Genomic DNA, 72,089 nt, shown 5'->3' with positions numbered 1-72,089 from the left:
GCTGTCTGCTGACATTCAAATAACGGAGGTCTATGGTGACCGAGGCAGAAAGGTCCATAAAAGTCCACAAAAAACGTGTCAATATTCCTCCATACTGCCCGTCCAATGTATTCCAAGTGTCCTGAGTGGGTAGCATCCAGAATTTACTTGAAACGAAGTCATTTAGAATGTTTTTAGAGCATAAACAGTAGTGTATAGGACTTCCTGAAAGCGCGCACATGCGCGTTCACGACGCTACGGAAGCCGGCAGACCAAACCAGATGAAAGTGCGCATTCAGCGTCTGCTCTTCCAATAATGCAAGCGTAGAAGAAGAAATGTGCCGTTTACCTGTGCAAAGAAAGAAACAACGAAAGAAAAATGTCTGAGGACTTCAGTGTTGAGGAAGAGCATGAGTTCTTTGCCGAGCTGAATGCGCTGGTTTGGTCTGCCGGCTTCCGTAGCGTCGTGATCGCACATGTGCGCGCTTTCAGGAAATCCTGGCTTTTCAAACCATTTGGGGAATTGCCAGATCTTACATACCCTTTCTCACAGTCTGAGATTCTTTGTCCATTCTGTCATCTGTCCACACATTTCAAACTTTTTTTTTTATGATGAGAAACAGTGTAAGGAGAATTATTCAAGGCACCTTTCTGAGGTCAAGTATTTTTAATTCTGGTGTGATTAAAGCTATTTTCCTGTTTTCAATTACTTCAAATGACCCTCTGCATATTAATGGAATGAAATTATGTAGGAAAAAAGAAACAGCCTTTTGTGTTCTGCCGATTACAAACTACAAACACCTTGAAAAAAGAAGTCAAGAAATGTCTCTCATCAATTCCCTAACTTGCATTGAAAGATGTGATTCTCTCCTACTGCAAATTTAACAAAATAATGGTATCAGGCATACTGAGAAATCATTGTTTCGGTGTTGTAAATATGAAACTAAAGGATCTATGATCTCAGTTTATGGATCCAAGCAAAATGAAAGAGAAAAGCGGTAAATCTGATTTTTTGGCTCCACGGGTAAAGTTGTATTTCACGTTGACTAATTGCGGTTTTGTCAGGAAATCAATCCTCTGTAGTCTGAAAGCTTTATGTAGTCACAAAGTAGTTTTTTTTTTTTTTTTGATGGAACTGTGTCTTCATCTTAGGAAAAGAAATCAATGACATGGTCTAACTAAAGACAGCTATTTAAGATTTTATCAGTTCTATCAAAACAAAGGATAGACAGTGATGGAAAAACAACTGAAGAAAAGAGTAAAGAAAAAGCATCGACAAATTCAGATATATCAAACAATACATACCTAAATAATAAAAATGCTTCTTTTAAAATTCTTTTACAAGGAGAGGCCAAAGTCTTAGTTTTTGTAAAATAAAACTCTAGGTTTTCAGAGCTTCTACTGAAGCTCAAACTTCAATTGTCTCTTTTTTTAAATGAGAAGTTAAGAAGTAAACAGTGATTTAAGCTTAGAGGTTGATAAGAAGTCCAGCCTCTGTTCCTGTCCTATACTGCAATTACTGTGGCCGTGTTCTATTTCTTATCAGCTATAGAGAAAGAAAAACAGAAGCCTTAAGGGGCTGTCTGAACTTCATTTATAGTCTAACAAGAGACAGTTCCAGTTTATTTTTAAGGTTCCATCTCTAAAAAAGGGTTGTTTTTTGTTTGTCTTTTGACAAAGTTTTGTTATTTTGAGCATAAAGTATTAATCTTAATTTACATTTTAAGGTATTTTTTTCTGTTTGTTTTTTCTTAGTAGATCTTTTTGCCTTTTAGAATTTCACATTTTGCTTTTGCCTTAGGCGTGTTGCTAGTTTTGCTATTCAGTTGTTTTCTAGTCTACTGATCTTGTTTATTGCTTGGTTTTTACTTAATTTTGTTTAAATTTGTCTAATATTTAATTTCTGGATGGGCGGATTCTCTTTCTTAGTTTATTCCTTCTGGTGTTTAACTTTCTTTCACCAATTCTCTCTCCACCAAAACCTTCTGTTAACTAGTCAGTTAATTAGTCATTTGCACTTGTTTTTCCCTCTACCTAAAGGTATAATAAAGGATTTTCGTTTTTGAAAAGATCCACCCTCTCCACTTTCAAAAAAGCACATGCAAAACCCTGTACCCACTCCAGACAGGGATTGCCTATTCAACATGTGCACTGCTGCCTGCATTGACAAGCCCATTTCTCCTCATGCAAGCTCTGTTTAAAAGTTGCTGTTTGCATCACTCATATAAGCTGACTTTCTAAAAGACGATTTGCTATTTTTCCACTATGTCAGACTCACCGTCGATATGTGAAAATGGGGTAGAACACTTAGAAAGGCCTTACGTGAACATATCACCAGATTGATTGACCGCTTATTTTGATAATGCACTCGGAAAAAGCACGTCCTCCCCTGTACTTTTAAGATCTAAGTCATTTGCCAGTATTCATCAGGTCCTTGGTTAATTTACAAATTCTTCATCTTTCACTGTTAATAAATTTCATTGCATAAAACAACTTCATTAAAATGTTTTAAAACTCGCAGTATGACTCCCAAACATCAGCCTGCATGTTTAAAGCAACCAAACAAAAATTTTGATTTCACAAGTGAAGTACAATTTTTTAAACAGCATACATTTGCATAATTATGTCGTGAGTGTCATGATCTGGCATGTTTGCTCCTCCTTAATTAGTAATCCCTTTCACCTGTCTCTTTCCCTCCCTGCCTCTATTATAATTTATTCCTGTCACCTGTTTCCTCTTGGTTATATTCAGTTCAGCCTTAGCATTCAGTGCCAGATTATTATTTGTTTTCTGTTAGCCTGTCTGTTATTTTGATTCCTTGGTTCATGTGTTGGATCTAGCGGCCAGTGGAAAGAGGCTTTTGTGTTAGTCTCGTCTCCTGATCGTCCTCTGTTCCTCCCCCACTGAATCCTCTGGGTTTTTGGCTCTATATGTGGGGAGGTTCAGTTTTTATCCAAGTAAGCCTGGCTCCAAGGTGGAGACCAGTTTAAAGTCCTGCATCAAGTTCTGGTTCCACGTCCTGTCTTGGCTACCCTCTTCCACTGAGCCTGCTCATCTGCACCTGATCCTGTCTGCTCCTGTGCGTGACCACCTGGTCATGCTTTCGGACCCTGTCAGACTCTGAACCCTCCTGGGAGCCTGTGGATGCCTGGAAGTCTGGATCCTGCCACCTGTTCTGTTCCTGCCTGATCTGGATCCTGTTCAAGCATGTCCTCTGGGACTGCAGCACTTGGGGACATTCTAGGACTGGACTGTTAAACCAGGTAAGTGGCCAACTCAGATAATCATCCTATGTCAGATGATCGTGGTCACTTACCTGTGTTTCTCCTGCAGAGTTCTGTGATTAGGCGGTGCCCCGCTCCCCATCCTGCAGTGTCCGTGAGCCACAGCTCCACTTTAGTTTTTGTTCATTTAATAAACCTTTTTGAACTTTCCTACTGACTGTCTCTTCTCGAATACTGGGTCTATCTGTCCCCGTTTCATGACAGTGAGACGTAAATAGAAACCAGTTAATACTTATTACTAGTTTTGATTGGCAATTAAGTGATAATCTGCCTTTTCTTTTTACAGAAAACGGCCCCTTTGCCCAGTTGAACATACAGGTACTGTAATGATGGACCTTCCACCTGTATGTATCAGCCAGACATGGGCAATGTGGAGTCAACAAGTCATCTCCATGTCATGTATTTAATCTACCCAGCCAATTAACCAGGTAAGTCCAATCTGCACAGGTTAATTGACGGTGAAGATTGGACTCACCTGCTTCAGTGGCTGGGTAGAATAAATACATGACATGGAGATGACTTGTTGACTCCACATTGCCTATGTCTGGTATCAGCATAAGCCAAACATTGAACATACCAAGGCACTAGTAATCAGATGATCCCATGTAAGGAGAAAAATGTCTAAATGAATTTAATTTTAAGCTTTTTCCTGTAGAGTATCTTAGAATTATACTTTGGTGTGCAGAATATCTGAGATTGAAAAGTCACCTTTATGACATTTTCCTAAAGTCACAAATTAACTTATGTACTGACTAGGGATGCAATGGTACAGGTAGCCCATGGTACAGTCCATACCTCGGTTTTGTGCCACAGTTTCGGTTCGGTTTGGTACATGTTCTGTGTGAAATGGTGGTGAAATGGGGTACCTCTTCTAGTTCTTTCTCATGTACTAATACAAAATATATAAAGAAAAATATTCAAAATATAAACCAAAAATGTTCAATTGGATCCCAAGATTCCTGGTGCATGAGGAAATCAATTTGAAAGAAAAAGTAGGGCCTACTCTTCAGAAAATATAAATAAGATGTTCTTTGTATGAAAAAGCAGAACAAAAAAATATAGTAAGAGCAACAACAAAAAAACTGATTAAAAGCACAACTGGTGTTTAAAATTGGTCATCTTCATAACACCTCAACAGTGGCCATTATAAGTTTGGTTTACATAGATCTTTTTTTTTTATATTATTATTTCATTTCATCAGTCTGTGCAGAATAGAATAAAATATTAATTATTGTTCCCAAGGGTAAATTTGTAATGCAACCAAGTGGCATTGCATACTAGCTGCCATTAGCTGCCTTTAATTTCAAATTAATCAGCTCACCAAATTATTTCTCAACCACACAATAGTAAATCTAGGACATATTTTTAAATAATCCTTACAGAATATTAATGTAATTACAGGTAGGGATGGGAATCAAAAACCGGTTGTGTGTTCAGAAACGGTTCCATGTGTTCCAATTCTATGGCACCGTTAGGCAGCTCGCTTAACAATTCTCTTAACGGCTCCAGGCAGCACCAGAGCCCAGCGCTGGGCAACACGACTTATGTCAGGTTTTTTACACAAGTTACGCACACAGCATTCAGTAAGCAAGTACGACGTGACCATGCATAAGTCTAGAAAAGCAAAACAAAGGCGCTTAAAAAGAATGAAAGTTTTGCTTCATTTCAAGGAAGAGAAAGATGGCAACCATGTGCTTTGAAATCATTGCAAACTGGCGATTACATCCAACATGCAGAAACACCTGCGCAAACAACATGGCATATATTTTAATCAATGCCGTGTTTTTCATGCTTCCGGACTGAAGCTAAAGTTATGACCAGCATGGAAGGCAACTCTGGTGGTAAGTAGCTAGTTTTATATCACTGGCTGTACTTTATGTGGTTCCTAGTAAATCATATGAGATTTCTGGAAATAAACCAGTTTCCTACCTTTCTTTGGGGTTATTAAACATTATACAAAGGTGCTCCGCAGTTCAGGGAGCGAGAGAAAGTTGGTGCTCTTTTATTTAAATCAGGGGGAGATAAGTTTATTTCCCGAAATTGTACAGTAATGCTTTTTTATTAAACAGATGCCTTTTCCATTAGATTTAGATGACTGTGACGAGACGGCTGGCTCAGAGGCTGGCAGAAGAATTCTAGAAATAGAATGTTCCAGGCGAAGGTAGATGAATGGCACCATTGTTTTACAGAATCGATAAGAGAATCGGAATCGTGAAAGTCTTATCAATTCCCAACCCTAATTACAGGTATATCTGGAACTGGAATAATGTCTGAGGGCCTTTGTTTCTTTATTGACACTGCTATTTTTGTTGTTTGGAACTTTAAAGTTAGACTTAGACTTAGATTTATTTTGTCATTTTTGTGGACACGAGTGTATGCAAAAAGAAATTTAGTTTAAAACAGTTCTAGACAATTTCATTTCTTTCAAAGTGCAGCCTTGAAAAATAGTAACAAAAACATAAAAAAATGTAATATTAACAAATGACTGTATATTTACAGTTCTAATCATTTTTTATATAGATGGAATAACCCCTTTACACAAAATTCAGCAGTCTGATGGCAGTGGGGAAGTTACAGAATCTGCTGGAAATGCATCGGATGCTTCGAAGCCTCTTCCCAGAGGGAAGAAGGGAGAACAGTCCATTGTGGGGGTGTGAGGGGTCATTTATCATGTTATTGGCTCGGGATATGGAACGCTGGGATGAAATGTCTTTAATGAAGAGGAGCCCCGATTATCTTCTTTGCTGTCCTTTCTACTCTTCTCACTTTCTTCCAGTCTGAGGCGCTGCAGCCTCCACACCACACAGTGAGACAGCTGGTCAGAACGCTCTCTATGGAGAAGGTAGTGAGGATGGGTGGGGGCAGGTGGGCTGTCCTCATCCTCTGCAAGAAGTACATGCGCTTTTGTGCCCTTTTGATCAGTGAGGTGGTGTTTACTCGCTCAAGTTGTTTTGGAAATTATTATCGGTTATGTTTTAGTCCAATATAAAGAAGTATGCATTCATTTTGAAATTTCAATTAACTCTCCTTTTCATATTTCTAGTCATTTCCCAGATAATCCTACACATGCAGGTACGGAAAATGGATTTTCAGAATGTATTCAGCTATACACAGCAGGAAAATCCTCAAACAAGCTTTCGCAAAAACACAAACCAAAAAACAAGTTTGCTTCTATTTGTGAGACACTGTGACACAACTACACACATTAGGAACCCCAATTTCCCCTTTGGCCCATTTATTTAAATCACACAGCTGCTAGGTTAAGACATAGCTAGGTCCATACATAACCTGAAATGTTCACCCTTCTTTTTTTCTATATTCAACACTATAGCAAAGCTTGCTTATTTCAAGAGGTTGAAAACTGAGATGAGGAAAAAATTAAAACCATAGAGAAGAAAGTCATAGCCACTGAAAGCATTAACAGAAGCAACAAAAGCTATCTGAGCCTTTCTGTTTCAGACACTGAGAAATTTAACCTACACAGCTGGAGTGCAGACTTCTATCATTGGGAACTGAGAGATTATACACCTCTAACATCTTCACAGCTCAGACTGGCCTCGCCTCCCTAAGAAATAATTTCACCACCATTTTCCACAGTCCCTCTCTCTCTGAAAGGAGAAAAAGATCATCTTACCAGCATCCTATCTTCCCTCACTTACCTCTCTGTTGGTCATTTTTCAGCACATTAAAATACATTAACAGATACTTGTTATAAAGCAAATACGCTACTCCAATTTCTCAGTTCAAGTCTCTGAAAAAGCAACACCTACTTTTTTACTTTGTTTATCTCTGTGTTAAATTCTTCCTTTTATCTGGCACCAGCCAGTGAAAACATGCACCATCAGGGACCATTAATACAAGAAAAATGTGGTGCCAGACATTTCTTGGTCTTTGCTAAATGTGTAATAACTGGCATTTACAGAATGAACATGTTATTTCTGCTATCTCAGGGTTAATTGAATATATGCAAGATAAAAGCATCAAGGTGTTAAAACCCTTGTCCCCACTGACCTCTTTCCTGGTTTGTCTCTTTATCATTCTAAGGTCAATGTTTTTGATTTTTAAAGTATTAAAAGTTACTTCCCACAGAGTTTTAACAGCAGGTTAATTAAAAAAAAACAATGAAAAGTAAAATTAAGTTGATATGGATGAGACAAATTGCTGGCATGATAAGGTAGAAATTGGCACCATTGCCTCACAGCAAGAAAGTCTTGGTTGTTAAGTTTTCAATACAGAAACAAGACTAACTAAACAATGTTTACTTATTTATTTGGTCCTAAAGTGGAAAAATCATCATTTGGTGTGTACCAGTGACGTGCGGTGAGGTTCATAGCTGGTGAGGCACTGACGTCATCAGAATCAGATTTGCAAATAGATGCATAGATTGACAGCAGTTTACAGGTTATGTTTCACTTCTGCATCCTTACACATACAAACTGTAGCTCACAAAACACACATTTCCTTAAAAAACAAAACAAAATAAATGTTATTACTGTCTTACCTTTACTTATAAATGAATAGAAGTCCTCCTTATCTTCCTTCAGTTTTAAAAGTCTCTCTGTCTCAATGGAGATCACTGCCAGGGAAGAAAGCCTTCCTTGATCCGTCCTGTTCCTGCCTTATGTTTTCAGTCTCTTGAGCACCCCCTGCCATGAGGCAAGAGAACTGCCTGCCTCACCTCGAACTTGTTCTCTGCCGTTTATAATCGCTCATTACACGAAACACGTTACACGAACACAGTTGGTGACAAAAAGCTCTGTACATTATATACATAAGCCAAATTATTAGAAATAAGTTCACATATTACATTTGTTTAAACCATTTTATTGACGCCGTACAGCAACATGCTCTCTCCGCTTTGCAGCCAGCGCAGAGCCAGGGGTTGCGCAATCCAAGGTGAGGCAGAGCTCGCTGCTGCCTCACCGGCATCGCTTCCAAGCATTTGAATGGGAAAATAAGAAAATTCAGCGATTTTGAACAAATAAAAATCGAAATTGGTGAAGCTACATGAAAAATGAATATTTTTTAGTACAAACCACCGGATGAATATAACAATTTAAATTACTTTATGATTATATATTTTCTTTCTTTCCATGATGGCTGGTGAGGCACTGCCTCACCTGCCTCCCCTGACCGCACGTCACTGGTGTGTACAGTGATGACGTTGTAGCTCAACTGGCCTCTGTAAGCTGAATGTTTCACTTCACTGTCATGTTGCTATGGTTACCATGCATGAGCTGTCTGCACGTACCCAGTGTTTTAGTCAATAGTTTGCGTGTAATTCTGTGATGGTGTCACATGAACTATGTACTACAATATGTAATTGGTGCTATGTTCACTTGTGTAGATGCATTTTTTTCTGAACCGTTTATGGAAAGTATACCCTAAACATCTTCATGTGGACTAGGCCTTAGAGTTAACTTTTAAAGATCTCCTTTTGCAGTTTTCTTTTAACTTACCTTTTTGAAAACAGCTTATACAGTAGTTAGAATGGCTCAGGTTATCCTTAGCAATCGCTATAGTTATACTGCTATAGGCTTAGACTGCTGGATGACATAGGGACCACTTGCATCATTCTCTTTTATTTTGTCTTTATCCTCTCATTCTGCAGAATTTGTTTGTTGAACATATAATATTATGCTCGATCTGCTTCATCCTGCTATAGAAGATTCACCTGGCCTGTTCCTCTTTGGCTGTGACATCATCCTGGAGAAATATCAGCTGGGCTGCTACCATCAGCACCTTTGTCAATAGATTTTGCAGTTGGGCTTTTTTCAGAGCAGTGCTGTGTATTTTACTGTAACTATGACTTATTGTGCTCTATTTCATCCTTTGACATAGAAAGTGGCTCAGATCTTGTCTGCTTGGCTGTGTCTTTCCTGGACGGGGCTGCCTGTGGAGCTTGTTAACTGTTTTCTTTTGTATATCTGCTTCTTTCTGTATCTCTGCTGCTATCTTCTTGAACCCGTCGGCCTCAGCAGATGGCTGCTCTTTAGGTTTCTATCTACTAAACGGGAGTTTTCCTCTCTATTGTCACTGCATGCATGCTCGGTGTGAGGAATTGTTTTCAAATCAATGAGTCGATGTGCTAAGCTGGTTTTCCTTCAACAGAAACTATTCTGACCGTGTGATCTGGTTTAAATGTTTCTGTAAAGTTCCTTGAGATTAAGTTTTATGAGTTGCTGCTATATAAATAAACTGCATTAAATTGAAATTAATTGAATGACTGTGTACATACAATTGCTGATCCTCTCTAACTTTGCATTGCCTCTTTGATGTATCTTGACTTGCCCACAATGTACCTTGATTTATGGATCTTGCTGGAAATCACTTAAAACCTGTCTGGATTATGTGTGCTTTCCATAGTGAAACCTTTTAATGTTATTAAATTTCAACCACTTTCCCATCGACTGACTCTCCTTCTTCCTGCCTGCTCCCTACACAGAGCTTATGTGTTGTTATTTATTTGACCACAGTCACACAGACAATAAAGAGACTAACAGCATTTAAGGGCTGCAACCCTGGAGATGTAGGTGGATAATTTTAGCATGAAGATGGAACAAATACTCTGGTCATGCTAGAGTCGGTTGCCAAAACTTCATGAGAGTTTTTTTTTTTATTATTATTATAGGTCGTATTTCAAATTTTTTTTTAGCATTCTGAAGTCACCTATAGTCATATATATTGTAATGTTGCCAAAGTTTAAGACTTTTCTCAGCTGAAAAACGTATTTTTGCAAGGTAGAGATTAGCTAAAAAAAAAATCACTTACTATAGTTTTTGTAAAAATGAAGCTAGTGTTCCTCCAAGAATGAAATACCAAGATTCCAAGAAGACTCACAGGAATAATTATGAAACAAGAAAACATAGGTTAAATGATCAGATAAATAAATGCAGCGCATAGAAATTTTCTGAACCAACACAAAAAAAAAATCTGAACAAAAAATGTATATATTCTGCAACAACATATGAATGGATAAGGATTAATATGTAAAAGGATGTGACCAAGGGCTGCTTGCTGATTGGACTCTTATCATTTATGTAACTTAAAAGAAAAAACATTTTTTTACAGATTTATTTAGTTAACCAGGTGAAGTTCTGTCCTCAGTTTAAGCTACAGGCCACAGGACTGTCATAAAATATGTAGATATGAAGTACTTGGCACTGCAAAAACTGTACTTGCTGTTATTGAGATACTTTGATAATAATTAGTAAGGGTGTGATAACTTAGATAATTTTTTAGTGAAAAGTTGTGACATTTTATACTGAAAATACAATTATTTTTAGAAGCTCGAAATGTAGGACCTACACTCACCGGCCACTTTATTAGGTACCCCATGCTAGTAATGGGTTGGACCCCCTTTTGCCTTCAGAACTGCCTCAATTCTTCGTGGCATAGATTCAACAAGGTGCTGGAAGCATTCCTCAGGGAGTTTGGTCCATATTGACATGATGGCATCACACAGTTGCCGCAGATTTGTCGGCTGCACATCCATGATGCGAATTTCCCGTTCCACCACATCCCAAAGATGCTCTATTGGATTGAGATCTGGTGACTGTGGAGGCCATTTGAGTACAGTGAACTCATTGTCATGTTCAAGAAACCAGTCTGAGATGATTCCAGCTTTATGACATGGCGCATTATCCTGCTGAAAGTAGCCATCAGAAGTTGGGTACATTGTGGTCATAAAGGGATGGACATGGTCAGCAACAATACTCAGGTAGGCTGTGGCGTTGCAACGATGCTCAATTGGTACCAAGGGGCCCAAAGAGTGCCAAGAAAATATTCCCCACACGGGGGGTTATTTGAGTCACTGTTGCCCTTCTATCAGCTCGAACCAGTCTGGCCATTCTCCTCTGACCTCTGGCATCAACAAGGCATTTCCGCCCACAGAACTGCCGCTCACTGGATGTTTTTTCTTTTTCGGACCATTCTCTGTAAAGCCTAGAGATGGTTGTGCGTGAAAATCCCAGTAGATCAGCAGTTTCTGAAATACTCAGACCAGCCCTTCTGGCACCAACAATCATGCCACGTTCAAAGTCACTCAAATCACCTTTCTTCCCCATACTGATGCTCGGTTTGAACTGCAGGAGATTGTCTTGACCATGTCTACATGCCTAAATGCACTGAGTTGCCGCCATGTGATTGGCTGCTTAGAAATTAAGTGTTAACGAGCAGTTGGACAGGTGTACCTAATAAAGTGGCCGGTGAGTGTAGAATTCAGGTGACACAGACAGTGATTACTTAAAACGCATTGATTAGAAATGATGCAGAGCTGTGGATCTGCAGCGGCTTCAGTAGGGTGGGGCACTGCCTGTCACCAGCACTGGTGGAGAAAATATATAGTCACACAAGTGACCATGATAAACTCACAGAAGATGATTTATTCATGTGAGTCACTTACCTGGTTTATCAGTTCAGTCCATCTCCATGTAAAATGGTAGGATTCAGCCGGAAGGCAGGTGCCGCCCAGACTATCTCCGATGTTGCAGTCCTAAATCCAAGTCAGGTCAGGTAAACAGATCAGAACAGGAAGGCTCAGGTCCAGGAGTCTGTAGCCCGGACAGGGATTTCAGTTAGAACAGGAACAGGCTGGTTCAGGGTTCCAAGAGTCCAACAGAGAGTTCAGGCAGAGTGTTCAGATGGAAACGGGTAGAATCATTGTTTGAGAGGCAAAACATGCCAGGATACCGGCTAAAAACACACACTCTCCACCGAGGCAAGACAGGAACAGGGCAAACTCAGTGATTAAGAGGTAGATCGGGAAGTCGAGACAGCTGGTCAGAACGCTCTCTATGGTGCTAGAAGGTGGTGGTGGGTGGGCTCTCCTCATCCTCCACAGGAAGTACAAGTGCCTCTGTGGCCTTTTGACCAGTGCGGTGGTGTTAACAGACCTGGTCAGGTGATGTGCACCCAGAGGAATTTGGTGCTGCTGACCACCTCTACAGCTGAACTGTTGATGCAATCTCCTTCGTCTTCTCCACGATCAGGATCAGGCTGTTGTCTGCACCAGCTGACCAGCTGCTCTACCTCCTCTCTGTAGTCCTGATCGTTGTCGTCTCTGATGAGACCCAACACCATGGTGTCGTCTGAAAACTTCACAATAAGATTGGTAGTGAACCTGGGGACGCAGTCCTGTGTCATCAGGGTGAACAGCAGGGGGCTCAGGACGCAGCCCTGATGGGAGCCTGTCCTTAAGGTGATACCATCAGAGGTGTTCTGTCCAACCGACCCACTGAGGTTTGTTGATGAGGAAGTCTAGAAGCCAATGGCAGAGGGGTGTAACATTCCCCAAATATGCAGTAGTATTACTGAAAATTGCTCATTAGAAATTTAATTAAAGAATAATTTAATTCAAAATGTAGACTGAGATCATGATTATTTTTGACAAAAAAATGGGTGTGTTAGAATCTGAGAATGTGACACCAAGGAAAAGCCATCTTCTATTGCTAATACAGAGCTACTATGTCCTGGCAACGCCTTAGTCCCCTATCATGTGACTTCAACCTGAAATTTCTTTTTATACAGAATCCTTGATTATAATTAGTAATATATTCTTTTAAATTAATGCACATTTTTTTCTTATTATTTAACAAAAATGTTGCCATTACATCAAGAAGAACACAGAAAACCCTAATGTGGTTCCATGGTTGCAACGGATGCAACATGTGGTTGAACAATAAAGAAATTGTTCGGAATGTTTTGGTTGAGAGCTTATTTTAAAGAGTATCTGATTTGGAAAGCTTACCAGAGATAAAGAGCAATTAAGAATAGGTCATTACCCTGCTGCGACCATATAGGAGTGAGGGCCATCGAGAACTTTGTAGAGATGCTGTTCCTCTTATATTTCACTCTGTTATATCTCACATTTCAGTTTACAATATACATGGAAAAGTAACTGCCTAAAATAAGAAATTTACAAAGAAAAAGTGGCCTTAGTCTTAATACCTTCCCCATAGAAACCATTTGAGATCATTGCAGCCTTTCATCAGCAAGCAGGAGCCTTTTTCATGTTCAAACTGCATTTTGTATGGACATTCAAGTTCATTAATATAACTGGACAGAATCACCACATAACGGACTAAATTACTGTCATTCCTCTTTCGCTAAGGGTCTTTGATTTCCCATGACAGCACTTTTGAGATAAAACTGCACCCTGAAATAGTGATTCTACACACTGTATTTGTCCTAAATAAGCTGGAGAGCTTTGGGAAATGATCGGGTGCAGAAACAAAAAAGGAAATGAATTCAAGGTCCAGCAAACCGAAACGCTGAACAGTCAATTTACAAACTTTCTTGTCAGCACCCTTTTATTTAGGAGAATCCTTTATACCTAAGGCAGGTTTCCAGTTAAGTGTTTGAAAAATATCTTGCTTGTTTATTTGCATGTTTATTAAGACACCACTCTATGATAGACCCGATGTACAGATAATTTATGCTTCACTTGTAAGAAGATTTACACAGTCATCATAATTTCTCAAAGTATAAGATAATATGATTAAATATACAGAACAAATTATTGAACACCACAAAGCTCAAAAGTTAGCTAGGCCAACAACAGATTTTTAGAGCCTTCTGTTTTGTTGTACATTATGGCAGAAACAGAGGGTAGTAAAAACACTGACAAAGGAGCAATATGTGGGATAACTGAGAGTAAAACTGATCTTTCATCAGATCTGTTGAACGAAACAAAAAAAGACAACCCTGTCTATTTTTACCAGTATAGTGCAATAAAGGTGAATGTAAATATTCCTGTTCCCTTTAAGTTTTAGCTGTTGAGTCTTCAAAAAACAGAAAGGCTGTGTAATGATGAGAAAATGGAAGACCCAGAATTCAACCAGTAACAATGTAAGGTTTTAACAGTTTATATAGTCAGGGGGGCAGGTGGATCACATGGAGGCTGGGGATGGGGTGGAGCTGACAGGGGTGTTGAATGATAGATAATGCCAGAAATCATCAATTGCCAGAGAACTGCAACATACTGGATTTTCCAATCTTTTTCGGACATCATAGGAAGAGTTATTAATCCTAACCCTCTGACAGCTATCTTTGGAGTTAAACTTGGTCTAGAACTATCTCACTCTAATATAACATTTATATCTCTTCTAACACGTAGATTGATTTTAGTAAACTGGAAGCCAGCTCCAACCCGACTCACTTTACTCTTATAAAATATTTCATGCAACACCAACTGTATGAAATTCTTCTTGAGGGGATGAGGAGACACATTACTACAGATCTGGCATCCTTTTATAGATTACTTTAACAGGAGCAAGCCAACTATTAACTTTTTATTTTTATTTTTTCCAAGTCCTGTTTTGCCAATATGGCTCCTGGAATAGATGTGCCAGAACTAGAGGACAGCCCAACAGCTTTGCTTTCACAAGCAGACCATTATGGTTGTTGTGTTAAGGTTGAGCTTGATTCTTGTATGTAAATACATACATTATACATCATCCTCCCAGATCTGGGGGCCAATCCCCCAGGGGAACAGACACATAGACCCAGGAGGAGATCCCCAGACCCTCCAGTGTGGGAAAGGGGCAGGTAAAAAAAAAAAAAAAACACACACAGGGAAAACAAAAGCCAAACATGACAAGGCAGGCAGAGGATTGGAAAAAGAAACATGGCAAAAAAATGGCAAAACAGAAAAACAAGGAAACAGAGGAGGAACTAGAGGAAAAAAGGATATTTACATTATGTGCAGATAGGTTCTGCTCTAGAATCCTGGCAAACGTGTCAGTTCTCATTATCAGTTCGTATGAAATCGTCTGAAAAGTTATGCCACGTAATTTCGTACGTTTTTTTCATCGTATTTCGTCGTATTTTTACGTCTTGCCTCGAGACAAGATATCCTTGCGCATGCACATCTTATGCACCATTCAATAACAAAGAATTTAACATACAATTAACCCTAACCCTGACCCTAACCCTAACCCTAAGATACAAAACAACAAGCAACCTAGTTAGAGACATCAAGAAGTAATTATTGCACTGTTTTTCCCAGTTTTACGTCCGTCCGCGGATCTGCTTTTTTCGTCTGTCTGCCTGCGCACTGATCTGTTTTTTTTTTTAGGAAAAACGTCAAAAACGTACGAAATACTGTGCATAACTTTTCGTACAATTTCATACGAAATGATAATGAGAATATGTTGAACGTGTAAACTCACACGAACTTGTGTCCTCGTGAGCTCTGTTTCTGCAAACAACAAAACTCCCCTCCTTGCCTTTATTAAAAAACAAGCAAAAATAAAAAAGATTATACATTTATATTGAAGGTTTTTTTTTAGAGAAAAAAGATATTAGACATCTTTAAAAAAAAGTCTAAAAATTTAGATTTTATGGCATCCATTATATCTTTTGGCAGTTATTATTAATATTTGGCAGTGATGTAATCCAAACTTAAAACTGCATCTAAAAACTGAACACTTTGTAAGCATATTCAAATTACTGTAATTCACGTATTTATGTGGCCTGTTTTTTTGTGCTCCCTACAGTGGCGGTTTTTACCAGCTGTGGGGGGAGTAAATCTCATTGAACTGAAGGAAGGAAAATAATCATTGTCACTACATAAAAAATATTTTAATAAATCACCCACAGGAAAATGACTGGACAATTTATTGATTCTCTTTATACTTTGAGTTTGGAAGTGTAAATAAATGTATGTGACAACCAAATAATACTATGATGTTTCCTTGCAATGCGGTGCACTTAGGCTGTGTGACAAAGCATCTGCAATGAGCCGACATCATTATGGTTCCATTAAGGTGCAATGTTAATCTTACTGTGTTTTTTGCAATCAGTGTTACAGCTGCAGAAGAGCACTGTACTCTTGCTTTATGTGACAAGCCATTTGCTCTTACTCGACACTGATATGTTCCCTTTCAGGAAATACATGTGCCTGATCAGCCAGAAGCCCTTCATCTTGATTATAACAACCCAACATGGAGTTAAAGGCTCTATGTGGATCTGTCCATTATAGTGAGATAAAGCTTTTAAGAGCACTGTTACTCTGGAGAATAATAGCATACCTTTTTGCTCTCATAATAAATCTTGAAAATGAAACAAAATGTCATTTATTTGATAAAGCATTCCTAATTTAGCACCCAGAGACAAACAGTGGTGTTGAACCATTTAATTTTGGTGTCTCTGACTCACTAAAATTAACAACTCAAGCTTAAAAACAAGGTGTAAATTTGTGTGCTGCTAGGACAAAAGTTACAATTTACAGTTCATTTTTAGTAAATACAACCAAAATATACTGTTTTAATAATCCACCTAAGAAAATAAAGAAATATGGACTGTAGCTAAGATCAGAAAAGATCTAGCTGTAGACGTGCTGCCCTTTGATGTGAAAACTTTACAGATTATGCAAATTGTAAGTCACAAAGTTCATATGGCATCTTTATGTTATTTTAATTAATAAGAACTTGCACATAGAGATGGTTTATCAAATCAAAATCTGCATCAGTCTCATATTTCCCATGAGGACAGACACATACTTCAGTTTTTTTTTTCAGAGGTAGATTGCAATGCTGCTGCTGCCTTCTACTCACTGAAATGTGAGCAGAATCTCTAATCAGACTCCTGCTTCTCTGTGCACAGCTTTAAAGCCAGAGAAGAGCTGAAAGTGTTTTATAGGCTCTTATCAGCATCAGCCTCTGCAGCAGGAATAATACCCCATCTCTCAAATCCAAGTATGACCATAACTCAACAAGTGTGCATGTGTGTGTATATGTGAGTGTAACGAGGCTCCATGCAAACCATGACCTTCTTAGGTGGAGATTGAGATTCAGGAAAAAATGTTAAATGACTTCAGTGACGATAACGGTATGCTTTATTTGTGGATCACTGATGGGGTAAAATGTAGTGTCAATTTGTCAGTTTTCAAACGTATCATTTAAAGTGAACAGAGGTACATATTGTATCACACTTGAATGACAATACTAGCCTGGGTGCCATTCCGTTTGGTCTGGCATTGCTCAATATTAGCGCGAGTATGCTGGCACATAATCTGGCGGGCCAATCAAATTGTCAGGGCGGGCTTTATACGATGATGGACAGATGATCAACAGTAACGTAATCAACCATGTGACCAAAGCGCGCTTGGGTGACAACAACAATGGCTGCCGCTGGAGAGTTGAGGTGTGTAGATTCTGCTATTAGGTCTGTTCTAGAAGGTATCGACAGCAAATTAATTTTAAAAGAGGAACAGAGAAACGCGATCAAGGCTCATCTTCTTATTCTAGGCGTGCAACTGCACGCTTTGATTTTTGTTGACAACAACTATGCGTCACTTAACATACGTCACGCACTCCGTTGCTCTTATTGGTTGTAGGTCTATCCAATTGAGTGCAGAGGCTTTTTTTTCCTGGTTCGTTCGAAACACGCCCCATAATCACAGCTCTATGGAGCAGTATCAGACTCATATTCGTCAGGCTATGACAATACAGCTCCAAGAAATCAAATGACAGTTCAAATATTGTAATGCAACCTAATTCAGGCTGGAACTTATTGTACAATTTATTGCAACACTCATCGAATGTCCAAATATAATACTTGAACAAACAAGAACAATATAATTCTTTAAAGGACTGTACTTTTATACTGACAGTTGTATTTATTGTTATAGCCTACAATAAATACAACTGTCATTAATGAAATACTTTATGTCAATATGTGTTGAATTTAGTGCAGCTTTCAACGACTCATTGTAGCAAGGAGCCTTGAGCTTCCTGTCAGCTTTAAGAGTTCTCTCTGACAGAACTGAGGAGATTTATGAGACCATGGATTTAAAATTCCCTTTAATCTTTACTGTCTGAATATTTTTTGATGCTTTCGGCATCACGTATGATCAATGGAATGTGCAATGTTAAAGATTGATTAGGCTTACTTAAACTCCAGATGTCTTGCAGAGTGAATATTGAAAGAGGATTGAGGGAAGGAGGAAACAGGGAGGGGTTGATCATTTCAAATGAGATTAGTGGGAATATTAGAAATGCTGAATTAGATCTCAGTTTAGGAAAGCATTAGTATAACATTAATATTTAAATCCAGATAGTTCACACAAAGTAAGAAAATTGCAATGCTTATATTAAAATAGATGCATTACTGCATGTATTTAACCAAGGTTAATACAAGGCAAATATTGAAAGGGACACTGTAAATTCAGATGCATCCTGAAAAAAGTCTAGAAAATATTAAGGTTTTTAACAGCAAAAAATGTGTGAAATTATACAACAGTGTGTGTTTCTGAGTTTTTTTTTTTTTTTCAGAAAGTTATTTGCATTCTTTGAGCAACACCACATCTTATGTTATTCAACAAGGACAATGCACTTCACTAACCTTTAAGTGTTAAATCCATCTAGTCTTATATTTCAAACAAAATAAGGTCCTTACAAAATGCACAGAACATGTATTAATAAGTCCTTGAAACAAAAGAAACAATCGAAGGAACAGAGTCAACAAGAGTAAAAAAAAGATGTTTAATCAAATCCAGGATTATAGAGGCACTTGATATATTTTTCCTTGTAATAATTCCCTCTTTATTTGCATACAGTATAGAATGAGAGATTTTAATGGTGTGGTGATCTTTAACACTAAGCCATCAACCGCTGAGTGAGCAAGCTTTTATTGCCTCAAATACCCATTTTCCCAGTATGACACATCTGTTGAATCCAAGCAAAACCATAAACTATTTAGATGAGAATGATCTAGAGGTTTGTCCATCCTGGCCTCTTTACAGACTTTTTAATACAATAGTGCGTACAACAAATAAAGTATTATATTTTTCCTTCTTTACTTTAGACATAATCTCATGTATATATTACTCACTTGAGATCAGAGATGGCAAAAGTACTCACTTTCCATACTTGAGTAAAAGTACAGATACTTCTGTTAAAAAATACTCTGGTAAAAGTGGAAGTACTGATTAAACTTCTTTACTCAATTAAAAGTAACAAAGTACAGGCTTGTAAATTTACTTAAAGTATAAAAGTAAAAGTAGAAACCACTTTTTTCATGCCGCTGCCTACATTTTAAATGGATGTCTGCCAATAGGACTAGATCTCCGTTGTGTTCATTTTCAATCATCTCGTCGTCCATGCTACTATGCTAACGCCACCGCCACCAAGCTGCAATGATTTGCCGCGAATGAATACCGCCGAATCTGTCGATTCATCTTGTAGTGGTGCGTCAAATGCAACGTAGATTCCCATCCAATTAGATTGAATTTGGTATTGATGACGTGAAAAATAATAACGGTAACTCCATTGAAATGATTCAAAACTAAAGTAACGAGCCAATTTTTTAAAATGTAAGGAGTAGAAAGTACAGATATTTGTGTAAAAATGTAAGGAGTAGAAGTAAAAAGTCGCCATAAAAATAAGTAGTAAAGTAAAGTAAAAATATCAGAAAAATCTACTTGAGTACAGTAACGAAGTATTTGTACTTCGTTACTTCCCATCTCTGCTTGAGATTGTATTGTTTTTTTAATGATAAATGCAGTGTTTTTTGTTACTGAGATATTTTATCTTCCTTCAGGGTAAATCTTAACTTTAAATCTTTTTTAATAATAAACGTAGTCGTCTGTGTAAGTCTTATGTCTAAGCATCATACCAGCATTTCCCTACTCAAAAAACAATAAAGGTATTTTTTCATCTCATCTTATCATTTTCAGTGGTGACAGCACCTGCCATCGCTTTAATGCTCCCCGTAGACCACTGTTGAAAAATTTGCTAAGGCTTTTTTTAACACTTTGAAGCCACTCACAACAAAGTGAAAGCATTCCACTAAAGGTTGTTAATGCAGATTCAGCACATAGCCTAATAATGGAAGCACTTTGTCCTCTAGTCATTGAAATTATGAACGGATATGCATAAGCACCTTTACATATATGTTGCCCTATTTTTTTTTTGTAATACCTTATATGACACAAAAGAGAGATTATTTTTTGTTAAAAATCTTGAAAAATCGTACATGTTCAGAACCTGGTATATATTTCTTTGAGAGTTAATACACGGGTACTGTCAAAGTGTACACAATAGGAAGCGAAACGTCTTCACACTTGGAAATAAAGTCCAGTGGATCGTTTTTTAATCTTTTTGGAATTACTATGACCTGGATGACTGAGAATCTTTACTATCATAAATAATATCAATGTAATATCAATAAGGATTTTTTTATTAGATTAAAGTCTAAAGATATTTGTGACAACTATGTTAGAAGTTCCCATCTTCTCTTAATACAACACTGACAGATCCTAACCAAAGACTTAGCTTATATAAAGGCTGGCTAAGAGCAGAAGACAGTAACTGAAAATATATTGAGTGTGTCGTTTGCATAGATATGGAAATAACTGCTGGTGGAAAAGGAATGAAATAAGCATAACATATCTTCCTTCAAAGCATTCAAGTACTTTAAACTCAGTTTGTTTCTCTTTAAATTTAAACTTGTCGGAGAAAATATTTTCTTAATATATAAATGTCTAATTGTTAGGAATCCAGTTTGTGAGAGTTGTGCTTTTGTTTGTCTTCCCTCCACCACCAGGCGGCGCCTTGTTCTGGTTGGCATCCTCACACACCTGCGGAGGGTTACCTTGTTAACGGAGGATTCTTAAGCTGCTAACTGCCACTACCTCGACGCCAGAGTGTTTGCCAGTTTTGGGTACTCTAGCCAAGCTGAGTTTTGCTGAGTCAAACTGAGTTTTTGTCTACCTGAGTTTAACTTTGTTTTGTCTTTGCCTCTTGGCAGGAAGTCATCCTGCAAATTGGATGTTTTGGACCTTCTCCCCCCTGGAAGGATTCACTGAGCACCAAACTGAGCTGGGGATTAAAGCTAGTGGTTTGGATCAACTTTTCCCCCTCAAGGATTGTTTGGGCTTCTCTCTGAGCAGGGGATTCATCTCCACAATAACCCGTTCAAGTACCGCAGGAAAACTAAGTGGCAGTCAGCTCCTCCGTTCACCAAGGAAAAAACGCAATCTGGGTAAACCCTGTCCGCCCTCCAACGAACAAGACATTCACTGGATCAACCCACACCGACTGGATCCAACAAGAGTCACCTTTTTCTGGAAACGTGAGCCTGCAACGTTAATCCCCTTCTTCAAATCAAAGACACAAATTTCCCACTGAGCCTGAACTAACCGCAGTATCTTCCCCTTCACTTTCCAGTTCTGGTTCGACAGTGTTCAGAGCAGCACTGGACTCATTTCATTCACTCTCAATAAAACCTGTTCAACTTTTCCCTGGTCTCTCTGTTTGGTCTTCTGCATGTGGGTCAGAGCTTTAGATAAAATCATGACACTAATCATCTCATTGCTATAACCAAACACATATATTGCAAGTTAAGTAAAAGTCAGATCTAAAATCGCATAGGAAGAAATCAAAAACTTAAAAATCCTTCCATGGTTCCTTTTGAATAAAATTAGACATCATTGTATTTAAATATTGTCTTCTAAACATAAATATGACACTATTTTTAAATGAATCTTTATATTCATGCATGCAAATATTTTAGATAACCCCACATACCAAAACAAATATACACACGCAAAAAGAACAGAATAACTAAAACAAATGTAGTAAGTGGAGTAAATTTAGGACTGTATCTTAACGCTTCATCTTATATATGCAAAAGCCATTAACTGATCCTTCAGAACCTTTAAAATGTTTTTCAGGGGTTAAACCGTGTAACAGTTTTGGTGCTCTGGTCTTTGAAATTTCTCTAAGAAAAGTTTTTCTTAGAAAATTCTAACTCTATGCAGACACAGAAAACAGTGTACCCACTTGAATATGTGAGTTATGATACATCTGTGTGGGTAGGATCACAGTTTGCTTGTACTTCACTGCATCAGAACAGCTGTTACTAGAAGCTGATGAGACGGTTAGAAGACAGATGCTTCCATTAGAAGAGGTAGATGAAAAAACAGCATGTGCAACCATTGTACTAATAATGTCTTGTACATACATTTAAGAGGTAGAGCGATACATCAGCTATCTGTCAATTCATTGGTGAATGTAGCAACAAGTCCATGCATTAGTGCTCCCTCTGTTTGCTTTCCCCTATTATTTGTCAGTGTTTTGATTGTATAGCTGTTTTTCATTTGTGTTTAAATTGAGACTTGTGTAAATATTTTATCATTGTGTCATTTGATAATTTAAATGGAGGAGTACTTCTCAGTATTGACCTTTAGAATCAGCCCCCAAAGAATCTGAAGCATATGGATCGATTAGAGGTATAATTTATTCGAAAACCTGTTCTGTAAAAAAATGGAAAAAGGATCAGTGGTTCTGATCCTTGGATTTACATAAATAAGTAGTGTTGTAAATCTGTAGATACAACCAAAAATCTTAGTCAATGTTAGGTTGTGTGGGTGTTTTTAGAGGACACAAATGCAGATGCAGAAAGTGAGGTGATTTTTTGCAGATTTAATAACCAGAAATAGGGAACTTAATGTAAAATCCAAAAATAACAAAATACAGAAAACTAAAAACCAGAAGACATCAGGAAAAACAGATGTGAGGAGCAAGGAAACAACAAGAAACCAGCACTGAGAAACTGCGGAAGAGGAGTATAAATTATAAATTATTTAACTTTTTCTTTTTTCCCTTGTGGTCCACTAAGGACCTTAAAAAGCACATGAACATTTTGAACCATAACATTTTTTTTTACATTACATTAACAATCTAAATGGGAAAAAAAAAAGACTATAAAGAATCAATGACAATGTGAGCAAATGTTAATTATTGTTTTTTTTGTTTTTTTTTACTAATAAAAATTCCCTGCACAGACACAGGCTGTGCTTGCCTGCTCAAAGAAAGAGTGGATCATGGTCATGTTGGTCAAGGCTCTCTATGGCAGGTTCAGCAACTGAGGGAGCTGACTCCAGTGTGATCAACCTGCGCTGTCAAACCCGGTGCATGCGCGCGGTTCATTTGCAGTCTGGACGCTGAGGGTAAACATGCTGTGTCTCTGACTGTAGCGCTGAGAGGGACTACTGCGGAAGCGGGAGAACGGGGTTGGGACGGGGGGAGGCGCCCCACGGCAGACACCAGAAAAGACGCTAGATTTGTTGCCAGTCGCTTTTTTGAAAAAGAGTCGCTGGAGGGGTCTGAAAAGTCGCTAAATATAGCAACAAAGTCGCTGAGTTGGCAACACTGGCAACAAAACGAACCCTCTGCATTTAGCCTATCCACTTGGGGAGCAGTGGGCTGCCATTGTGCGGTGCCCGGGGAGCAGTGTGGGGGTTAAGAGTCTTTGCTCAGGGAGCCAGAGAGGCCGCCCGTGGGAACACAAAACCTCAGGATTACAAGCACAATGCCTACAGTAGCTACTAGGCGCAACTCCCCAAAGCTGGCATTAGTGTGAAGGGTCTTGCCTAAGAACCAAGGCTTTCTGTTTGCAAGACAGGTGACTTACCACTTGAGCTATCCAGCTGCTTTCCAAAATTAATAGAGCACATACATCTCTACAGAACTTCTCAACAGAACCAAAACCATGACAGGCAAACTGGTAGATTTACTTTATTTTAAAATCGAATCAACACTAGGGAACAGAGACTTTCCAAAAAAGCTCCACAAATGACAACACCACCTTGAATTTCTACATTTTAAAAGGAAATCGTATTTCAACCCTCAGAAACAAAGATAATTAGCTGCCTGTCTTAAACAAAGCCATTTATACACACGATGCTCTCTGAGAATAGTCCGTGCCAGAAAAAGATGTGATTCACATATTGAAGAGAAAATTAAACAAATAGCCGCTGTCCTCAGTGTTAGTAAAAAGCAGCTTAATGCAGCAACTTATTTTCATTTTAAACTTCTACCTATTAAACCATGTATCTTTGATCCAGAATCTAAAGGGATAAACAAACATGACAACCATAGAAGCAAATGCCTCATTAAAACATCACCGGGGTTAGCTTTATTGTACATGCTGTTTCTTTAGCAATATCAAAGTGTTCCTCAGCTTAGAAAAACTTTATGCCACCAGTTTGTTTTCTGTAAATAATGAATTATGTTATGGTAGAAAGTTTAATGCATCTTGTGCCTCAGCTGCTTAACATTGCTTCACAATTTAACTCTTTTAGAAAAAAATAAAAGAAAACAATGGGTGTTATGCAGTGTTGTTATAACTCTGATGAACTGCTGTGCATTCCTGTTTGTGTTCATACAACATTTTAAGGTATTTATTATTTGCCACCTTTGATTTTACAACATAAAACTTTATTTTCCCGGCAAGAGTTATATTACATTTTCTTTTATAACAATGCCTTTAAATAATCTCAAGGTGACCCTAGATTAGCAACAAGTAAAAGCAACACTGCTAAGATTATAGAAAACTAATCAATTCAATTCAGTTTATTTATATAGCACCAATTCACAACACATGTCATCTCAAGGCACTTTACAGTTCAACCAGATCATACAGTCAAATTGATTTCAAAGTGTCCTATCTAAGGAAAACCAGTTGATTGCATTGACTCATTGACTCGAATGCAATCCCTCACACTAAGCATGCTTGTAGCGACAGTGGAGAGGAAAAACTCCCTTTTAAAGCTACAGTGTGTAATTTTCAGCGACATCTAACGTCCAGACTGCAGACCGCAGCAACATGAACATCTCCCCCCACCGCTTCTCCCCCCCAACAGTACGGCGAGCGTTACGGGACAAAATGTCTTCCACGACGTCCGCATCACCTACCTTCTCAAGTGATGAGGTTTGTTTACATAGATAATTTTAATACTGCCATCTATTGTTCAGTAACGTCTCAGTTCATCTCTCTCAACTTGCCATAGTTACTTTCGAGCGTAATGGGCGATCTCGCAATCGCTAGTTTGTTGGCTCTGCGCTGCCGTAGCGCAAAGATGTCTGCCTCCATGGCTGCAAGACCTGCTCCTATGTAATTATAAAAAACGAATTCTAAGGCAACGCAAATATTAAGGTTAAGAGGCTGAGCTCGTAGATGATGATAAATAACATAGTTATGTATAATATATTACATTTCTGACTTTATATCCCTGTAATTATTACACACTGTAGCTTTAACAGGAAGAAACTTCCAGCAGAAACAGGCTCAGTGTCAGCGGTCATCTGCTGAGGCCGACTGGGGTTCAAGGAGACAGAAGCAGAGATACAAAAAGCAGCTGTAAAAGGCGGCCCCGTCCAGGAAACACACAGCCAGGCGGACGAGCTCCGAGCCAGCTCCCATGTCAGAGGATGAAGAGAGCACATCCACTCAGTCACGGTCAGAGAAACAGGACCACACTGGAAAACAGGCCGATCTCCAGCATCTATAAACAAGGGTGTTGATGGAAGCAGCACAGCTGATTTTTCTCTCTAGGATGGAGTCACAGCCGAACAGGAACAAGTGAGGCAAAGCTACTCTGAGGAAAAGCAGAGAGAGCAGAACTTTAGAGATTGAACTAACAGATTCTGCAGAGTGGGAAAAATAGAGATAGAATGAAGGAGAATGATGAAATGGGGGTCCCTATGTCCTCCAGATGTCTAAGCCTATAGCAGCATAACTATAGAGATAGCTCAGGATAACCTGAGCCACTCTAACTAGAAGCTTTATCAAAAAGGAAAGTTTTAAGCCTAGCCTTAAAAGTAGACAGGGTGTCTGCCTCACGGACTAAAACTGGTAGTTGGTTCCACAAGAGAGGAGCCTGATCACTTAAGGATCTGCCTCCCATTCTACTTTTAGAAATTCTAGAAACCACTAGTAAACCTGCAGATTGAGAGCAAAGTGCTCTGTTAGGGACATAAGGAACAATCAGATCTTTGATATATGATGGAACTTGGTTGTTTAAGGCTTTATATGTGAGAAGGAGGATTTTTTAAACAGCACACAGAATCATAGTAGTGTTGAGGGAACTATCCATCCATCAATCCATTATCTGACACGCTTGTCCCAATTGGGGTCGCGAGGGGTGCTGGTGCCTATCTCCAGCTGTCAATGGGTGAGAGGCGGAGTACACCCTGGACAGGTCACCAGTCCATCGCAGGAGGGAACTATCATATAAGAAAAAAAGATCCACTGGTGGATTTTTGGATGAGTATTGAATTTGCTGAGTAATTAAACTCCTGCTCTGCTTGGTTCCATGGTTGGGCTGGAGGCTCTGCTGTCAGCAAGCAGTGGTGGCTCCAACACCCAATCCAAATCCAACATTTTTAGAGATGCATACATACATCTACAGTACAGCAACATTTCACATGAACAGAGGCAAAAATGGATGGGATGGATGCAGGATGAAAGGGCTGGCATAGTCATATGGTCTTATTTTGCCTCTGCTTCTTCACCAAACCATCTGCGGTGGCCTTAGGCACATTTTAGCTCAGACTAGTTTGACCGGCAGAGGCCCAATATTTAACGGAGAGGCAAGACGAAACTGACGTTTTGGTGGCTTTATTGTACTCCAGCCTCTGCACACCAATACCTTCTCACACTAAAAAGAACAAACAATATGTTATACCAAACTCAATTCAGGTGACATGAAGGAAGGAACCATTAAAAAGGGATTATTAATAAAAAGAAGCAAAATTAATATGCATACAAACCTAGATCAAAACAATAAACTATACACCCAAATACACCCACTATACACCAAATATTTACAAACATTCAAATCAATACAATAAAAAAAATCTAGTCAATAACGAAACCCCATCTATAACCTGTCCTGCAGGTTTTAGAGTTTTTCTTGCTCCAGCGCAGCTGATTTTATTTGAAAGCTGATAAACAGCTGATTAACTGCAATCTTTATTATCAGCTGTGCTAAAGCAGGGAAACCTCTAAAACCTGCAGGACAGCGGGCCTCGAGGTCCGAGGTTGAGGATGCCTGTGCTAGCATTTATATCAACAGCTTAGACACAAAATAATACTTACAGCTTCCGGTTGTGATGGCCTGACGGCCGGAACAGCCCCCCATTTCAGTAAAAGAAGTTTAGCAAAACCTGCTTTGAACTGTCCAAGATTTTGAAAGCTGTCTTCAGTAAAATGCTTAGAGCAAATGAACAGCTGAGCATCAAACTTTGCAGGGATCTTCGAATACACAAAAATAATCAATGCCTGACGAGTCTTCGGATCCTTGGGAAGACTGAAAATGTTCCCCTTTCTCTGTGCAGCCTGGAACACTGCATTTACGTCCGTTGTTCTGGCTCATTTTCAATAGAGAAACTGCCTGCTTTTTAATTCTTTTAGAAGTAAACCCAACTGTAGGCTAAACAGCTAAACTGGTGTCTTACATCTACCTCTATTCATGTTTTTAGGCCAGTGAACCAGTGGGCTGGTCTGTATGTCAATTTGGGGGTGTGACAAAAGTAAAGGCCAGAACCAAATAAGTCAACACTCCCGATTTAACGTCAAGAATTGTGAGATTTGCAGAGAAAGGAGGTGTCGATATGGTTTGAACTTCTCTGTACGTCCATTTCACCCACTGAACTCTTGTTATTCATCTATGACAACGTAAACTTGGTTTTGCATTCTATGACCCCTATAAGAGTTTTTCTTTACACAGCTTTAGAATATTCGGCTGCAGTTTGGAAAATTAAGTTTCTGTCTTTGAATAACCTATTTTGATTACATTTCATGTTATTTTTTAAAGCAGAACATTAAATAAATCAATGGCAAAAAAGAAAAGGGACATAGTTCATCTGACTCTAACAGTAAAGGAGTTTTTTTTCTCTATTAGTTATTATAAAGCTTTTACTCCTACATGGAAAACATCAGCAGTAACAAAGTGCAGTCAGCTAAAACCCCACAACCCTAATTTGATTTAATCCATTCTATCTGAATAACTGCCTGTAAGGTATGTTTCCATTTGAAAAACCTGTCTGAAGCTCACTTACCCTTTTCTTTTAATCTCTCATAATAATTGTTTTAAAATAGAGCTAAATACACAATTGACTAAGCTCTTTGAATAAATATGCAGACACAGCAGGTTGCCAGAAAATATTTTTGCTGAAATTTGAAATTAAAAAGACAGTCAACTATTTAGCGTTTGCTGCTGTGAGCCCCTTTCCATAATTATAGCTTCTTTATCTGATGCAAAACTGTCCTTTACACATCAACCCAGGAGCATTATTGATAAATAAACCGTTTTAATGACTTTAATATATACAGATAATGAAAACATAATGTAAACAGACATTTGAATATAAAACCCAATGGAAACAGTGGGTAAAAAGAGAGTTGTTACAATAGAATGAGAACAGCAGAGTGATGAAGAAACGAGAGAAAAGGCGTTGGTAATCAGTGACATTGTAAGATGATGCTACCCACTGTGTTCCTCCTCCATACAGCTTCTACCACACAAATTCACACTGAAAAATAATGATAATGAGAACCCAGGATGACTGTATATGTAGCAAAAAGGATCATTTGTACGTAATGAAGCAAGTTGCACAATAAAACCCAAAGAAACATGACCACATCACTTATTTCATGGGGTTGGCTCAAAGGAGAAGACCAGTAAAGCCTGTTTTAAACAAACTCCTCCACATTTAAACAAAAAGCCACCAATTGCACAGTACTTGTTTAATAATTCTTTAAATTTATCCATGCATTTAAAGACTAATATTGAATTTCAAAAAACAATATTCCCAGCTTTAAGAACCAAAATGTAATATACAACAACTTTCCATTTCAAATTTTATCTTATAATACTAAAATGTTTGTGTCGGGTGGAAAAAAGAAGGAATAACCTCGTTTCTACCAGAGTTTTGGGTTTAATTTGCTATTTTAATTTTACTAACATGCTTTTACTAACATGATTCCTCCAGCTAAATTGACTTGTTTCTTGAATCAGACAGAGAATATTGTCAGGATCCCTGTTTTTGTGTTCGTCTGTTTGTCTTGTCTTTTGTGTTTCTCCCTTCCACCACCAGGAGGAGTTCGCCTCCTCACGCACCTGCAAGCGTTTACCTCATCACCGGACTGCTCTTAAGCTGCTGGTTGCCACTACTTCGATGCGAGAGTGTTTGCCAGTTTTGGGTACTCTAGCCAAGCCTTGTTTTATTCTGAGTCTAGTCTGAGTTTAACATTTTAAATTTTTTGTCCTCTAGTCAAGCTGAGATCTCATAGAGTTTTACTGAGTGCTTTTTTCAAAAAGCAAGAAGGTTCTGGTTTTTAATCCTGGCCGGGGGTCTTTCTGCATGGAAGTTGCATGTTCTTCCTGTGCATGCATGGGTACGCCGGCTTCCTTCCACAGTCCAAAAATATGACTTTTAGGTTAATTGGCCTCTTTAAATTCTCCTTAGGTATGAGTTTGTGTGTGAATGGTTGTTTGTCCTGTTTGTCTCTGGGTTGCCCTATAATAGACTGGCAACTAGGGATGGGAATCGAAAACCGGTTCCTGTTCAGAACCGGTTCCGTATTTTCCGATTCCATGGCATCGTTTGGCAGCTCGCTGAACGATTCTTTTTTCGATTCCCGCAGCACCAGAGCCTAGAGCGTCGGCTCTGGGGAGCACGACTTACGTCACGTTTTTTACGTAAGTTACGTAAGTTACGCAAGTTACGCAAGTTGGAAGAACTATTCGAGGAGGAAGACAACGAGCTGCGGTCACTTTGTGAATCAAAGCCCCGTCTTTCCTTAGCCTAGAGGGTAGATCAGGAAATCCAGCTCTATAAAAGCTTGCCCTCCATCCCCTGCAGGGATAGCGCCACACTGTGGTGGTTGAACAAGCAAGATACGCTGCCCTTGCTATCTGGACTGGCTGAAAACTACCTCTGTGTGCAGGCTTCCTCCACCCCATCTGAGAGGGTGTTCTCCACGGCTGGAGACACCATAAGCCCTGAAAGATCCTGTATCCTTCCAGAAAAGGCAGATATGCTCATCTTTCTGCAAAAGAACTGTTAATTTTCCCTACTACTGTTTTATAATTAGTATTTTTTGTTATTTAAAATAGGTTATTATCCCATCATTTGTTATTAGACATTGTTGGTTATTAAGTTTGTTCTTGTATTCATTTTTCATTTAAACACAGATGTTACTCCAGTTTCACATTTCCTGTGGACATCTTGATCTTGTTGAGTTTGTAAGATTGTGCAATAGTTAAATAGTTGATGCTGATAATCAAACTGTTTGTTCTCCTTTTTCCCCCAAATTGGAATCGAAAAAAGAATCGATAAAGAATCGAATCGTTTCATAGAATCGAAAAGGGAATCGGAATCGTGAAAATCTTTTCAATTCCCAACCCTACTGGCAACCTGTCCAGGGTGTACCCGTTCTCTCGCCCTTAGACTGTCAGAGATAGGAACCAGCACCCCTGGGGACCCCAGCAAGGATAAGAGTGATGGAAGAATTGATAGACGGATGGATATTGTTTCCTTTCATTAAATACCTCAAGGTGCATTTTGGCTGGAGAGAGAGCAGAGAAAAAGTTAAATCAGCTGAACTTTTCCGTGACATCTCGATGTGGTAACCAGTGTTGGGCACGTTACTTTGAAAAAGTAATTAGTTATAGTTACTAGTTACTGCTCCCAAAAAGTAACCGAGTTACTGAGTTACTCCACAATAAAAGTAACTAGTTACTAGTAAAAGTAACTATTGTGTTACTTTTGCGTTTCTCGCCCCGTAACCCTCACCACCCGGCCCCCACCTTCTCGTGGTGTGTTTCTAAAGCCAGCTGAATAGAGCGGATGACAAAGACAAGAACCTGCAGAGAGTTTAGCATTTATTGCAACTCAACGTAAATGACATCAGGGGGGAACGCCATGTGAAGTTTTTTAACAGGGCATTCAGATCTGGTAAAATTAATAACTGGGGATGTCTAATTCTGAAATCCTGTGTGTTTGGGTTGTTATAGATACTGCAACATCTATCTATCATCTATCTATCAAGATGTATACTCTGCGTGTGACATAAAATATGGATCTCCATCCCTGCCACAAAGGCCATCAAATAATGTTTAAAATAAAAAATACAGTAGGTTGAAAAGGCAGCGTATCCATCCATCCATCCATCCATCCATCCAGATCTCTCCCTTTCATTTGATCGTTCACGCTCTCCATAGTTCTCCTGTGGCGCGCCTTTAGCGAGCATGCGCGTTTCCTGTCGCTTGCGCGGTGACTCGTGCCGCCTGCGCTGTGCGGAGATGCAGAGGAAACCGTATGTGATGGGGAAACGCAGCTCGACGTAACACCGGTATTTCCATCAGGAAAACGCTGTTTTGCTGCTGGAGTCCTCCTCATCCTCCATCTCTCTGTGTGTGCTGTACGTTAACACCCACCAGCGGAAACACCCACCTACCCAACTGACAGACGGAATCTCACTATACATCAGCCATTCTCATCCTCCCCTCTCTCATGACAAGGCGCGCACCTCTGGATGACCTAAAAAATAATCTTTAATATCTCTTAAACAAAAGTAGCACAAACAATATTTTTTTTCTGCACAAATCTGCACTAACGTTGCACTAACCATTCAGTCTATTTGCAGAGTTTTTTGACGTGGGTGGGGTGTCAGCTTCACGCAGCTGCGCACGAGTCCTATCATGAAAAAAGGTTAATTGTGCGACCTGAGTAATGCACAGTAACGGGGTGTCTGCAATGGTAACTGCGTTATAGTTACAGTCAAAGTAATTAGTTAGATTACTCGTTACTAAAACAAGCTAACGGGGTTAGTAACGCCGTTACTTTCAACGCCGTTAGTCCCATCACTGGTGGTAACCAATAAGAGGAATAAATAAGAATAATAACAAGCCTCCCATAAGCTCATTATGACTTGTGTTATACTTAATGACATTGTGTTTCACACCAGAATTGTAAGAACATTTAACAAAAACTTTAAAGTATATGCTTGCATTAGGATTTATTTGTAAAAGTAATGAGCACATCAGATTTATGCTGAATGAAAATCAGATTTTCTGCATTTTTTTTTTTTTAATATGTCCTGTAAAACATTTGTGGGGGAATGTATTACTGCTTAGGGGAATCATGTACTAACTCTTAGGATGTTTAATTTCTGTACAACACAGGTGCCTAATTATGGATCTTGAGGGCTACCATCTTCCATCCTTCAGACACATTTTCTTGTTGTTTCGTCCAACTCAAAGGGGATAAACTGATCCCACACCACACAAACGAATAATCAGGCTTACACAATATTTTTCTCTCTTTCAAGTTAGCACTCTGTGTCTGGAACTCACTCACTGATAACGTGACCAGCATGCTGCCTTCAAGGCACGCAGCATGCATTGAAAATAACATTCAGACTCATTTGGCACACGGGTGATGTGAAGAGATAGTGGCTAATATTGCTATTAAATTGGCTCCCAAATTAACGGCTTGCAACTGCAAATCGAGTATCATGGATTGTCCTAAAAGTGTTGTTCGTATGAGGACTTGTTCGTGAACTTCAGTTAATATTAGCAACGCTAATGACAACTTAAGGAAATTATGTTTTTGGAGGCTATTTCACTTCAATTTTGAATCTGAAGTTTTAAAAGTTTGCTCAAAATTAACATGACGATTGGATTGTAACGTAGCACGTGTTAGCAAACTACATATATGTGCCCCCTACCTGACCAACCTAATCCCAACAATCTGGTGAAAACACTGTTTTGGCCTTTCGGTGAAAGTCCCTCTAAGTGGAAGATAAACAATTTTGTGGCTTGAAGACCTCACTTATTTTGACAAATAGTATCCCTCAACAGCAGCAATTCTAGACAATGTTTTAAAACAAAGTGGATTCCTAGGAGAATCTTTGGCATACACATTAAATCGTGTAAGTGTCTTTGTGAGAAAAACCTTAGCAGCATCTGTATAGTAACATTTCCATACAGCATTTTCATGTCATGATTTTATCCAAAGCTCGGACCCACATGCAGTAAAACCAATTCAGAGAGACACAGGTAAAAAGTTGAATAGGTTTATTGAAGAGTTTAGGCTCGATGCGGAGGTGCTCAGAACTCACTGGAAAAAATCTAAATCTACATAAGTAATTTTTTCTTAAAATAAATTGATTTTTCTTGGATTGAGGAGGCAAAAGAGACATTTTGCCAATGGAACAAGACAATTTACATTTAAAATAAGACATTTTTACTTATTTCTAGATCTTTTTTCCAGTGCTCAGCTCGACCGGAACTGGAAGGTGAAGGGAAGAAAAACGATTAGTTCAGGCTCAGTGGGAAATTTCATTTGTGGATATGGAGAAGGCGATCTGGTGGTTGACTCACTTTTCCAGAGAAGTTGTAGGATCTTTGACTCCAATCTGTGTGCTCTTTTCCTGTGTTATTCTGATTCGGTGGAGGGCGGAAAAGGGTTTACCCAGAACTCAGATGGTTGTTGGTGAACGGAGAAACTGGCTGCCACTCAGATTTACTACGGTACTTGAACGGGTCGTAATGGATATGATTCCTTTGCTCAGAGAGTTAACTCAGCGTCCTCTTCAAGGAAGAAGGATCCAAACCTCCTGTTTGAATCTCCAGCTCGGTTTGAGGCTCAGTTGATTCCTTCAGGGAGAGAAGGTCCGGAAGGATCCAGTTTGCAGGAAGACTTTCCAAAACTGGCAAACACTCTGGCGTCGAGGTAGTGGCAATCAGCAGCTTAAGAGCACTCCACTAACGAGGCAACCATCATCAGGTGTGTGAGCAGGCGGACCAGAACCAGGCGCCTCCTGCTGGTGGAAGGGAGAACAACACAAAAAGACAAACACACAGACTGGAGTCCTGACATTTCTACAATCTGGCATGAATTAAACATCTAATGAACACAAATCTAAAACCATTAACATATTAATGTAAAGTCTGTAAAGACTAAAAAAACATTTAATTTAAGTTTCTCAGTAAAATATGTTGGGTTTTTTTTTTTTTTTTTTTTTTTTTTTTGCATATTTTGTTTACTAATGAAGTTAATAGATATCTAATACATCAAAGTAAGGTGTCCAAATCAGTATTGTGAGCACAATTTTTCTTGTTTAGTAATTCTGGATAAGTCCTTCTATGGTATTCTTAGCTTCCGTGTTTAAATCAGTGTGTATCCATGTGAGAAACTGTCAGTATGCTTCTGTCTGCCAAGTCTGTGGTCCTTTAACACTCAACCACCACATCAGCCAAAAGTGTTTGAACCTGTAACCACTTTTTTTTTTTTCATTTAGCTCCTATTCTAGCAATCTAGAACTAAATATAACAAACAAAACAAAAAAAGCAGAGAAAGAATAATTCTAATTAAAGCTTTTTTTTTTCCCGAAACAGACTTTTTTGTTTGTTTTTTTCCCTTCGTTTCTAAGCAAGCTATCAACCTAGTTTGTGAATTATTGAGGGGGTGGAGTTTTATGGTTATAGAAAACCTGAATAATGATTATTTTAATCTCTTTCCCACACTTCATTTACTCTGTTAATTAACACTTAATCTCTAGATGGAAAGGGCCTCCAAACCTAATGCAACATTTTCAGTGACTGCTTCAAAAGCAGTGTCATCAAGGAACATGATTAATATTTCTTTTTATAAACCCTCTGAGAATAAATGTACATTATATGCTCTGTGTGAGATGTATCCCTCCATGAGTGAATATTCCCTTTGATCTATGACCAAAAACCTTTAAAAAAAAACTGATATATGATGCAGAAGGAAAACAAATGTTATTTCAGTATTGAAAGTATAATGAATCCCTTTTGTTTACTAAATAATACATTTAGTTGATCAAGCTAAAATACACATTTTATGTCAGAGAAAAAAACTTTAATCTATTTAATCAAAATGACTTATTCTTTCAGTCATTCTTAATTGGAGAAGACTGACTATAATTTACGATTAGCGATTTTACCTGGTCAGAAAAAGCTGCATCCTCTGTGTCGCCTCCAAGCCTTTTGCTTCACTACACAACAAAATTTAAATCTTGACCAAACTATTTTTTAAAGTTCAAATTTAAAACCTTATAATGAAATATTAACATTTCTTTAAGATGTAATTCTCACATTCTTAGCATCAAACTAAGGAAGCATGGCTAAGAAAATAAAAAAAAGAAACGGGTAGATCATTGATAGTGGTCAGAGATATGGGTGACGAGTTTTAAATGGAACTGAGCTGTGTTAAATAAGCCTTATCCAGAGTCATACATACAATCTTATAATTTAGAAATACTCAAGGGGAACATAAAAAAGAGATTTGGTGGTGGCATTGCAATAATGTGTTCCAAGAGACACGTTGGTAAAAGTTGTAGCAGTTTGAATTGTGCATTGTTAATTGAATTTGTAAAAAACACAAAACAGAGCATACTTTAAATACCTTTGTTAACAGGCTGTATTTATGAAGCTTTAGCAAAAACTCAAGCTGGAAAACAACCACCTGCGATGTCCCTTGTTCAGCTCCAGTCAATCAACTCGGTTCTTCAGCTTCCCCGAAACCAACCATGTTTCCCCTCCATTAAGCTCCTGGCCTATCTCTCTCCTGCATGCAAGTGGCCTCTCACCCACCTCCACCCCATCTCCTCCCTCTTACTCAGTCACACACATCCTCTGGGTTATTCCACCACCAGTGTCCGGGCCCTGGGGAAAAACTACTCCAATCTTTTTCTAGGTTACTCATCTACTGGGTGCCAAGGAACTCACTTCATATATGTAGTTATCTGCTTCCATCTCCATAAACCTAACAGGACTAGACAGAAATATTTGGAAGAATACAATGTTTTTACCTGTATAAATGAAAAATACTTTGAATAATACCTTCTGGCTTACCCTGTGTGAGTCTCTCTAGGTTGAAATACATATACTATATATATATATATATATATATATATATATATATATATATATATATATATATATATATATATATATATATATATATATATATATATATAACTATATATATATATATATATATATATATATATAACTATATATATATATATATATATATATATATATATATATATATATATATATATATATATATATATATATATATATATATATATATATATATATATTAGTCTTTTCAGGTCAGGGGACAGTGCTTTATGCTACACAATCACTCACACACTGATGGTGAAAAGTAACATTGTAGTTACTTCTGCCATAGGGCTCACTGACAGAAGCGAGGCTGCCGTACACAGGCGCCACCGGGCCCCCATCAGTAGGCATTGGGGTGTCTTACCTTGGGGGAAAACATTGACTAAGACAAACAGAGAGCTGGAGTTTGAACCAGCAACCCTGCAGTTACAACTGAAACTTCTGCATCCACTTCCAATTTTCTGTAAAGGTCTGTGTGACAAAGTGGTTTAGTTTGTGTTTACCACTTGTCCCTTATTCTTTCTTCTGAATCTTTGTAATGCTTAAATTTACACATTAGTTTGCAACTTTGACTTTCACTTACTATCCCGGGTTTGTTTGTGTTAGCATTATGTTGCAGTTTCCATCTACTTATGTTTAGGTTAAAGCTATTACTTCAGGATTATTGGATGAAATTGTTTATTAAGTACATTCATGGCATTTGTTTTCCTTTTTACTCACCATTGTTTAAGTATTTCCTACTAAATTGAATAAATGATGTCATCCATTACTTTGCTGGGTTCTACCATTTAGAGGGTTTCCTTTTGAGTTACAGTATGCTTTGTTTGTTTTTCTTTAAAGTAACTTTTTGAGGTATCTTGTTTCACACTGTTTATTTTGCAGAATCTTTCTTTATGTAGATGAGTTTGTAAATTATATTACAGGTGCTGGTCATAAAATTAGAATATCATGAAAAAGTAGATTGATTTCAGTAATTCCATTTAAAAAGTGAAAGTTGTATATTATATTCATACATTACATACAAACTCATATATTTCAGATGTTTATTTTGTTTAATTTTGATGATTACAAATGACAACAAATGAAAATCTCAAATTCATCATATCAGAAAATTAGAATATTGTGAAAAGGTTCAAAATTGATGGCCCCTGGTGCCACACTCTAATCAGCTAATTAAATCAAACCACCTGCAAAAGCCTTAAAATGGTCTTTCAGTCTAGTTCTATAGGCTACACAATCATGGGGAAGACTGCTGACTTGACAGTTGTCCAAAAGACGACCATCGACACCTTGCACAAGGAGGGCAAGACACAAAAGGTCATCGCTAAAGAGGCTGGCTGTTCACAGAGCTCAGTGTCCAAGCACATTAATAGAGAGGCGAAGGGAAGGAAAAGATGTGGTCGAAAAAAGTGTACAAGCAAGAGAGATAACCGCACCCTGGAGAGGATTGTGAAACAAAACCCATTCAAAAATGTGGGGGAGATTCACAAAGAGTGGACTGCAGCTGGAGTGAGTGCTTCAAGAACCACCACACACAGACGTATGAAAGACATGGGTTTCTGCTGTCGCATTCCTTGTGTCAAGCCACTCTTGAACCACAGACAGCGTCAGAAGCGTCTTGCCTGGGCTAAAGAGAAACAGGACTGGACTGCTGGTGAGTGGTCCAAAGTCATGTTCTCTGATGAAAGTAAATTTTGCATTTCCTTTGGAAATCAAGGTCCCAGAGTCTGGAGGAAAAGAAGAGAGGCACTTCATCCACGTTGCTTGAAGTCCAGTGTAAAGTTTCCACAGTCAGTGATGGTTTGGGGTGCCATGTCATCTGCTGGTGTTGGTCCATTGTGTTTTCTGAGGTCCAGGGTCAACGCAGCCACATACCAGGAAGTTTTAGAGCACTTCATGCTTCCTGCAGCTGACCAACTTTTTGGAGATGCAGATTTCATTTCCCAACAGGACTTGGCACCTGCACACAGTGCCAAAGCTACCAGTACCTGGTTGAAGGACCATGGTATCCCTGTTCTTAATTGGCCAGCAAACTCTCCTGACCTTAACCCCATAGAAAATCTATGGGGTATTGTGAAGAAGAAGATGCAATACACCAGACCCAACAATTCAGAAGAGCTAAAAGCCACTATTAGAGCAACCTGGGCTATCATAACACCTGAGCAGTGCCACAGACTGATCGACTCCATGCCACGCCGCATTGCTGCAGTAATACAGGCCAAAGGAGGCCCAACTAAATACTGAGTGCTGTACATGCTCATACTTTTCATGTTCATACTTTTCAGTTGGCCAACATTTCTATAAATCCTTTGTTTTTATTGGTCTTCAGTAATATTCTAATTTTCTGATATGATGAATTTGAGATTTTCATTTGTTGTCATTTGTAATCATCAAAATTAAACAAAATAAACATCTGAAATATATGAGTTTGTATGTAATGTATGAATATAATATACAAGTTTCACTTTTTAAATGGAATTACTGAAATCAATCTACTTTTTCATGATATTCTAATTTTATGACCAGCACCTGTAAGTTTATTCTTGTTTCTCTGTTTGGACTTTGTATTCTTTTTTTACCTGTTTAATTGAGGCTTGGTCCACTCAAGTGCAGGTGTGTTGACACTTGATTATATAAGGCCTGAGCTCTTGGAAGCTCGAGGAAAAAAATGTTTTGTCAGAGAGAAAAGGAATAAAAGACAACAGAGAAACTGGAACTGGTGGCTGAAGCTGTTTTTTTTTTGGTTCACCTTATTAACCCTCGACCAAACTACCTCACAGTCTGTATTATGTATCTCTTCAAAAGTGGGGTAAATACTAATTAAAGAAAAAACCTATTTATCTTTATTAACTAATGGGGATGTTTACAAAACAGGTGTTAATGTTGCCCTGAAGCAATAAATAAGCCAGTATCAGTTACAGAGGCATGGAATAGCATTCTTGGCTATAAAATCAAGTGCTTTATATGCTGAATGGGAACGGACACAAAGTATGTAATTAAAAGGTTTGGTCCGAATGTAATCGTAGAAATTGTTCTTGACCAATGTGCAGTGATCAAATCACTGTAGAAATACAAGTGAAGAAAACCTGATTGAAGATCAAGTACTGTACAAAGCAAAGTGTGGAACCTTTTATTGCTGTAAATCAATATTTCCCCGTGTTCGTGCCCATATATTAGCAGCACTATAAAAGCAGGACACTGAAGAATATGTAGGCTACATTTGTTTTACAACATGTTGTTTAGCACAGCTTCTATTGTGTGAAATATCGCAATGAAAAAGAGCATGAAAAACAAAAGTGGAGGTACATTCTTTTTTTCCATCTAAAGGAGAATGTGCAAGTTTAGTTTTTACAGTAATTCACCACCTTCTTGAGACAAGCTGAAAAGGACACTCATGTTGTGCAAACGCATTGAAGAGTAAAAGGCTCGCAGTCTGCTGGTGTTTAGTTTAGAGGCATAATGTGATCTGAGATAAGAAGGTTTTAAATATCTCAGTTATTTTTAACTGAAAGTTTTACCTTTTTAGAATTTAAAGGGTAGGTCTGAGCTCCCTCCTTGTTGAACGACCCCTTTACTTTGGTCTTATTCCACCACTGATCAGACTTTGGCCCTTTTTGCGGCACTAGGTAAATTTTTTACTTTCTTCCTCTTGTGTGGAGTATGTGATGGGGTTTGAGGTGCACTCCTGGCTTAACAAACGAGCCAGGTGAACCATAGGAAGCAGTGTGTCACACCCACATGGAACAAACTTCCAGAAAACTGGAAAAGTGCGGAAAGCCTGAGGTACTTTAAATCAAGACTAAAACACATTTGTTTAGGATTGCCTTCGACTGTTCTAGTTAAACAGTTCAACTGACACATCATTAGTTCAACTTTTTTTATTTTCTTTAGTCCACCTGTTTTTAATGTTCTTTTTTGTTTCTGCATTTTTTATTTTATTATATATATATTTTTTTTCCTACTTGCTTTAATTCTGCTTTATTTTCCTATATTTTAATCATGTAAAGAACTTTGCATTGTCTTTGTACTGAATTGTGCTATACAAATAAATTTGCCTTGCCTTGCCTTACACGGAAAATTTGGCCTCTCATGAACTGACAAACGGAGCCTGTTCAGGTAACAGCAGGGAAATAAAAATAAAAATAATTTAACTTTTAAAGTGCACCTTTTATCAAAGAAACATTTAATTCAACCCTGGATCAGCGGACTTTCTCTAAATAATAAGCCTGTTTGCTCTTTATCACAGAAAAATATTTTAGGAATTATATAGATCACTTAAAAAGGAACATCCTCTTTCTTTAAACTCTTCCCTTGCATTATTCTAACTACAGTATTTCCCCTTAGAATTGTTAAATGAGGAAGTTATGTCCCCTAAAAAAGCCGTTGCGCCTCAGGGGCTTCCTCACGGTTCTTTTCCTGGGAGCAACTTATTTACTACTCTTAACTCAAACTGGGTGAAACCATATAAAAAAGGACTATAAAAACAGGAGTAAAAAATAACAGAGTTTATTCCAGATCAGATCATTACAGGACAGAGAAAATGCTTGGAGCTTGCACAGCTGTGGGCTCATAAATCACGTCCGCGAGCGTCCGGCAAAGATTGAGCCCCGAACAAGGTCATCTCCTGCTTCTTATACCTCATGAGTCTTTGTGTTGCATCAGGTGGATGCTTAGTTGTCCGTATCAGAAATCTGGCACGTCATCCATGCCCAAGGATTACAGATAGCTCTCCTCTATCAGTCCGGCTCCAAGATGTGCCCATATCTTGTGTATTTTTAAAGACACGAAGGCTGCCCTGATTAGATGACCTCCGTACACACAGTGACATCCACAATGTAATCTGGCTAATGAAGTAACAATGCACATGATGTATAAAGAATAAACCTAACAGCACCGTGGAACACAAATGAGATGTTAACTAGTATTTTAACTTATCCCATCCAGAACTTACAAAACACTTGCTTAGTTACTAAAACAATACGTTTTTCTAGACATAATGTTTGTTATGTCAGTTAAACTTAATACTGGTTAGTTTGACAATGAGCATCAATGAGAAAATGAGAAACTTTTGAGAGCACTCATTACCCACAAAAAATTGTTGACATATAGACTATGGTTTAAGATATGTGATACCCGAAAATAAATGTAACATATTCTTTTTTCAACACGTACAATTTTCAACTTATTTTCCACAAGAATTCTTCTTGAAAGTTCAGAGCTTTAAAATTGCAAGGAAAAAAATCTTGATTTACTATTAAAAGTTGGACTGAAATTAAAGCGCGCTTGAATAAGAATCTGAAGCCTTAAGTTCAGGAGTAATTTGCTGCATGACATCACACTATTAAAAAGGAATATGCAAATGGGGAAGAAACGACTCTTTTGATGGAGCTGTGTTGTTTCAGCTGATAAACATTAGTTCCAACATTGCTTCATCAATATTCCCAATGTTTTTTTTCTTCAAAAGCATGCACATGTTCATTATTCAACTCTTTAAATAACTCAAAATTAGTATTAAATTTTTATAATTTTATTTCAATCAAGGCAGACAAATAAGTACATTTACCAGTCCGTCAGTCTGTCTTGTGGAGCCATGATATGAATTTGACTCTCTTTCATGTCCTTGCATGAATGTGATACAGAGGAGAGGACATCTGTCAGCATACAGTAGCCTTCATGTAGCCATAGTTCTTCTGAACAGTGTCAAGGCCTTTTCCTCTGGGTCTCTAACCTCCATGTTTTGGACTCCTTAATTGGTGCTGATTGGAAGTGGAGGCAGCTGGCCAGTGTCTCCAGATGACGTCAGATCCACTTTAAGATGTACCACTTTCTTTGACTAAGCCCCTTATTTTCTTTCTGTCTCCTTGCCACTCTCTCCCCCTTCTCCCTTTCTTCCCCAACCAGTTATGATTTTTGTTAAATAAATTCCCTTTTTAAGTTATCCCTAGCGTTGCTTCCCTTTCATTTGTTATGGTTTAAGAGCCGGACCATAACAAATTGGGGGCTTGTCCGGGACCATAACAACAGTTATTGGTTTTTCTCTGAATTTCAATTAATTTCAATTCAGTTTATTTATATTGTGCCAATTCACAACATGTCATCTTAAGGCATTTCACAATTCACTACATAATACAGTCAATTTGATTCAAAGTTTTCTATCTGAGGAAAACCAGTTAATTGCATCAACTCATTGACTCGAAGGCAATCTCTTACACTAAGCATGCTTGTAGTGACAGTGGAGAGGAAAATCTCCCTTTTAACAGGAAGAAACCTCCAGCCGAACCAGATTCAGTGTGAGCGGCCATCTGCTGAGGCTGACTGTTTCAAGGAGAGAGAAGCAGAGATACAAAAAGCAGCTGTAAACCAGTAACAAAGGCGGCCCCGGGCAGGAAACACAGAGCCAGGCAGACAAGCTCCGAGCCAGCCCCCATGTCAGAGTAAGAAGAGAGCACATACAGCCGATCTCGAACATCTAGAAACAAAGGTGTTTATGGCAGAAACACAGCTGATATTTCTCTCCAGGATGGAGGTACAGCTTTTGTGGACTTTGCTCAATGATATTTTGCAATTTTGTTCACCAAAATTCTCCCCATCTGGTGAATCTCTGAGGATTCCTTAATCTGTCCAGGCTGGTTTGAAGGAATCCCCCTTTGACAATTACTTGTTGGTCCAGGGAAATGCAGAGGTTCAAATCCGTGAGAGCAGAGACAAACAGAATGATAAAACAGACCAGAGTAAGAAATCCGATGTAGAAATCACACTATGACAGCTTTGATAGGGGTTAGGCAGGCGCAGAGAATTAGGAATAAGGGTCAGATTCAAGCAGGCAGGCAACAGGAATGCTGAACAAAACTCACCGATGGCTCGAGCTGGTTATATAGTCAGGTGAGCAGGTGGATCCGATGAAGGCCGACTTGGAACAGGACAGAGCTTACCAGTGTGTTGAAGGATAGATTAAACCAGCACTAGTGTCATGAATCATGACACCATCTTGGTAAAAGGATTACTCAGAAACAGAAACATGGAAAAAGGAAAAATATTATTAACGATCTAAGATGTTATGGGATTTCTTGCAACACTTTACCCTTGATTTCTGACACAGATTGGTTTTAGTTGTAAAGTTTGATAGGGACAAATAGAGAACTCGGACAAACTGAAAACAGCTATATATCCCTGGAGGGCTTTTACAAAATAATAATGATAAAAGACTGAAAAAATACTTTTTACAAATTTTCCTCACGGATACATGAAACATGAACCAAGATTTGGGCCCTTTGTGTGGGAAAATGGTGGGGAAAGCATCTAGTTTTAGTATATGCTTATACCCAACTCCTCCAGTGAGTTCTTTCTGCAGTTGTGGTTGACTAAAGGCCTCGAACGCATCAGGAGAAAAATGTTGAGAACACGGCTGTGGATCTTTGGGAAGTTGTGCCCGTCCACAAGCATCTTCCCACTGCTTTCTCTTCTTCTTGTCAATAGGAAAGCATTGTAAACACGTAGGCTATGCCTGTTGACTCGAAATTCTATAGAAAAGCAGCACAATGTTGCATTTTACTTTGTTATTGCTACTGTGAGCAAGTCAACAGACATTAGCATCAATGGCTAATCCTACCAAGCAAGATCAGCTATTATATATCATCACCCTCAGAGTCTAAATATTTCCTAAATATTATAGATATCTAAATGCATAGCAACATTCTATTTGTTTATAAGTACATATTGTCACAGAAGAGAAAAAATGGGGCTTACTGCATTAAGAGCTAAAGGTCATCTTAGGTTCATTTTACTATCAGTTCCACATTATAAACTTTATTTTTAGCCTTTAAATTTACTTTATATCCAATACAGAAACGATACAAAAAAAAAAAAAAAAACAGTTGTGTTAGGCAGCTATTACACCTGATATCCATGATTTGTTAGCATGTTGACTGTTGAGGTAGATAAATACTCAGCGGGAGTCTGCTGTGTTTCATTATTGTGTGAAAAATAGAGATGAGAAATGGCAAACAGTAAAACAAATGACAGCGTTATTTAAGTCTTGAAGATTTACAGCTATTGTTGAAATTTCTCGGTATTTGTTAAATGTCAAGAAAAAGACAGAGAAAAGCAAACAATCATAAAAGATTAATCACTCATGAATCTAACTTTTTTATATTAAATGTTTGTTTTGGTGTTTTACATAGTGAAAACTAGCTGAACAGTTATTTATGAACAATATTTTCTGTTACTCTTAAGTGTTTATGGCAGTTTTTTTTCACTATGAGAGAAACGTTCCTTTTCTGATTAGAACTGGGTGATCAAACCAAAAAAATAAAAAAAACACAATGGCACACTCTGAACAAAGAACAATTTATGTCCTCCTCTTTTATTTAGGTAATTGGTGGAAGGGTGCTATATCAGCCTTCCTTGATGTTATAACTCCTGTTTATATTCCTCTGAAACAAGTACTTCCAATAATCAGGGACCTACCTGCAGGCAGCCATAAGCATGAATGCTTGGGTAATTTATAAGCTGTTGTGTAAGAAATTCAGAAAATGATTTTAGACAAACAATGGCAAACTGCTAATGTTGCTAATCATACATTCATATGAATGTATGTTTAAACAAAATAAACAAAATCTGGTGTGTATAAACCCTCAAAAGAAAGGAGGATTGAAAAGGGGTATGCATCAGCTCTATTTCATTTTTTCTCACTCCAAGAAGTGATTCAACATGAAATAAAAAAATCTTGCAGAAATGTGTGTGTAAAAATATCAGTATGGCTCCTTTAAAGATCCACACCTTGATAACTCTGTTTTGAAAGTGAACATGTAACAACTTTAAATCACTCCAAATCTGGGGTCTGTTTCACGAAGCAGGTTTACTGAAAACTCTGAGTTTTCTAAACTTGAAAACAGGGAAACTGACTTTTCAATTTCAGAAGGAGTTTGCTCAACTTCTGTTTCAGTCACTGTAGTAAAATTCTCCCCAGAGCTAACTTGGTAAGTAGCAGGTTTTATTCAGTGGAGTCGGAGTTTCCTCTGTCTCCACTGTCACTACAGCCAATTAGTTTTTTATATATATATATATATATATATATATATATATATATATATATATATATATATTAGGGGTGGAACGGTTCACAAAATCCACGGTTCGGTTCAGTTCACGGTTTCGTGGTCACGGTGTTCGGTTCGGTATATGTTGTTTGTTACCCCGAAATCCCATAAAAATTAATGAAAAAAATCCCCAAAAATTAATGAATTGTAATAATTTTTAATGATCTGCGGAAACCATGGATCATTTCCACATGTTTTGCTGCTTTGAATGTAAACATCTGGCGCATGCCCTCTACAATCTCCAAGGAACTCAGAGCGGAGCGGACGGGAGCCACAGCGGAGGCTGTAGGCTTTGCTTTGCGCAGGCGGTCTGGAGCGCAGCGGGGCGAAGCGCTGACGGAGTATGTGGGATTTCGGGGTTAGCATGACATGTTGGTCATGTTGCTGTTAGCATAAACAAAACGCTCGCACACTGTTGCACTTTTATCCACAACTTTCTTTCCGCCGTCATCGTAGGTCACTCCAAATGCAAAGTGGTCCCATACAGCAGACCTATAAAGTGCTGCTGGCGCGGCTTCCAACTCCTGTTCTTTCCCACTCGCCATACCCACACAATTCTCCACAACAACTGATTTTTTTTTTTTGCTACACCCGGCTACGCTGCTTCGCTTCTTCTTCTTGTTTACTACTGGTGGTTGGCTTTGGTCACAGTACCGCCACCTTCTGCTCTGGAGTGGAAACGCTTCGCCTATGAGAAAAAGGAGCAGCGCATGAACCGAACGCAACACACGCGAACCGAACCGAGACAGTCGAACCGAACGGTTCGGACGGTTTTCATCCCTAATACATATATATATATATATATATATATATAATTTATAGATGCAGATCTTAATCTGAGTTTGTTAAACCTGCTTCATGCAATGGACCCCAGGACTCAGCTTTACCCTCAACACTTCGGGCACATTTCTCAATAATATCGGATACTAATCATTTGTTTTTGCGACAAATATAATTTCACCAAAATATACTATCTATCCAGTTTAAGATGACATTTCTGACCCTGTATTAAAAACAAAACAAATACTGATATCATTGTAGCTTTGAACATTAGAGTGTGTTTGGCCAGATTAAAACACCTCAAACTAAAAAACTTTTTTCTGTGCAAGCACATAATTCATGGTCAACTCTCAACACAAAGTTTGATTCCATCTGAAAATGTTGTATTTTCCCTCAATAATAGGATTTTAATAAACCTTTTAAAATGTGCCAGTACTTAAAGCAGTTACTAAATGTATACATAAACACAAAAAACGAAATAAACAAATGGAAATAAAGTGGATTTGTGGTGGTGTGACTAGCTAGTTCTTTTACACATTTGAATTAGAAATGTATTTTCTCTCATACAGCGACTGAATTGTGTGATTCTCCTGCACCTACACCATACGCCCTTGTTATACCAAAATATTTTTCTAAAGCAAGATGCTTCACACTCCGTAACCCCATTTATGTCTGTCCATCTGGACATCGTTGCTGTTGTCAAATCACACAGGCCAACTAATCCTGTTTTCCTGGTGAGAATGTGGACGTTTTGATCTCTAGGGAGTTAGACTAAAAACAGACTGGACACATGAGCACAAAAAAATCCCAGCATGAAACCAGCAAATGATTATACATCTAAGAAAGAAAAGTTCGAATATGATCAGCAGGTTCCTTTAACAGGAGAACTCAGAAAGAAGAGTAACAGGGCTTTTAAAAGGATGTAGATGAGAGAGAATTTATAAAGAGGAACAGGAGAAAGTTATGAGCAAAGAATGGATCAAAGGAAAATAGTGGAGTTGGACATAAAATATCCAAACAGCAATTTCTGACTTTGTATAAAAGTAATAGATGTAACCCCTGTAAACTCTGCTGACCAGTAAAATAAAGTGAGGTGTCCCTTCTTCAGCCAACAAGTTTAAATTGAACACACAAATCACTAAATCAGAGGCAGCAGATCTACATCCAATTCCCAGAAAAGGCTTAAACATTTTAATAGTGTCCAAATGGAGCTTATGTGCTGTACTAAGGAAATGGATAACAGGGAGGATTTTCAAAGTTTTTATGTAAGTCAGTGATATAACCCAGTAAATGTCTTTGCTTTGTGTATTCTGTGTTGTAATAATTAGTATTTACACTGACCGATGCTTGTGTGAGTTGTCTCTTGTAATATAAAGCACAATTTTGAGATGAGGGGAACAATAAATCTTACATTGTATTAAAAAAATAATAAAAAAAATAGATTGTTGGCATAAACAGAGAAGTAGATCATTTTATAAAGGACATAATGTATACTCAGTCTGAATTATTATTATTTCTTATTAGTATTTACAAATTACCCCATGGCATGTTCTTAAGCTTGATAGAAAGTGATATTAACATGTGGTCTTGTTTTTGGACTACAGACAGTTCTCTACCTTGTGGAGAAAATTATCTCGTTGCTCCTTTAACCACAAAACAGGCTTGAATTGAAAGGTTACCTGACTATCACTCAGGTTTCTCAGAAGATGTTTGTACACCTATCCAGGAGCCAATTCTCTTGACCATGGGCGTAGGTTTGCATAGGGACCATAGGGACATGTCCCTACCAAAGTTTTGAACCGACCTAATTGTCCCTACCAATAATTGGATGTGAGCAACATGTTTATAATTTACAGCAGTAGTTGTTGCAGCAGAGGCTTCTTTTCCTCTCGCAACTCCTCTGCCTGCTCTCTCCTGTCCCTTTCACGTAGCAGCGCATGGAACTGTGCTGCGCTGTTTAACTCTACTCTCATTGGTTGTTCTGCCTTAGGTTCCGCCTTCTCTCTCTCTGATTGGCTGTTTTCTAGTCCGCCTGTGCTTGGAGCACAAAATTGAAAATGTATTCACACTAGAATGCTGCGGTTACTACTGTAACCGAGCGTTTTGGGTCCGTATTACGTACTTTAGAGGCAATAACGGGACAAGAGACGGGTCGGAGTTTTCGGCGGTAGCCCCGCTTCCGGTTTTATTTCTTCTTCTTCTCTCAACACATAACCACAAACTCACAAGCTCCCCCTGCCGTACACCCGGCGAACTTTCGCTCCCCGGCAACAGGGATGGACACCACTTTAACATACAGACATAGAACAGTCTGTTACACACGTCCCCCCCTCAACAAGAAACGTCCCCGTTTCACCTGAAAAGCACCTGAAATGTAACCCTTCCAAAGAGAGGTAACAAAATAACAAAACAAACAAAAAAAATTCAACCTTACCACACAGTTAGGTACACCATGTAATTACAAACATGAAAGGAACAGAGCAGAACAAAAGCCTTAAACAGACCGCTCATGTCTCTCAAGTAACCCCTCCCACCAAGTGGAACTTATGTCAACAAAAAAAAAAAAAAAACAAAAAAAAAAAAAAACAAACAAAAACTAGAACTTCAAAACCTAAGAAAGTCCTGCAAATAGGATGGAGGCCTCACCAATCGCCCCCTGCGAGACCGCCCAACCTGGGACTCAGGCAAGTCCCCACACAGTCCATTGTCCACCTCACCAGTCTGAGATTGATCTCCGTTCTGGGGAAGGGAAGCCTCGACCCCAAGAGGAGAATTCACAGCAGCTGGAGCCGGAACAGCCTGTGCAGGCAATGGCAGAGTGTACGGTTTCAGTCTGTCATGATGAACCACTTGGACTCGCTCCATTGGATCGAGGGCGTTGACGAGGCGATACGTGAGCGCAGACTCCCCACCAGAAACCAACACTTGCACGACCCGATATGGACCCTTCCAGTGCGGCGCCAGCTTCATACGGCTCTCCGTGGGGTTACTGATCCACACCAGCGCACCTACCACATAGGGGCGATGACAGCTACCCTGGTCATAGTACAGTTTCTGTCTTTCCTGAGCTTCAGCCGAGTTAAGCCTGGCAGCGCTGAATGCTGACCCCAGTCGCTCTGCAATGACGGAGGCATAATCCATCAAAGATCCAGTACCCCAGGAGTCGGGCGCATTAGCGGGCACTAGCACATCCGCTGGAACACGGGCCTCACGTCCATGCATGAGAAAAAATGGAGTAAACTGGGTGGTGGCATGCTTAGAGGTGTTGTATGCGAAAGCAACATGCTTCACATACGTGTCCCACTCACCGCCATGAGAAAGCAACAGCTTGGCCAGCTGATCGATCAAAGTCCGGTTGTGGCGCTCCACCATGCCATCCGATTTGGGATTATACGCAGTGGTACGGGTTTTCTTAATCCCACCGCTGCCACCAATGTAACCGAGCGTTTTGGGTCCGTATTACGTACTTTAGAGGCAATAACGGGACAAGAGACGGGTCGGAGTTTTCGGCGGTAGCCCCGCTTCCGGTTTTATTTCTTCTTCTTCTCTCAACACATAACCACAAACTCACAAGCTCCCCCTGCCGTACACCCGGCGAACTTTCGCTCCCCGGCAACAGGGATGGACACCACTTTAACATACAGACATAGAACAGTCTGTTACACTACAATAAATATTAGGCTACAAAACTAGTCCCAATAAAAAAAAAAAAGAAAGAAATTAATATCATGTACACTAAAAAACAAAAAACTTTTTTTTTCTTTTATAAAACGAAATATTCTGAGTCAGCCAGGAGTTCCGAAGACTGCTGGAAAAATGAGCAAATAAAGGCAGTAAGCCGTCAACATTTCTGATTCTTAGCCACAGCCACATAAAAAAGAAAATGCGAGGGTTTCCTTTTTATCAATATTTAGTTGCTATTACTGTTTTCATTTTTTGATGACTCTTTGAGGAAGTTCAGGCATAATTATTAGCAGGTGTTATTTTTCTTATAAAGTATAACAACAAGAAATGGCATCTAAACATCTGTTATTTTTCGTTTAAAAAGCATAATTAGGGTTCCACATAATAATAGTAATTTAATTGACTATTTATACTTCTAGAAATAGGATAAGGCAAGAATATAAACATTGATTTTATCTTACATAGATTTCCACACAGTCTATAAGTAAATTAGTACAAACATTAATGTCTGGTAAAAATGCTTGAATCTGGCTGTTTATTTTGGATATTATCAAATTACAGATAAGATAGTGTTATATTGTCTTTTATAATTGTTAAAAGTGATTTTATATTTTAATACACTTAGGCTCATTCTCAGTGTTGTGTTTGTAGATGATGTCACAAAAAAAATTAAATAGATATAAGGAGCTATTTAAACAGTCAGACAGTAGCAATATAGGATGATGATGAAAGGTTGTGTTACATTTAATCCTTTACTATTAAAAAACGCACTTATACATTATATGATTATAGGAAACACAGATATCCAGTAATATAAAAGCAGCTTGTAGGTGAAGCAGCTGGCCCTTCAGTGCTTCAGGTGATGTCTAAATAAACCAGGTGAAACTAAAATATTTCCACTTGAGGAGTTCTGGGTGGAGAATATTGACAGACAAAAACATTTTTTAATCTTATATATATTATATATATATATATATATTGTTTTTTTTTTTTACAATTTTGGTATAATTACTGATCTAAGTGGGTTGCTCTGTCGGGGAAAGGCACATTTTACATTTATATTACTGTATGTTTTAGAGTCTCTATTCTCCAGTTAATTAGATAAATTACATACTAAATTAGTTGACGATTATTGAAATAATCAATTAATACGATTCATTTTTTCAGCCCCAGATAAAATACCTGAAATGGGTGACACAGAGTAACTACAGCCCAGATGTTTAACTTTTATAGTGAAGTTAATATCTTAATGAATGTATTATTTTACTTGATACATAGAGAGCATAGTAGGTAAAATATAAGAGTGGGGTTTAACTCTGCACAATTCTACATCTTCAAAAGAAAATACTGTATTTACCTTCTCTCTTAGTGGTTCAAATGAAACCATTTTCAAAGTGGAAAAAAGTCCTAATCCCACATTGATCAGAGCCGGTGATACTTTAAACATTGATAAACAGCATCTAATGAGTGTAGTGCTTAATTTTTTTTTATTTATGTAGCAAAATGATGCTTTTCTCTTTTAACAATAAATTCCACTTATCAGTACAGATGCTCACTTCGAGCATAAAAAAGGGCATGCAAATTGCATAGCACCAAAGACACCCGACCAATAGTGTCCCTACCAAAGTTCAAATCAAACCTACGCCCTTGCTCTTGACTCACACAGCCGACAAGTGTGAGCTGATAGAATTGTGTTTTTATTTTTTTACATTACATTTTACATGACAGGAAAGGGGTATGAGAGAGGGGGAGAGACATGCGACAAAGGACCACAGGTCGTATTCAAAGCTGGATCGGCTGCGTCGAGGACTAAGGCCTTAGTACATGGGTCGTGCGAACTAACCACTGCGCCACCTGCAGGCCGATGAGCTGACAACATTGTCAAGGGCGATATTTACACTGCAGATCTGTTTGCACTTGTCATGATTTTATCTAAAGCTCGGACCCACATGCAGTGAAGCCAAACAGAGGGACACAGAGTAAAAGTTTCAACGGGTTTTATTGAAGAGTATTTTGAGTTCAGTACAGAGTTCCTCTGAACTCTGCTTGGCCGGGAAACTGGAAGACGAGGGGAAGACAGACTGTTAGATTCAGGCTCAGTGGGGAATTGGAGTTGTTAATCTTGAAGGTGAGGTATTGTTGCCACTCACGTTTCCGGAGAAGAAGAGACACGTAGACTCCAGTCTGTGTGTTGGTCTTCCAGAGTTTGTTCGATTCAACTGTGAAAGAAACTGACAAGAAACAGGACTACAAACATTGTAGTATCTGTAGTGTATATATGTTATATATATATATGTATATATATATATATATATATATATATATATATATATATATATATATATATATATATATATATATATATATATATATATATATATATATATATATATATATATATATATATATATATATATATATATAGTTTTTTTATGGTGAAGTTATAGTGAATGTTGTGTGATTTAATGGATGGGTAAACATCAATGATTTTAAAGTTGTAACTTTTATTGTCTTGAACAACCATCTGTCCTGGCCAGGGAAATCCCTTGAGATTTAAAACTCTACAAGTTTTTGATCTCTTAATTAAATAAAAGCTGGGGAAAAAGTCAGTGTGTAAGAAAGATTACATAGAGATTTATGTTAATGCGATGAACTAACTAAAAAGAGACTGAGACAGAATGTTCAGCCCAGATGGATCTCACAGATGTTAGCCTACTTTACAGATGGTCCTCTGATATATGACATTTTGCCAAACCAGTGTCTATACTTCAATATTTATAGCAGTCTGTTCAAATTTCTTTACTGACATGAAACTGTCAGAATTGGGTGTTATTATTTTTCAGGCTTTGTAAACTTTTAGGTGATATTTTAGCTTCTGGAATCAGCGATCCGAACCAAGACCCTGGGATGTTGCCTGACTTACCACTGAGTTTGTCTTGCTCAGACAAGCTGTGTCATTGAGGAGGTGTCAGTAACAGCAGGCATCTGTTCTCTTGGCTGTAAATGCAACATAATCCCCTGGTAAAATTAGTGAAAGGTGTCTTATCCAATGAAAAATATAATCTTCTTAAATATTTCCTAAGTAGCTCAACATAGACTATAAGTATAAAAGAATAGTATTAAAAACAACTTTTTCTGTCTCATAATTCTATGAGTAAGGTCACCTTGGATATTCATCAGGAGTTCAAGAAGTTAACAACATACTCGGATGAAGTACTTATTCTTGTCTTAACCATAGGTTTAGTTTTATTTTTTATTTGTTGGTTTTTCATTACTTTAAAATAGTAATCTGCACAACACTGTTCCACACTTTCCAGATCTTAGCAGATAGACAAAACCTATTAGCCTGGCCAGCTAGATGGACTTACACAGCATATTAGACTGGAAAGGAGCGGGAAAAAGCTGCATTTAAAAGGCTGGACTAAAAAAGTCAATCGAAAGACTTTAGAACCGATATGGATGTGATGCAAAATCCTTGTTCTGTTGCAGCTGTAATCTTTACTATTATGGTTGCAGCAAAGTGCTACTCCATTATGAGCCCATCCCCCACACTGTGATTGGTTGTTTCTGTTTTATACCAGAGAGTGTAGAGCCTTAGCAGACTGGGATAATTAATAATGCTTTATTTCATCTTGCCTTATTTTAATTGCCTTTTTATGTGTTTGAAAAAGAACTATTTTGGCCTGCAGTTTGTGCAGAATACCGCTACAAGGCTTTTAGCCTACACAAGAAAAGGACAGCATGTCAACCTTACTTTTAAACTCTTTACATTTGTTACTGATACATTTTTGAGTCTATTTTAAAATCTTTGTTTATTCGTTTAGAGCCTTGGGCGGTCAGAATTCAGCTGGCATTACTAATTATTAATAACTGTATTTTCCCTTTCTCAATGTTAGGGATCCTTCAGTAAAATACTTGTAAGGGTTCCACTAAGTCTGGTCCTTAGACATATCTTTATTCTGTTCATTTGTTAAGCAGTCAAACAACCCCTTTTCTGCTTTTATGTAGATTTTAACTAGTTTTATTCATTTATGTTGCATTTATGCTCTTTTATCTTTTTTTTTCCGTATATTTTTACTCCTTGTTGTTTTGTGGTTGTTTTTATTCTGAAGTATTTAAGTGTTTTTATTTATAACATTTGCTTACTACGTAAGTTGGTTTGCCTGCCAAAGCTACGAGTCCATCAGACTTGCTTTGCTAAGAGTAACTTCAACTGTTCAACGACACTCTAATTTGTTATTACTGATTTTAAACAACTATTACATTTCACTCACATTGGTGTAAGATTTTTTTTTTTAATAGGGTGTTGTCTATATATTATGGATGAAAAGGATCAAGAGACAATTTAGATTTTTAAAACGGGTGTTTCCCATTCCTAAATGGGGTTGGCTGAGCCCCATTGCATGTTCTTGTAATAAAAGCGTGTAACCCATCTTTAGATCCAGATCCAGATGCAAATAACATCCATGAGCTAGTGTTTATGGGCATAGAGTTGCCTAGCAACCAAGTGCTCTGCGTTTAAAGCAACTTACCTGTCATGTTACAGTCAATTGTTTTCAAAACTTAAGAAAAATGTCAGACCTTTTTTATGCAAAGTTTAAAAAGGCCTACACCTCCGCCCCCCACTAGGACACTCGGATCACAATCTTGTCTCCCCCACTACATACCAGTGGTGAGAAGGAAAGTAGTGCAGAAGAGGTCGGTGAAAGTTTGGTCAGATGAGGCTACTGAGAAATTAAGGCATTGTTTCAGAACCACAGACTGGAGCATGTTTGACAGCCTGACTGAATGTATCACTGACTACATGACCTTCTGTGTGGAGAGCACTCTGCCTACATGATGGCTACATGAGGGAGCTTTCCAGAAAACAATTCCTGGGTCATCCCTGAGCTGAAAGTCCTCCTGAACCAGAAAAAAAGGGCTTTGAACTGAGGGCACAGAGAGGAGCAGCATAGAATTCAGCGAGGGCTCTAATGGAGGATCAGAGCAGGAAAGAAGGACTATGGGAGGAAGATGGAGGAAAACAAGGCACAGAACAACGAGCTGTGTGGAGAGGTATCAAGAGCATCTGCAGTTCATCTGAACACAAACTTATCCAACCCTGATTGGGCTACGTTTTCCTTGACTTTGGAAATGACTCAGCTTTCCAAAACGGAGAACAACAGATGTTGTAAGTTAATTTTAACTCGTTCCCAACTTCAAGATAAACTTTTATTTCTATATAAACATAAAATCTGTGCCAAACTCTTTTATCATAGCAGACTTTCAATGTTTCTGCAGTTCAGTAAAGTAGTCCCAGCTAAAGGTTTTGGTATCTACGTAGTTTTCATTAATGAACCTTCTACTTTTACTCTCCATGCCTATGTTGAAAGGAATGCAAATATGCTTCACATTAAACCAAAGAGAGATAAAAGACTTGCAACTAGCAGATCCAAGTAAAAATTTGCAAACAGTTCACAATTAGAGGATTACTATTTGATGTTGAGACAAAATGGCTTTACTCAATATCCTTTTGAGATATTTTATTTGGCACAATTACAGTATCAAACGCTAAACACATAAAACAATTTTAAAATCAGAACAAAGAGTCCACTGGACTTAGTTGTATTGATTGTAAAATCTATAGTTTTGTGTTTTCTTCTTGAGGAAGAAAAGCTGTGCCTCACAAAAAGAGAAAGATGCAAACATTTAAAAAAATGAAAGTTATGAAATCTGCCAGCTTATAGATTATCCTTCAATGAACAGCGTATGTTGTTAGAACTTCTCTTAAACCACATCTTTCTACTCTATAAGTATCAAGAACTGTAAAAACAGGTCCATCTTAACCAGGCAAGGCACCAAAGGATGAGAAATGACCTGGGTCAAAATAGAATTGCATCATTAAATTGTCGACCCATAAGGACGGCTAAAAGATTGTTTTTTGTTTTCCTTTTTCCTGGAACCTACACTCCATCTGTGTGTAAAAGGACACAGGGACCTAACACCTAGAAAGATGGTGAGCAGACTCCTGTGGCACACACAGCAGGCTGTACACATCTCCCTTTTCCAGCTCCATTCAGACCGCTGAAACCTTCATTTTATCTTCATTTACTATTTCTTCTTTCCTCTCTGAGATGAGATCTATGGGTAGAAACCTTTGCCATCAGAATTGTTCCAACTGTATTCATGTAGTTTTTAAACAAATGCATTATTTTGAGGGAATTACATTGAAATAAAACTTCAACCGTAGACAACTTTTATTTTTATACAAAAAAACAAACATTTGTTTTGTTCAGCTCTCATGACATTTCCAGTTCATAAAGTGCAGCAGATCTAAACAGTGTGGGAGAAAAAACATGGTGTAAAAGAGCGCAATGATATGGAAGTTCAAAGCATTATAATAAATATGGTGCAACTTTGCAGTGTTTTGGTGTTGTCAGTTTGATGCAGAGTCTGTGACATGATTTAGAGTTTTTTCAACAGTTCAGCTGTCTGATGGCGGTGGGGAAGAAGCTGTTTCGGAATCTGCTGGACCTGCATCGGATGCTTCGGAGCCTCTTCCCAGAGGGCAGCAGGGATATCAGTCCATGCTGGGGTATTAGTGTCATTGATAATGTAGATATGATCATAAGGAGGTGGATTGACTATGCAGATGACAGCAGGTATCATACCATAACGTGTAGATCTCCATAGGTCAACGCCAAAGCATATGCAGATTACAATTGGTTTCTTGCAGACACCCATTCTGAAGTCCAACTAAAGCACAACATTCCATAGTGGCTGATGGTCATCTACTATGTTGCTGTCAATCAGTCTGGCTTGTGTTTTTCCATCACAGTGGGGTTTAGCTTAGCTGCAAAACAGTACAGGTCCAAACTCCAAAAATCAATTAATTCTAAGAAAGGATCATTGGGGCTTACCTTCTCTTAACCCAGGCTTGTACATATCCAGGTTCAGAAAAAGGGCAACTAACATTTTGCAGACCTTACACATCCTAAACTGAAAAAGAGTGTTTTTGGCAAAAAAAAAAAAAAAAAAAAAGGCAGGAGTCACAAAGATATTTCTTCCCTCAGGCAGTCTCTTTGATGAATATCATAAACACCTTACAGCCTGAGTAGTCAGCCGATGCACTCAAACAAAGACTGTTTGCACTACCATAACCTGCTTGTTTTCCCTACCGCCTGTCTGTGTGTCTATCTAAAAATGATTGCACATACTCAGGCTGTCTCTTTAAAGATCCTATATCATGCTTTTTAAAGCCTTTAAAATTGTGTATTAAATATAGTTGTTTTCTTCCAACCTTGAAATTGCCTATAAAACAAAAAGTCTTCTCCTGTCTGTGTGCTGCCAATTTTATGACATATCTGCATCACACTGTTAGTAAAAGGCAGAATAAAGACCTTTTCAGAACAAAGAAAACATTTTTATGACTTCGACAATAACTAAAAAGAGAGGTTGCTATTTTGTGCAAATGGGCAGCTAAAAGAGCCATTTCATCTTAACTTAGAGCTGGAATCATTGCGCTCTGCCTCACATCACCCCTCTGATCGAAGAAGACACAGCATGGAGCGGAATACTCCAGTAAGAGCAGAGGAGGGGGGCTCTATGTGTACATGAACCTGGTAAACAAACACAGTGACCAGCTACTGCTTCCCAGACCTGGAGTTTGTTACTGTAAATTGCAGAACCAAATTCTTCCCCAGAAAGTTTACTGTAGTCTTGGTACTGTTTACATACCACCAGATGCTAATGTTAAATCAGCTAATGGACTTCTACAGTATATGCCAGTGTTAGCCATCCATCCAGATGCTGTGCACATTGTAGCAGGGGACTTCAACCATGCAGACCTGAAGATAGGGCTCCCTAAATTCCATCAGCATGTAAAATGTGATATAAGTGGAGTTAACACCCTGGACAAAGTGTACTTGAACATCAAGCTAGGCTGCAGGGAGAGACCACTTCAACACACGGGTCAGTCGGTCACTTATCTCTTCATTCAGTTCCCACTTACTTCCCCCCTCAGAAAAACTGCCAAACACCATGAAAACCATCATATCCTAGCAGGAGGATGCCTAACAGTACTGTAGCTGCAGGAATGATTCGACTAATATATTCTCCCTCCAAACTAGTCAATTATTGACTTCCAGACAAGACCCTGAGGCGGGTTGAGGTGTGACACAACGAGAAGCGCGACAGTTCAGTCTAAAGAACATGGCGGCTTCAGTCGATGAAACCAGCGTTAGCGTGGGTATCGAGTAAGTTTTATCGGAATTACAGAGTATTTCTTCACTGAAAGAAGAGCAAAACACTGCTCTGGAGGCTTTTCTCAGAGGAAAAGATGTTTTTGCTCTTCTCCCGACTGGTTTCGGCAAGAGTAGCCTGGCTTGTGGTTGTGTTTTCGTCGTCGCTCTGTTAGTACGTCATATGCTTCGTTGATCTGAGTGGTTTATTTGGCCCGTCTATCACCAACATAGGCCAATCAGCTAACCAGTATTTTCGCCCCTTCCCAAAATTACTTCAACGGAAGGTTTCCAGATGGATATGCAGAGCAAATCCATCTGGTGGAGTCAGGTTAAGGGACAGGTTGTGGCAAGAGCTAATCCGCCAACTATAAAGTAAAAACACTTGCATTAACCCATCCCTCAACCTAACGAGCTACACCCAATTACCATACACTCCTTTATTCACACCATAAACCTAGTTACCATACCTTCCTAAAGTTACCAAATTAACTTTGTAGGCTACCCATCTGCTACCAGCCTTATCAACAAGGCCCAGAAACCCCCATGACACTGACACTGCCTCTCCCCCTCCCCTGTTCAGGACTCAGCTATACCCACGTAGCATCTCCAGACCTCCTGCGTTACATTAACGCACAGTCTACTATGGCTATATACTATATATTGTATATATTGTATATATTATATTGTATGTTTTATATTGTATATAGCTATATATTCCGTTTTCTGTATATATATCCAATTTTTCTGTACCATCAACACCAAGTTAAATTCCTTGTAATTGCAAACCTACTTGGTAAAAAACTTGATTCTGATCATTTAAAAGTTTTTGACGCGGGTCACGTGATACAATGTCCGCAAACTATCATTTACCTGGTCCGTTAATTTACTGTATGACGAGAGGGATACCCTCACCGAGTCAATATTTGACTAGTTGGAAGTAAGAATGATTGGTTTTGACAGCACAAACTGGAATGTCTTTGAACATCAGGACGTTTGGTATTTACAGATAGTATACCTCTTTCAAGTCTGGCAACAGGACTGTCTATCAAACAGCCCAATGTAATCTGTAAAGAGGCATCAGAGTGGTCAAAATGGGTTAGAGAAGGAAGATAAAAGGCTATCTTGACAGCAATAACATCATGCAGTTGTGACAGGGCATACAGCATCTCACCAACTAAAGGGCTAACCTTGCAGCTGAGGAAGGCAACACCTCACTGGCAGAGGAGCTGAACATCAACTTTGCCCGCTTTAAGGAAATGCCAACAGATTCAGCCACTTGTCATACAAATGTATATTCCTTTTACATTTCCACTTTATAACTCCGGAGCTACACTTTATTTGCAGGGCCTCACATGGAACTTGAGCACCTTTGGGTGGACAAAAAAAGGCCCTGCAAAGGCAGTACTTCCTAAGAGTTCTCATGAGGAACAATATTAAGGAGAAACTGTCTTTCAACAACTGCAGCATAGAGAGCCCACTAGCATGCTTCATTCTTCTCTCCTGTCTCCCCTGCCAGACTTTTCAGACATTATAAACCTGATTTTAATGTCTTCTTTCTTTAGAAGCCTCTGTTTACGACTGCTTAGAAATGTGTCACAAAAGACATTCAAGGATAATTGAAATGAGTTGGTTCATATTTACCTGAGTTTGTATAATAGACACTTATATATATATATATATATATATATATATATATATATATATATATATATAGTACTAAACAATAATTATTAAGCACTTTACATAGGTATCCAATCTCTAAAAGCAAAAGGTAAAAGAAAATGCAAATAACCACAGTTATAGAATATAAATAAAATATAAAACGTGAGAAAGTTCCCTTCATCTGTTGATTAACCCCCTCAAGCTTTGCGTGTTTTAAAGCAGGCACGAAGGTATAAAACATAGCGTGTGCTTCATGCTTTGTTGAACTGAGGGTGTGAAAAAACTAAATCACTCTTGTAAGGTGTAAGAGATGCACTATTTCAACGCTCAATACTGTATCTCTTTGAAGACTCTTTCAATAAATGTTTTTATATCAACAGTCTACAATGTTTATGTTCAGTCATTTTTTTAATTTAATTGTCTAATGTAACTTTATTAATTTTGTGCCCATCTGATAGCTGAAAGGTATCCAGATAGCTTTTCTTTATTAGTGTTGTTGTACTATTGTTATTTTTGATGTTTCAATGTGTTAAAATGCGCCCAAAATATCTCTCCATCCTATGGCATTGTACCAATACCTTCTTTCTGGCCAAAATGACTGCCGAAATGTTTGCATGTCAGTTTGCACCTGATTTTCAATAGTACAAAAAAAAGAAGAAAAAATGGGGCCAGAGTTGAGTTTCAAATTAGGAAAATTGCTTTGAGCATGGTAAATATTTATATCCCATACATCTCCCCCAACCATAATTGTGGGTGATATGGTCATTTGAATATAATCTGCATATTGATGCAGACACTGTGTCTTCACCAATAACATGTTTCGGATACACAAAAAATAGGTTTCACATGTTGTCCACTGAATTGTAAAAGCAAATCACTTTGTGCCTTCTTTGAAAATCGGCTCTGCATATAAAAACCTATTCATACCAGTTTTAAGACATGCTAACCTTCCGAGTATCAGACCAAAAGCCTTTACACAGTAAGCTTTAGTGACAAATTCTTTACATAGAAACTGATTATAATTTTAAATCACTATTTTCATCAATACTTAACAAAATACAGAAAAATTACATTTAAAAAAATGCATGACAATAATCCCACAGCACATAAAAAAAGAAAAAAATGGTTTAAATTTTTTTACCATGACAACTTATTTTCATGGGATGTCTTCATAACTGACATAATTTCCCTTTTTCTTTGCACAATCATGCCTTGTTGATTATAGAGAAAATAGTACATGCCTTATCGGAGTTTATCCACAATCACGCAATCTTTGATTATTCCTGAAGCAGCATTTAACCAAGATTACCGAGAAACTTTCGCCCTGTCTGTTTGTCAGTGAGTTGATGCTGCTTTGTGGAGGATCAGGAGGAGCAGAAGGAGAAAGCGGAAAAAAACCCACAAAATTGACAGAACAAACATAAGAGTATTCCTCTTAGCATCCCACGGCTCTGTTTGCAACATGCAACCTCACTAAATGCGAAGCAGCTTCCAGTTGTTACCAACACAGAGTTCCAGCAAGTGATTGGACGATAAATGATGGTATTTAGCCATCTACAAAAGCTATAATCAGAATAGAAAAATACACCTAACCATAAAAAATACATTTTAGCACTCAAAGCAAACCTACTTATTACCAAAGTAAAAACTAAAAATAGCTGATGTGCATCAACCCTGTGAAGAAATATCTAAGTAGTGCTTTAAAATTCAAGACAGACGGGAACATCGACTCAAGCTGAATATAAAGTAGGTTATGTGGGTGAAGAGGATCAGAAATATAGAGTAATAGGGCAGACAGACAGCTACATATAATTTCATCATAAGATAACTCATAAACTATTTTTGCTAGTGAATCCACTAAAGTTAGATGCTATGTATTTTGTATAGAACAGTAAATTAACCTAAGGACAGGGAAAGACACATAAACCTTTTTTTTTTTTAAATGACTATTTTGACAAAATCTGACGAAGAGTAAATTGCTGGTTTCCTAGCAGTTACTCTCTAAATAGTTTCTTTTAGACACAACTTTATGGCAAAAACTGAATAGTGCCTCCTAGTTTAATCTGCATAGCACAGTTTGAACAGTCTATGTTTTAACTGGTTTAATTGAATGGGGTTTAAGATAAAAAAAAAATATATATATATATATATATATATATAAGAAAAACATATGTCCTTGCTGATTCTCTTTTTTTTACTTGAATAAATGGTTCAATATTTACTACTTAATTGCAAACAAATACAATCCCCTATAAAAGATGCACAAATAAATAAGAAAAAAAATGTTATCTGGAATAGAAAACATAGCAATAACCAAAGCCATAAAAATTCCCGACTTTTCAAGTAATTTGAAATCAACATATTTGTCACTGTTTTACGGAAGGCTTGTCTTTCGTTAAGTACGAAAAGCATTTCCAAAGTTCAGATCTGTCTTACAGAAAAGTGGCTTCTGGTGGTCTGATATTTTGGATGATGTACGTCTTAATCTGCTAATTTAGCTTTAACTACTACATAAATGCAGTGGTGTATAGTTTCCTGATTTTTCATAAATCCTTTAAATACAAATACAAATTTGGGAAGGTTCATTTTATAAATATTTAAATCTATGAGTCCTTATACAGGGGAGCAGAGGGACACTGCACTGCAAAAACTATCTGGAAATAAGTACAAAAATAAATAAATTGACTGTATCTAACCTTAATTTGAGTAGGTAAATGAGATGATTTGCCAATGGAATGAGGGTTTTTACTCTTAAAATAAGATAACTAGATAATCTGCACTTGAAATAAGACAATACAATTGTCTTTTCTAATTTAAAATGTAAATTGTCTTGTTCCATTGGCAGTGTCTCACTTAAGTCCTCAATTCAAGAAAAAATGCACTTATTTTAAGAAAAAAAATACTTCTTTAGATCTACCTTTTTTGCAGTGTGATATAGTTGCAAGTGTAAAGGAAGAAAATATTCTAACATAGTTAACTTTGGAAAAAGATTGGCTTCTGATTCTTCCCTTCCCCAGGTCCACTCGGCGAGCTGCGTTTGGTAATAAAACCAACATTGCGTGTTGACGTCACAGAATTACAGAGTTTAATCCAATATAAGACAATGCATACACTTTAGAAATAAGACAATGCACAAACCTACACCAGAAACTGCAGAACAACAGAGACATACATTCCATTACCTGACATAGGAGGAAAGAAAGCAAAGAGTACAGAGACATCTTTGGAGAGTTGCAAGGGCAAATCTGATCTTTTTCTTCTATTTAGAAAGCTTTATCCTCTTGTATCTAATCCATTCAAAAAGGGCTGGCCCTCGGTCCTCCAACCAAACGCCATCTCTGACACTGCTAGGGCTTCCCCTTATTTACTGCAAACATCTGGGGTCATTTGCTTCTTTGTTTTAACAAGAAAAGGCGGAAAGCTTGTCCTGGCATCTAGAATTCCTAAAGTCATAAAACACAAGATAAGCTCTCACAGACAGCTTGTGGAATGCAGGGGGCCTCCTGTGCTTTGAATACTTACCCATTAGTAGTTTTAAATCATTAACACAGCCTTGTTCAAAATTAAGAAATATGTTCAAGTGAGAGTGTTTACACATGCCATAAGATTAACTGTAATAAAGTCTAAAAAATAATCATTTTTCTTTAACAGTCCCCGTTTTGAGGTCTGAGACATACAGACCTCACAAATAAAACGATTAAGCCTTCTAATAGAGGAACCAAAAAATTATTTAGTATACTAAAAAACTAAAACATTAGCCCAATTTTATAACAGTCCCCTTTTTTAAACAGCACCTCCTAGGTCCCCTGCCAGGCCATGTGTCTAAAGCTGAACTCCATAATCTAAACTTATCAAATGTATCTTGCGCTGTCCAACAATTTAATACTCACCTGATGAACCACAAAATTTTAACCAGTAAAAACTAAACTAAAAATACATTTCACTTATCAAATATGAAAAATCATAAAACTCAGTTATCTGAAAGAGAAGCAAACACACAATAGGAATATCAGCCCAGAATATGAAATAAAAAATAAAAAATAAAAGTAAGATATCTCAAAATTACTAAAAAATGCTCAGCAGACTTAAAAGACAATATTCACCACAAAAACTACAATTTGTCAATAAAAAACAATAACAACATCAAGAAATACATCATAAACACATAAAAATTACAAAATAGCATAAACACATAAAAATTACAAAATAGTTTTTTTTTTTTTTTTTTTCACAATTCAATAATAAGAAGTTAGAGTTCGTCTCTATGCTCCTTCGATAGTCTTTCAAAAATGAATATGAATTCTTCGTCAGGAAACGATCCAAAAATACGCGCAAAAAGAAACGAATGTTCTTGAAGAGTTCGCAAAAACGAAAACACGCAATAAAAAGAAGATAAGTTAATGATGATCTTGTAGCTGGATCCTTCACGTGTTCCTCCTCGGTTGTAAACCTCAGGTTTTCCACCTGAGTGTCCGTTGCTCACTGAAAATTGGAGTATTATGCCAATTTAACAGTGAGTTTAAGGAGAGGGTGCAATCTCCTTTTCTCAATGGAAGGACACCGGAACAGGATTATTGTGCCTGTCTGGGCCTTTTAAGCCTTGTAATTCAGGAAAATGAAGTGGTTTTGGCAGACTTCTGCCCGGAAATGCAGATCCTCCTCCGCGCTGTGATGGCCCTCAGACACTCCTCGACCGCAGGTTGAGACTGTAGATTCTCCTGTATGCCCTGCAGCGTGCGTTGTGGCTCCTCAGCTGACTCCAATGGAACCACGTCTCTCCTTCTCTCTTGTAGACGGACAGCATGAGATGTACTCTCCACGACTCGGTATGGTCTGGCGAAGCGAGGTTCAGACCACTTTCTTTTGATGACCATCAGGCGCACCCAGTCGATTCCCCGAACTGATCCCGAGCCTGGACGTTCCTGTGACGTCTGGTATTTTGTAAATTCTGCTGCCAGGACCTGTAACTCATTGAAGAAATCTTTATGAGATAAATGTGCAAGCTTACCTTTCCATCCTGGAATGCGGGTAGCAGGTCCTGGAAACATCCGTCCTGTCTGGAGCTCATATGGAGAGAACCCTGTTGATTGGTTAATGATTGATCCTACACTTTATGACAGCTTCACTGTCTTCCTTTTGTATTATAAATCTGCTACTTTGGAGCTGTATTTTATCAATCCTTTGACCCTCTTTTTATATAAGGCCTACATGAGAAATGAAAGTTTCCTATCATGTTAAACCCAAAACTTAACTGTATTTTAGAAGCAGTTCCATAACTGTTAATTTGTAAATTTCCAATTTAGACCAATTTAATTTCAATCATCATATTTTCTATTTTTTAAAGCCTTAAAGAATGATCAGCCTGCTTTACATGAGTCACTAAATATAAAAAATGACCTACTTTATTCCAATCTTATTTTAAATCCCAAAAATTTCAACCATTTTTACCTTTGATCCATTTATTCATTTGAAAACCTATTTATAAAATATTTAATTGAATAATGTATTACCCTTTTTATATTGTTTATCAATTATCAATGCCTTTTCAGTTTTGGAGAGAGATTCAATACAGCTAAATTTATTAAATGATGTAAATCTTTAGTTTAGACCTTCCTGGATGTCTTAGTTAAACAACTTATTTTAAAACATATGAATAGAGATACAACAATCCAATGATCACCTTCCTTAGTTTAAGAACACTATTTTATGTAAATTATTTGATAGTCAATATTTTGTTTAGTATATTCAATTTATACATTTTACTTATTTCATATCCAAATAGTTAGCTCATCTTTAATGCTGGTAATACACCGTAAAACATTTAATGTATTTTGATTTAACTTCAATAACCTCTTTTTCCGAAAAGTAAATGCAGAGATCCAAACTAAAAATTTGCCTATCAGATCAATTCCATTCATGTCCCCCTGTTTCTATAACAGAACAAATGTTCTGTCATAGAATACAATAAAAATCCTATACAACTCATTGAGATGAAATCCGCTATCACCACTAACTTTAGCCTCATGTAACACAGTTGGATGCAATTCAAACATGGTGTCCCCGTTACTGTTACAATCTGCACACCTCAATCAAAGAATTTAATGTTTGATTAAATTTATGAAATCAACACAGAACTTGGTGTCATTTGCTCAGTAAGTCAGTCTATAGACACCCAATCCACTTTAACACCTTAATTGTAAATTCAATTTAAATTTAAATTTAGTTTTACTGAATGATAGCCACTATACTATGTAAATAAAATTTAGATCATCTTCCTTAGTAGATGAAGCGTAACACACAATGCAATTCAGCTATAGTTAAAAAAAATGTAATTGCAATCGTTAGTCCCTGCCCATTCTTTTCAGGCAGGAAAGGAAAAAACACACTAGCATTTTGTGAGACAAACAGAGTGAATCATGGAGGAATGCAGTGTCGTAACAGTTGGTGCACACCAACCCCTAACTGCATCGTAAAACCTCTGACCCCAGGAGATGGGGTTGTCCTCAACACCTAGAATTACACTGCAGGGCTGCAGGACGTGAAGAAAACAGGGCGCCTCAGTGCTATATCTAAAATAAGAAGAGAACAATGGCATCACACACTACAAAAATTTAAAGAAAAGAACTTATTCACCACTACCAAGTTGTGTTGGCACCCATTTCGTCTCCAACCTGCAGACTGAAGGGAACCCCAGGAGTGGGCCTTGGCGCCCAGGTCACATGATCAGAGGTGAGAATCCAGGATCAAACATGAGAACACACAACAGGACCACCGCTGAGCGACTTGCCATGCCCCAATTCTTTATCTGCTGAATCAGAAGGTGTCCAGAATAGCAGTCATTCCAGCAGTGCAGAAACATCTGGATACAGTCCCGCTTTGATGAACTTTGGTCAGCCTTTCGTGGTCGACAGAGCAGGACATAGAAACCAGCAGACCAGTCATCTACTGAAACCCCCGTCCGGGTTTGTCTATGATCTTTGTGGTCCCGACTCACTGCTGATTTCCAGCCATAGAAGACTCCCACAGATAACGCCTGAGTCCCTTTTGTTTTCAGCCAGGCATGAAAAGCAACAGTCAAAGGAGACATCTGTTGCCAGGTAACAGTTCGCCTTCACTGACCTTCGTAATCGCTCAACAGCGTTTGGCTTTCATACAGCAGTCCAGCAGAAGATGGGCACAGTTCAGCATCATCATGTCTTTGTTCAGCAACAACAGCGGCCTGATGCGGTAATCAAGAAGATCCCTTCAAATACATCTTCCCATGATCTCTGAGCTTAAAAGACCCTTCCCCCAAGATTGCCATCAAGTCAGAAGGAAGGAGAACTGCCAGAGAAAAAATAATACAAAGTAATTAAAAAGCAAAACTTATATTTGCCACATTTTGTTACTTTCACTACTATAAATAAAATTTATCTTGTGATGCCTCCTCCCGTGTGGCGCTAGATTTGTTGTTGTTATAGCACAAACGGCCAACTGCCCCAAATCCTGAACTGCAAAAAGAATAGATAGAAATTTGTTAAAATAGTCCACGATCGGATGTGCCAGAATTAAGAAAATAATGACACTTACTGTTCAAAATCAATAAACGTCAATACCTCGATGACATTCACTCTGCTTGTGCCAAATATCAACTACAAATTCTAAAATCAAAACCTCACAAACTCATTAAAGAATTAGAACAAACTCTAGATTGTCCAAGTACTGATACTTATAAAAGTTGTGATGGAATTGCCCTTGGTCAAATAATTATGAATTTCATATTGTTCTACTACATACCAAACATCCTTATCATTGTCCCACGCTTCAAGACAAAGTCCTATTTCAAAATTTCAGAAATCCTTTACATTTTATCTGAATTTCATAGCAGTTTTAACCAAAATTTTCCTCAAAATTAACAATTTACACCCAACTGTATATAATCAAAGTCAGCAGTGATTCAGAAATCTATCAACAATTTTAAATGTAAATAGACATGGCATAGATGTTATTTGAAACCGTTCAATTTGAGATGATCAAATCTAATTTAGTAGAAGCTTCTATATCACATACACCATATTGTAGTAAAGCAGGAAGGCCATATGACTCTACATTAAAGAAATCCATAATTCACTATTGTTGAATCGAAAAAATCTAAATTATTGATTAACTAATTTACCATTAACCATATCCAAAAATTTACCAGGAATTAGGGTCTACTTCTGCTTCTCCCCCTGTTGATATAATAAAATTACCATTTTGAAAACAATTTGGAATCTATGTCACTTTTATATAATAATTTGCTGAAAAACCAAAATATCATAAGATGTTCCACCATTTCTCCAAATCTTCCATCTAGTATTCAAACTAGACTGAGATTATGTAAATTTCAAAGTTCCATCTGTAATGTCTTATCTTTATAACATCCCCCTGTGTTTTCTTATTTCCAAAAGAAAAACAATTTAGAGGTGGAAAAACAAAAATGGAAGAACTTACCCCCATTATGCTAAAATTTCAACATGTCCAATCAGTCACCCATATGAAATATAAACCAAGTTTATTTAGTTAGAATTTAGGTTAGTTTGTTAGTGTTGTTAGTCAAAGTGGATAACACAATTTCCTAATAACTACATCTATCTGCTTTAAGCCAAGGCTGAATTCTCGTTTCATATTAATTTCACTGCACAAGCAGATGATTCAGCTTCAACCAGATTGTGACACCAAAATATGAAATCGTCATTACCTTAAAATTGTCCCTTAAAGCAGTAATAAAAACATATTTATGAAACAAAACCTTCAGTGTACCTAAATAGTTTAAAATAAGAAAAATATCACACAGCTACACACTAAACTGAGGTCATATTTACATAGAGCATCCTAAAACCCATCAAAGGCCATCAGCCTACACATTCACTCTCATTCACACTCAAGCACTCATCAACACCCCATTGTAAGAAAGATGCAGGATGTTACCCCAGATTTCAAACCAAAATTCATCCTGTAAAAGTCTTAAACACAAATATTATAACACCATGGTTGAAAAAATAATAAAAAGACATTATTATCCAATAGTTCTAATATTGTTCAGTTTTGAGTGAACCTTTTTAAAAACTCCAAATTATACACACAACCGTATTTCATGATAGCCCACTGTTATTAAATGGCTACCTATACCCCCTGTAGGAAAACCCAAAAACCGTTCATGTGGTCATGTAATATGCGAAATGGGCTGCACACGAAGATCGTCCTACAAGAAACAAAGTCATTCATTAGTGTTTCAACATGTCCCACATTAACAGTGTAGAAAACACTGTTACGCAGAAAAACATCCATATGTTCTCATTTTTGTTCTCTTACAATCAGTGAGGGTGTTCCATCCTGTCAGGAAACCTAGAAATTTAAGTGATTGTCAATGTTACAGTATTATAATAAACAATTGGATCATTCCAGTGCTCAAGCCTGGAACTGATGCAACACATTTCACCCGCTGAGAAAGTAAAAACATCTGTAAATCTGTTATTTTGTACTTTTCATTTCAACACAAAACACAGTCCTAAAGCAATTCACATCAAAATCCAAGAATCCTGAAAGCGTGAGCTGGAAATAGCACAGAACTGAAGCACTCCCAAAATGCAAATAAGGGGGGTCAATCAGTCCCCCTGCTGTGAAACAAAACTTGCATCCAAAACGGAGACACCTCTGTCCCACAGAAGCACATTTTAACAGAAAGTTAGTAATACAACATCCAGCAAAAATATTTAACAATATTTCAGAACACAATCTTGAAACACAAATCACTTCCGCACAATCTCAGCACAATTCAGACACAGACAGACGAATAGACAGCAGCGCGTGGTGGGACATAGGCTACAGTATAACGGGGGAAGACAGACACACAGCCACAAACACAAAGAAACATACAAAACACAGAAACACAGACAACGTTGTAGTTCAGTCAAGAGAAGACAGAAAAAAAAGAAAAGAAAACGTCAGGAGCCGGCTAAAAGAATGTATGACGCATCTTTTAATTGTCCAATTTCAATTTTACAAATCCCTTTTATTCTCATTTCAACTTCTCAGTCCTACACTTCAGAGCTGGGTCAAGCTCGAGGCGAAAATAAGCCTCAATTTAGTTTATTCGATCACTCAATCCGCCCAGTGACAAAAGGTTTTTTCTTTTTCAGCTGGGGAGAGCGATTGAACCCGTGTTAAATCAAATAATTTATTTTAGTTCTTTATACTATAAGCAACCCGCTTAAGGGTGCCAAAGAAAGGTGATCCAACCTGCTATTAGTCCTTTATTTCCCACGAGTGATACAACTCGGTCCAATTAACCTGCTATTAGTCCTTTTCCATGAGTGATACAACTCGATCCAATTAACCCAAATAATTATAAGTCCACTGGAGATGAGTCGAAATCTCCGGCTGATACAAGCCAAAACTAACCAATACACAAATTTCCAAAATACTTTTTTAGAGGCCCAGGCATTGCTCCTCAGGGTAAAAAAGAATATACATTTTTTAAAACCCAGCTTAAGTCAGAGTTAACGTAAAGGCTCTGTTTTGAACTAGCCACAGTTCCCTGTAATGTGTATTTATTCAAATCCTTAAACAACTGACTCTTTTAGAAGGGATTTTATCTACCTCTGCAGCATCTGAATTCTGTGAGGCCGCACACAGCAAATCAGCCCCGGTCCGACCACACGGCGCTTCAGACAACTAAAAAATAATCAAATACTGTCTTACCACACCGAAGCGTCGGGCCGAAACGGATCAATCAGGACCAAACAGCCGCGCGCCGAGACTCCAGAACCGGCACGAGCCCCCAATTGTAAAGGAAGAAAATATTCTAACATAGTTAACTTTGGAAAAAGATTGGCTTCTGATTCTTCCCTTCCCCAGGTCCACTCGGCGAGCTGCGTTTGGTAATATGAAAATCAGCAAGGCGTGTTGACGTCACAGAATTACAGAGTTTAATCCAATATAAGACAATGCATACACTTTAGAAATAAGACAATGCACAAACCTACACCAGATACTGCAGAACAACAGAGACATACATTCCATTACCTGACATAGAGAAAAATAGAAAAGAGAGGCAAAGACGCGTCTTTGGAGAGAGCTGGTGCAAAAGCAAAAAAGTGGCAGCTATCTGAATTTTTGCCCCTGTGCACAAAATTTTATAATGTAGATAAGTCCTTCCCTTTAGTATAAGGTCGTCCAGCTTGACCAATTGGAAGCTACTTTGGACACTCAGAGAAACTAATTTACGGCCTGGCCCCCCCTGGATTCTAAGGTCATCTGGCTGTCATGAGATAAAGTTTAACAGAATCGATGTGGAATGTTGAGGGCCCCTTTCCTGCCATAAATCTCAAGAACAAACTTAAATTCAGTATTTTGGTTCAGGGAAAGGTTATCTTCACAGCTCAATCTTGCTCTTTTGCACCATTCCACCCCAAAAGATTGAATCCTGCCTTAAACCACATAGAATCAACAGAACATGAGATACAATTCCTTTTTCTCACATATAAAACATAATATTCAATCTAACATATTCAATTACCCCATTAAACATATATCCTGAGCAATTTTCTAATAGTAAACAAAACATTTTCATTCAAACAATTTCAATTTGATTCTGATATTCACACAGATAGTACAACTTTCAATTAAAAAACATGATATTAATACTTAGAAAAATTTCTTAAAAACTAAATGTTAGTGTTTTAACATTCTACATTTTATTCAGTATCACAGCATCTCAGATGTTTATTCTGGAAGACCTTTGACCTTCTGTAAACCAAGCAGAAATCTCTCCTGCAGGCTTAACTGTTATTCACCCCCCAGGAGATACTCATTTTAAGGCCTCCTGTGCTTTGAATACTTACCCATTAGTAGTTTTAAATCATTAACACAGCCTTGTTCAAAATTAAGAAATATGTTCAAGTGAGAGTGTTTACACATGCCATAAGATTAACTGTAATAAAGTCTAAAAAATAATCATTTTTCTTTAACAAGGCCCAGGCATTGCTCCTCAGGGTAAAAAGAATATACATTTTTTAAAACCCAGCTTAAGTCAGAGTTAACGTAAAGGCTCTGTTTTGAACTAGCCACAGTTCCCTGTAATGTGTATTTATTCAAATCCTTAAACAACTGACTCTTTTAGAAGGGATTTTATCTACCTCTGCAGCATCTGAATTCTGTGAGGCCGCACACAGCAAATCAGCCCCGGTCCGACCACACGGCGCTTCAGACAACTGAAAAATAATCAAATACTGTCTTACCACACCGAAGCGTCGGGCCGAAACGGATCAATCAGGACCAAACAGCCGCGCGCCGAGACTCCAGAACCGGCACGAGCCCCCAATTGTAAAGGAAGAAAATATTCTAACATAGTTAACTTTGGAAAAAGATTGGCTTCTGATTCTTCCCTTCCCCAGGTCCACTCGGCGAGCTGCGTTTGGTAATAAAACCAACATTGCGTGTTGACGTCACAGAATTACAGAGTTTAATCCAATATAAGACAATGCATACACTTTAGAAATAAGACAATGCACAAACCTACACCAGAAACTGCAGAACAACAGAGACATACATTCCATTACCTGACATAGGAGGAAAGAAAGCAAAGAGTACAGAGACATCTTTGGAGAGTTGCAAGGGCAAATCT

Source organism: Cyprinodon tularosa, unplaced genomic scaffold (assembly GCF_016077235.1).
Source record: "Cyprinodon tularosa strain WSP-4 unplaced genomic scaffold, ASM1607723v1 ctg87, whole genome shotgun sequence".
Classification (NCBI taxonomy): Eukaryota; Metazoa; Chordata; class Actinopteri; order Cyprinodontiformes; family Cyprinodontidae; genus Cyprinodon; species Cyprinodon tularosa.
The sequence above is the reverse complement of the archived record's forward strand: the minus strand, read 5'-3'. Positions refer to the sequence as shown.